We start from the raw sequence: 72,089 nt of genomic DNA, 5'->3' as shown, positions 1-72,089 counted from the left end.
ACTAAAAGAATACAAAAAGACATTCAAAACAATGTCAGAGACACCGAATACTAATAATATAAAAACATATTACTGAAGTATAAGTCCACACTAAGATATAGTATAAATTGTAGGCCGTTACTCCACCTATTTCGGAAGATACAGTACATTATATATAAATATTGTTTGGTAATTATTTTGTACAATCACATAAATAAAAGTATTATAATCGTTTAGAAGTGTCCTCATATATGTATTTAGATTTGCAAACGATGGAACAGAATATTTCCTGCTTTCTTTCCGCTTTCTACAGAAATCCTAATCCCAGAAAAAAAAATGGAAGTTGTGCAATTGGAGTTATGATTTCACAACATCTTTCGGGGTATTCCAAAAGAAATATGTACTCCGTTCGATACAATTTATAAGCAGTTGCTTTAGAGATCCCTACAAAACAAAAACAGTTGGTTGATCCCTACCCGTCGCTGCCGACATAATTTCTTCAAAAGAGAAACAAGTGTGAATATTTTTCTAAGAATTTGTTATAAAATAAAAAATACAAACTAAAGTTGCGAACATTTTTGTGGTAATTTACGAGACGGACATTTTTAAGGGAGTGGAGTCCATGCCGAAGCTGAACTAATGATGGGAAGGCAACATAAAAAAACCTTTAGGATGATTAAGCAAAACCTGATGCGCTTGGATTAATTGGAAACTTTTTTAATTTGTGTTTATATAATAAAGTTCTTTGTATTATTGTTTTACACAAATAATAAATGCATTTTATTTATTCTGGGATATTTCGCAATGGCTTGCATTTTTATTGCATCGTTAGACCGACTCAAGATGCAATCTGAAGGGTGTCTTTAAATTCAATCCAAAACACTACATCAAAAGCTGTGATTTGGACCGAAAATGGAGTGTGCTGTGGAAGCAAAATGGAGTGCATCCTAGCTGCGCGCTCCCTTGTAAAATTCATAAGTGAATTCATAGAAAAATATGTACTCCAACGGATCTTGTACTGTACATTTGTAGTGATCCAACTGCATCCGCGGATGCAAACTTTTTGCTGGAAAACTCTAGAAATTGTGAGGTACTGGTGTATGGAGGCTGTATCAAATCTTTATTTCGAATATTTTTAGTGTGGACATTTAACAACTGAATGACAGGCTTTTTTGTACGTTGATACTATGACTACTAAGAATGGGAATGTCAAATGCGACCACTGAAACTCCAAAATACAACTTACAGCTGGTTTGGTTTGAAAATACGAGTAAAACCTTCGAAAAACCGAAACTTAACTAATTTGACGATTTATCGTCAAGAATGGCTTTAGGGAAAATAATATTGCGATTTTCAGCTTTTTAATAATGTCAAAACTTCCAGCCACATTAACTATGTATATATAGTTTTTGCCTAACTTTCGAATTATATCTTCAAAAATTGCCTAATGTAAAAATGAACTAAGCAAAACCAAACTGAAAATACTAAACTTTACAACACTAATAAAATTCTCTGATGATAAAAATAAAAACATAGACTAATTACTGTACAAAATCGTTTTGTTGTTTGTTTAGACAGTACTTTGTATGGTTAACAATTTCCAATAAGATGTGTTCAGTTTTACCTACTATTGGTTTTTGTATTCGATACAAACCACAGTGAAGACAAACCCCGTCAACAACAGAAGAACAGTATTACCTACAAATATTCCAATTGGCCAGTAGATGATGCTAGGCCAGAAATGTAAAGACTGCACAAAGAGTCATAACCACGGTTGCCACCGGGTAAAAAAATTGTCTACCAAAATTTTCCGAAAATGTTACCAAAAAGTTACCAACGAATCAAATTTGCCATTTCGTTTGTTACACATCGAACTATGCATCGGAAACCCTGTGAAATGTTTATATTCTAGATCAAGGCATATTTATATAAGGTAAATGCATGAATTACAACAACTAACAAATTTACAAAAACAACTGCTCTGTTCCAGAACCTGCAAGAATCTAAAAAATTTTTACTACGATAACAGTTTTTCCTTTGTGTTATCGGAAAAAATAGTAAAAATTAGTAGATGCAGTTCTGAAATACACCAAACATTGTTGTTCTTAAAAATTTAATGTCAAAGAAAATATTGAATAATGGGGTCGTTCTAAAAATATTCTCAGGAAAAACATAAATACATTTTTGTTGTATACATTTTGAAAATCTTCTAAAGTAGAACAAATTTGAATCAAAATGCAAATATAAAGCATACAGAACTGTCGAAGGTCATTGTTATTACAAGTACGATGAAAAGAAGTATTTTATGGAGCAGATTTCTATGTTCCAAATTTCATGAGTAGACCCTATTACATTTTGAAAACTAATGGTATGCAAGTATCTACTAATTTTTACCATGGTTTAATAAGAAAGGTTAGCCAAAGCTTTATGTCAATTTAAATTTTTTCATTCGAGTATGCCTAAAACTTCAAAACAATATAAACAAACTGTGTATGTGTGTGTGGTGTTTGAATAATATGCCAAACAATTTTAAAAACAATCGAATTCAATGATTTTTAAAATTGTTTTTAGACCATTTGTATGGAAGAAATTGGTGAGATTTGCATAGAAACAATCAGTTTATCATATCCACAACTCGATTATGTGGAGAAAACTTAACTCTTCATTCATTTTTGGCGTTTTTTATAAAATGCTCAAAAATGCATTGTAAACAAACCCACTTGTTGCTTTTATTTTGAAGTTTTAGGAATTCAAGAAAAACAAGGGTTCTATAGATTTTTTTCATTTAAATCTACCTCTTTACTTATACCATGATTTTTACTATTTTTGTCGATAACATAAAGGAAAAAAATTTTATCGTTGTAAAAAATAGTAGCTTCTTGCAGGTTCTGGAACCAAGAATTTATAGTTTGTTCAATCAAACCTTAAAAAGTTACCAAACCAAAAACGAAGTTATCAAGTTACCAACCCTATAAAAAGTTACCAAATTTGGTAATATTCTACCAACTATGGCAACCATGGTCATAACCATAGACTAATAAATCGTATAGACAAAGAGATTGTAGTTTGCTTCTTTTTTGTAGGTGTCGCCGGTATGCAAAGTACCTAATCTTTTCACACAATTGCACAATGTTTTGGGGCAAATTACAATATTTTTTGGATTTGTTTATATGAGGATGTAGATCTGGCCAAAGATTATCCATATTTTGTCTTTTATCAGAATAAATAGTTTAAAATCTATAGTAACTTTAAATAAAACTACTAACGCCATCTACCAATATTCGACAATTTCGAAGATAAATGCTGAGAGCAAATAAATGTCTATAAATTTATTAGTCTATGTTATTAGTCTATGACTCAAGTAGATTTGTCAACAGTGTTATCACACTTATCTAAATTCCGATTGCAATATATTTCATTTAGATAATGGAAAAACTGGAACTAAACCGTTTTATCGTCAATCCATGAAGAATGGAATGGAAGAATGGATAATAAAACTGTTTTTCTGTCTTGTCTATATTCGTCTGTGTTTTTTGTTTGGTGTTTGTCCATATTTACATTAGGCAATTTTCCTTGCGGTAATTGTCAGTTTGAGGGAGAGAGAGGTGAGGCATATTGTAACCCTAGTAACCCTTTGCCTCTCTCATCGACAAACTGACAATTGCCGCAAGGAAAATTGTCTAATGTAAATACGGACTTTGTTTTTCGTTTGGTGTCGGTCGAAATTTTATTTTTGTTAACTATACATAACATAATTTACACTATACCAACAGTTTATACCTGATTGTTATGTTTGTTGTCAAAAACATTATTGTGATTTAAAATACAAAGAAATACAAATCACAATAATATAAAATCTATTAAGGCCTGGGTACATAAGCTGCCTCGCCTGATTGCCTTGCTTTCCTGCTTTATTTCTGACATAATAAAAATAAAAGAATAAAGAAGGCCGAGCAAATTTCGAACTGGGTTGCCTTTTCTTTTTTATGCTTTTATCAGAAGCAAGCAATGTAAGCAGGCGAGGCAGCATATGTACCCAGGACTTTATGTTTGTTGTCAAAAGTTGTGAACAGAACTCTGAATGGCCGACCTTCTATAGGCCTTGATACTACCATAAGCCAAGCATGGTCACATTTGGCACTGCGGTGCCGATGATTTTCGGCAATTTACACGCACGCGACCCGAATGCACGGAAAGAGCGTATAAAAGAGAAGAAATGTTTTGATTTGTTATTGTTTTATAGCTTGCGTGAATACAAACTTACTAACACACTGTTATAAGTTGCCAATATTTTGAATACGTTCACATTTTCTCCGTTCTCTTGTTGGTCATGTCTGGCATCCCTGCTAGCATTTGGAAGTGAGTTTCTCACTCCGTCTACAAAAAGCAATCCCAATCGACTCTAATTTTTTGTAAAAGAAAGACACATTAGCATTTTACAATAACAAATTTATTGCAGTCCTGTTTTGATAGTCCTCAATAACTACTTAGAGTCAGCAAAAAAGATGGAAATGCGATTATTGATTTTTTACACAAACAATCCTTACGGCGTACGACTATCGCGTGTGCAGACAGTTTTATCGCCTAAGGCGTGTACAGCCTTGAACTAATATAAGGCATTTATCAATCTGATGTTTATATGTCACAGTCGTTAGCATGTTCGCTTTGCACTCGTAACGTCCCGGGTTTGATTCCCAGGTCAGACAACATAACATTTTTAAAGTGACAAAATTAACGTAGACAACATTTTCAACTAAGAATTAGTTCTACGCTGGAAAAGTAATTACAATAACAAGTAAGAAAAGCGTTAAGTTCGGTCGGGCCGAACTTTTTATACCCCCCACCACAAATTTCAGCCATTTCGGTGGATTTATGCGGCCACAATCTTCAAAATACCGAAATTCGGAAGGTACCGTTCTATGGGGGCTATATGATGGCGTGGACCTATACCTACAAATTTCTGGGGGAAAGTTTTATACGCCTAAAGAAGACTAAATACCAAATTTCAGCCATCTCGGTGTGATAATGAGGCTAAAACGTTCAAAATATCGAAAATCGGGAGATATTGTATTATGGGGGCTATATCAACACGTGGACCTATAAAAACATTTTATGGTAGAAATGTTTCTTAGCCTCTGGAAACAGAAAATACAAACTTACAACCGATTCTTTGGTCAAATGGGTCTAATACATTCAAAATATATTAAAATGACGCGTACTTTATAAGGGGCCTTATGTGGGGCTATACCAAAACGTGGACTTATATAACCCAAATTTGGTAGGAATGTTTTCTGGCCTCTGAAGACACAAAATACCAAATTACAACCAATTCTGTGGTCAAATGGGTCTAATACATTCAAAATATATTAAAATGACGCATACTTTATATGGGGGCTTATATGGGGGCTATACCAAAACGTGGACCTATATAACCCAACTTTGGTAGGAATATTTTTTGGCCTCTGGAGACACAAAGTACCGAATTCCAACCAATTCGGTGGTAAAATGGGCCAAATATCTTAAAAATTCCTTAAAACGACGACGCGTCACGCGTCATTTTGTATGGGGGCTATACGAAAGCGTGGACCTACATAGCCCGCTTTCAATACCAAAAGTCCTACGTAAATATAACATATTTTCCCAAAATTTCATCAACCTACGTCAATCCGTTCGGACGCTAGAGTGATTTCCACAGACGGACGGATATGGCTATATCGATGTAGAATTGCACGCTGATCAAGAATATATATACTTTGTGGGGTCTACAATGATTATTTCGAGTAGTTACAAACGTAGTGACAAACTTAATATACCCCCATCCTATGGTGGAGGGTATAATAAAAAATTAAAAAATAGAAAGAAAAAAAATTTTTTTCTTCACAACCAATTTTCTCGCAAAACTAACATTTTTGAAGGCACGATATCGACTTTCACAAGTACTAGTATCTTCGCCGTGGTTTCTTCCCGCACGGTTAGACTTCATCGATAAGAATGCGAGCTCGCAAGCGTGTGTTTCTATCGCTTGGTAGTGACAACATCGGGTAATGTGCGATAGAAAATGCTGGCAGGGATAGACTAATAAAAGTATACACAAAGAAATCCTCTCACCTAGATTTTCTGAGTGTGAATGACTTGACTATGCACTCAATGTTTAAAATTGCAATAATAAGGGCGACACCTATAAAAACAAGCACATTAAAATGTCTCTGTTTATACATTTACTAGCAAAATGCCCGCTACTTCGTATGAGGAATAATATATAAATAAACTCAATGTCACTCAATTTCTCGGATGTTCTTTTAACAGGTTTGTCCAATATCCTTGCTAGGGGTACTTTACATGGTATGTTTTTTACATATGAGTTGTCACTTCTGCCATACAAAATGTATATGCAAAGTGACAACTCATATGTTAAAAACATATCGTGTAAAGTACCCATTACTCTTATTCTATAATGTTATTAAAACGTGTTCTCCTCGCTCATTAGGAAGTTAATTCTCTTTTCCACAATCATCTAGGAGCCCCCAAATTTTTATTCCTAGAATTTGTAAAAATTGGTACGCTACGTCTGTTTTAGTCGGCGTAGCGCGATGTTGGAATGCACTGCCTCTTGAACTACGGATTTCTATGATAGCAATATTGCTTTTCGATTGAAAATGTTGAGTCATTTCCTACATTCCTTCGAATAAATGGTGTACTTCTGTACACCATTGTATTGGTTTATGGCTGGCGAGCCAACATAACATAGGTTTTAAACTTTAATTTTTTAAATAAATTTATTGGTTTTATTATTTTATACCTATAACTCAGGTTATTTGTATTAAGATACATACATATAATTGGTTTTTTGGCCATTGTATCATAAATGATTTTGACATAATAAATAAATAAACAATATTTAATATGAAAATATTGGACACTGACAATTTTATATACAAATACCTATTTTTATTGATATTTAATTTCATATACATAAGTACTGTTCGTATACCTTTAATTCGAACTTCCAAAAAAGATCCTAAACATCAAAAGCTACCCACATTTTACATTTCAGTCCACGTTATATTGGAACGGTACGGGTATTTCGAAGATTTTATCCACATTTTCCAACCGATGTAACTGTAATTTCGGCATTTGTGATATCAAAATGTAGAGATATATCCATATCTCAATCCCACACTTTAAAAGTAATCTTAATTCCAAATTGCAGGTTTCCAGCTCTATTCGTTCACCTAAATCCAAATTGTACCAAATTTAGTACCATTTAGTACTTTCCGTACACATAAGTCCGATTTTCGAAAGTTGTCTCCATCGCTCAATCATAAACTTTAACAGTAATATTAATTGTATCAATTTTAGTACCGTTTAAGTACGAATTTTCAAACATACCTCCATATCTCAATCTTACACTTTAACAGTAGTCATTATTCCAAATTTCAAGTTTCCAGCTCTATCCGTTTACCCAAATCCAAATTGTACCAAATTTAGTACACTGTACACAACTGCCCTCGCAGCTCATTGTTCGAAAGAAGGACACACACCAAACTTCAAAAATGTAGCTATTTTAGCACAAGAAAACAATTACAAAAGAAGATACTTTTTGGAAATGCTACATATTGTAAATGTCCCTACAGAAAACCGAATGAATTATAAAACCGATACGGAAAATTGCGCTCAAATTTATAGGAACATAATTGAAAAACACAAAAAGCATTAGTTAGAAATTCTTTGTCAATAGGAGAGGATGGAACTCGCGGTTACCTACAAGAAAGATTTATAATCCAATATAAAAATTGTTATATTATTGTTTTATATATTTATGTAACGAAATGTTTTGTTCTTTTTAAGTAACACAAATCCCTGATGATGACTATCGAAGATAGCTGAAATATTGGTAATAAAAAACAAAATTGAAAAACAAATATTCATGTCCTTTCAATTTTACTGACCTCAAGCCAAATAAGCAGAAGAATATAAACTACAGATCAAAGGTCAACAATAATATACAAAAATGTAGTACTTTTAGTACATATAAGTACGAATTTACACAGCTACCTCAATATCCCAATCCTACATTTCACACAATCATCCTAATTCTAAATTTCAGGTTTAAATTTCCTAACTCCCCATCATTGACATTCATTCCAAATTTCAGAATTCTGGCTCTTCCCGTTTGTCTAATACAAAGGGTACTATATTTAGTACATTTTAGTACTTTTCGTACCCTTCCAGTTCGAATTTCGAAAAACTAGCTTCAGCCGTTTCGTCTGGGCGATGATCTGTCACTCACTCACTCACTCACTTATCACTAAGCTTTTTTATATAATAAGATTAGTCTATGATAGTATGATAGAGGACACTATCAAAGACGTAAAACAGTAAAGAATAAACAGGGCGCTTGAAATTGCGGCTGAAACGGCTATGTTCGGCTATGCTAAATGTGTCATTTTCACATACAACCTTGCTGTGGAAGCTGGTGCATCCCTACAACCCTGGCTTAGTGGTGTTTTACATTTAAACGATTGCTCGTACGAGATTTTGTCTCCTCTTTGATCATATTCGTAAATTTCACACGCAGGATTGCATTTTATTGTAACATGGTACCAAGCGTACATTTTGTTAAAAATACTTAGGGCCATTATTATATGTGTTCTTTTACTATCTGATGGATTTTAAAACGCAAAATAAACCAATTTGGAGACTTTGAAAATATATTTTTTACATTGAAAGTTAATGGCAAGAAGCTCCTCCTTGAAATTCAATCATCACTTTCAGCATTAAGTTATCCGGAACGCTATATATCTGTTCGGTAAATCCGAACTATAACAAAAGAAGACTTATAATAATGGGGGTTAATGTAACAAGAAGGTCCCAGCAAAAATTTGGTAAGCACATGTCATTACTTGATGCATTACCGAGTAATGAGTTCTCATTACACTCCGCATTATCAGGTAGTGCATATATATATAATGGTTTACACATAACTACTTACTTCCTTACTTACTTACTAAGGAATAAGTACGGTGGCACAGAGCTAGTGCGTCCGACTACAAATCCTAGGTTTGTGTGTTCAAAGCTCACCGTCGGCATGGGAGTTTTTTGTTGACAAAATTACGAAGAAATGTTAATGTACATGGATGTTTTTAAACAACCCTTACTATTTGTACGAGTGGCCTAGTGTGTAGTGTGTTTGGCTAGAAATCAGAAGCCCATGTGTTCGACACCAGCAGGGAGCGGAATAAAAGAAAAAGAAGATATAAAAACAAAAAATACTTGGAGTGTTGAATTTGAACATAATTTCACCACAATATGTACTTAAAAACCACATTTAAGGAAGTACTTCCTTCCTATGACATCCCCATGTAAAAATAATGACTTTTACGGTCAATCAGTAAGTAGTTACAACTGCAAAAATTTACTGAATAAAGTCATTATTTGGTAATGACTTTTTTTGCTGGGGTATTTTATAAAAACATTTCATAAAAATTTTAAAATGCCCATAAAAAATAATCATTTTATGCGTTAAATATGCGTTTTATGCACAAGTTCATTGCAAAACTAAATTTTGTTTCAATTCATCTTAATATGTTTTGCAACTCTGCTTATCAAGAATAACCACCACAAAGAGGAGACAAAATCTCGTACGATAAATCGTTTAAATGTAAAACACCACTTACACCAGCCAAGGCCTTAAACCAAATTGAAAACAGAATCAAGGAAAGCTAAAATAAAGAATTTGTTCAACTGTCGCAAACTAAATGACGTTTCTTCTTTGAGATAGTAAACAACCAACCATCCTCCGGTCCAAGGATGTATGTCTCTTTAGAGATGTTCTTGGTTTCATAAAGGAGGCTTAACTCAAACAGGAGTTTCGTGAGTTGTTAGTTAATATGTTCCTTTTGGAAAAATAAGAAACTTCTACATGTTTAGCTTTATCTTTAAATTTGTACTAAAGTAATGTCGTTTTCTGTTTATTTGTTAGATGCAGGCTGGAAAGGCAATGTCCTTAAATGTTGAATCATATAATAAAATGATAAAAAATATGAAATTAAATATGATTTTGTTAATAAAACAACATCTACAATGCAGGTTACTGGTAATTTAAAATCGCAATTAAGGAGACAAATTTCAAGAATTAAATCCCTATATACAGTGGGTGTCACTGAAAATGATCCAAGATCTCTAAGATAAAAATTGAGCACTGCAAATGATGAACCGCAATAATCAATTAATAATTACTAAAGCTGTGTTCCTTTACTTACCTGAGTTACCATTTTTGCCATTTGTTACCATTTTTAACCTGCAAAGCGTTCCTTAACCCCAAAAAGTGGTGAAACTGGTAGCAAGTTTTAAGAGAGTGCTACCAGACAAACTTCTGCAGGTAAAAAATGGTAGAACTTATTTTTCGACATTTGTTTGACGATTATTTCACAATGAAGAAAAAAATGGACGAAAAACAGAAGAAAAAGGCGAACACTGACAAAAAAATTAAAAACTGTGAAATAAATGAAGATAATTGGATTTCTATGTTTCTTTATACCAAATCTACAAACAAACAGGAACAAAGCTTAAATTGTTAGGTTGTTATGCCATTTTAGTAATTAGAATGCTGGAATAGTTGTTTCCCTACAGTTTTGACATGATCGTAATTAGTGTCACTTTGTAGGAAATTTGGTTAGAAATTTCTGAAGTTGAAGTTCTTTTCAAACAAATGACTATGAAAAATCAAAAACGGCTTTGTCTAGAGTACAATTTAATGATATATGGAAAGTCCAGTATTAGCCAGACTTGCCCATATTAATCTAGCCTTTAACGTCGTTACCCTAATAGAAGAAAAAAAATTAGGAATTAGAAAAACATTTTTTGCACTTTTCTTTGAAAATAGTTTTCAGAAACATTGTTAACAATATTTGGATCATGTTTCCTTTTATAAAAATAAAGCCATAACAGTCATTATGACTGTTCGATAACTTTGCAAGTAAAAAGTTTTTGCAAGTTCTTGCACCTACTTGCAAGATTTCTCAATTCTCCTTTACTGAACAAGTTTGTTATCGAACAGCATTTTGTAAAGGTTTGTGCAAATTTGTACAAACTTTTGGATTATCGTACAGACCTATTGTTGCCATTCAAGCCCAACAATTCAGCCTACTCAATTGTTAAAAATTTTGCTTTTCAAAATAGTCAGACTTAATCCCATAGTCGTTGTTTTAATATTTCATTTTAATTTATTCACTTTCACTTTAATTTATTTATTAGACTATGGGATAATAGCACGGTTACATTAGAGATTTTTGCCGGGTTAACGCACTTCATGAGGATTTATTTGACTTTTTCGCTATGGAATTGACATTTGAAACCCAAACCCACTGGGTTAATCCAGTTAAGTGTAACCGATGTATAAGCCTTACTATTTTGAAAAGCAAAATAGAAGTCGTCATCCCAAATAAAAAAACCCCAACCCTCTAATTGTGAGACCGGGCACCGTCGAATGTGACTCTTAAGATCCCAAGATTCTACATTCAGCCGTTTATCAAGGGCGCTGAGTCCTATTTACTCAACTCTTTTATAAGTATAGAAGACATACATATTTAGATCAATCGATTTATCAAATTCATTGTCTATTTCAAATAGAACTCTTGATTCAAGAGTCTTGAAACAAGTCCATCATGGAATTTCCAATCTCCAAAAATAATTGATAAAGGTACCGGAAAGCCCAATGCTATATTTGCAAGAAAATAGGACACATTGCACCAGTTTGTATATCGAAGCAAACCCCAAAACATTACGAGTATATCCGAGCACTAGTTGAGTAACAATCAGGGGCCTAATTACGTGATTCGATTCGATCGAAATTTGCTCGTCAATAAGTTTTCGACACAATAAAAAAACGGCAGGACAAGTCTCGATCGAAAACGTTCAAGCAATGTTATCGATTTTGTCGATAGTAACCGGTAATCGAACTATGGAAACCGCTGTGTCCTTCAAGCAACATTATGAAGGTAGACGCCAAAAAGGTTTTTGTTTTAAAACAAAAACTAAAAAACTAAATTATGAATGACAAAATGTAAATATTTGTGGAACTTGTTGAACAATACATTGAATAATAATTTCGGAATGAAGTAGTGCTAAGAAAATAATTTATGTTTACAAAACCTCGTTGACATTGTTGTAACCGATTGCTTATACATCTACCTTAATAGTTCTCTCTCAACATAAATGAGAGAGAATTTGCTTGGGCTATATTCTATTAAATCAAGGGTGCTCAGAATAGTTGGTGTATTAGTAGTGGTTAGACACTCTCTCTTTTTCTTTTATAAACCGACAACAAACAAAAATTTTTACATTTTAAATAAAAAGACAACAACAAATCTTTCATTTTGTTAGTTTACGATAGGCAATTTAGCTACGAGTAATTTCTCGCAAATTTATGCTCAATAACTCGATAATTTTACTCGATAACGAATATTGTCATCCCAAATTAGAGTACTCGCTTTGAAATAACTCGATATCGAATCACATAATTAGGCCCCAGATGTAAATAACAATAATGGATCATTAGAAGATTATAATAGCTCATTTAGACTAGCCATAAAAATCTCAATGCATTTATATACATTTTGGAGGATTTAAATGGCATAGCAGAATTTTAAATCCTCCAATTTTTTGTTCATAGCAGAATTACCAAGGTAGATTCATCAGCCCATCTGATCGAATTTGAAACGTTAAAAGAATTTTTTTGTAAATTGAATTCGTCTCAAAAAACATACGTCAAATTACAAATTTATTGTTTAATACAAAAAATTATGTGGCTATACTTTTTTGATTGAGAAATAATGGAAATGTGCGATTTTTTTTAAATAAAATGATAAAAAATGTGAAATTAACTGCGATTTTGTTAATAAAACAATATTTTTATTATTTTTAAGGGTTTTTGCAGTGTTTTAAAGTGACATGTTTCCAAAAAATACAATTCTACTTGAGATACAAAAAGTGGTTTCATTCCGAATAAATTTTTCGTTTTTCGGGTTCAGAAGCTATGAAATACAATCCTGAGTCCAAATTTTTGCTTTCCTACAATTTGTATACGTCAAATTGCGCTTTAATGAGGTTTTTACCATTAACATACCCCTGTTGTTGATAAAATATTTATATACTTTGTTTCATAAACATTTGTGCATTATGCATCTTTTCCAGTCTTTACAGTTCTATGTCTTTGTGTAATAATTATTACCAAAGACGTAGAACATAAAGACTAGAAAAGATGCATAATGCAAAAATGTTTATGAAACAAAGTATATAAACATTTTATCAACAACAGGGGTATGTTAATAGGTGTGTCTTTTTACTTACTAAATGTTGCTGAAACATTTTTTTCAGCAACTTGTCCTTTATACAACTGTCAAAATCTGCAACATTAGTAATAATTATTACTAATTATCACGTAAAAAGACACAGCTAATGTTAAAAACCCCATTAAAGCGCAATTCGGCTTATACAAATTGAAGGAAAGCATAGATTTGGACTAAGGATTGTATTCCGTAGCAGTTTCTAGTTCCTTGAGTATGAACTTAGTGGTTGAAATCGCCTGAAATTGTGAACTACTTAACAGAATGTTGTTATGATATCATAACAACAGAGATTAACTCCATCTACTGCCAAATGTTAACAATTGAGTTTTCCAATCTTAATGTATTTATTTGACTTGAGTTTCTTTGGATTTTAAGTCACAATAATGTTTTTGACAACAAACATAGTCTTAGTTTCCGACAATCAAAAAAAAATTTGAGAGGTGTAAACTTTATTTTGACCGAAAACAGTGTATTGAAAACAGTGAAATAAAAAAGAATATTGATTTCTTTTTTGTTTCTTTTTGACATTGTTACCAGATTTACAATTTTTACGTTCCTTTACTTTTCTTGTAAAACTGGTCATGAGAGAGCAAATTTTACAGTTTTCTCTTTTACCATTAAAAAGTAAGGGAACAAAGCTATTAATAAAAGAAGTGAAAAGGTATTGTTTACTTACCTAAAGACATTTATATGGCAGAAACTGTCTCAAGTGCACTCGGGCTAGGTTTTATTTACCGTTGAAGAAGCTGGAATAACCTAGAATTTTCTTTCTGTCAATTTAAAAATATTTATTATTATTTTGAAACATTGATACATATTTACACACAGTGAAATAAACTGTCAACTAAAACACCTCAGTGCATCATTTATAACATAGATACTTAAGTATGAACATACTTACACAATCTAAACTAGAAAGACAATTTTCGGTACATTTTTACTGCTACTATATCAAACTGTTTTATATAAGATATTTATTTTTAGATTCTAAACATTTGTTTTTTCACTTTGACTTTTGTTTATTTAATTCTATCGGCAGACAGGCACATGCTGTGTCATATCTGTGGACTATTAGTTACAATAGACAAACAATATTTTATATAAACAGTAATTTATAATTAAATACGGCCCTATAAAAAAAAAACTATCACAGACATAAGAATGTGTTGAACTATTCTTAAAACGACAAAAACGAAAACTTAAATTAATTCAAACTACATGGAGTATTAAACCATTCCGAAAGTATTACAGCTACAGGCTCTTGATGGCAGGAACGGTAGGAACTTGTACTTGAACATTTGATGTTCACCATCCGTCAGTTCTGCGGCATATTGGCCTCCCAGAGTTCCATGTGATTATCCAAAACTTCGTGGAACCAGTTTTGTTTTTCGGGATCGTTACGGAATATTACATTGAGGGATTTCAAATCCAATTGCAATATGGCGTCGTTTCCCAACAGTGTATCCAGGGTGCGGAGAAGAGTACCGTTGCCGTGCAATTTAAGTAATGTAACATATTTCACCAGTAAATATTCGTACTGTAGTTTTCGGCGAGCCCATCGTTCAACGGTGTTATTCGCACTAGCCGAACGTATTTGACCCAAATGTTCCGCAAACCATGGAGCAAAGAAATGATAAAGGTCTTGTTTTGACAAGGAGTTGATTCCTTTGGATTTGATACGTTCCTTGATCATTTGGTAGTTCTGTCGGTTATATACGAATACCTAAAATAAAGCGAAAATCTATATTATCAGTCATATGAGAACACAATAGACATTTTATTGGAAATTAGTTTTGTTATTATAGTCAGTACATCTTTCATCAGATTCTGCTGTCAGTCCTATTGTTTACAATTATGACCGCCACACAATTTGATATACAACCTTGTGTATGTCTTTATATTCTCCTGTTACGTTATATTATAACGTAATATACAGTCTGTCGCAAAATATAGTATGCAACATTGAAACCAAAATGTAATATAACTTATTGCAAACAACACGAAGGTAGTATGTGATAATAATCAAGCGCGTGTAATGTTTGCATACAATACAAAATGTACGGTTCGAATCCCAAAGGTCCAAACTGTCATTGTGGAACTGTGGAAAAAATCGTTATATATTTGTTAACAAAATATTACTAAATCAGCATTTAAGATCCCCGGAAGGATATTAATTTGTTTGAATAACAGTTATAGTACTTATGGTGACAAATCCACCCCACAGTGGATAATAAAATATCATAAAATAGTGGCAATATTCCGGTGTATGTCGAGCCATTGAAAACCCAGAAGTGCAAGAATGTTTTTATATTTCGATCGAGTGTTAAGCTATCCTGTTTTGTGGAACGGGAAATTCTTGAAGGAATCCCGTATTTTGAGAGTTATTGTCCTTTTGAAACATGTAATAATCCCTAATCCTTACACTTAAGCCCTCTCCTTTTCAGTTAATTTTCCACAAATTGTGCCCTTTTCCATATACCTACCAAAAATAGAAATTTAGAGAAACTCTGAGGTTGTAGCAACGCACACAGTAAAACTGAATCACCATTGTGCGGTATCATAGCTTTTTGAAAATGCTAATACACAGCCTTTAATGCTTTTTAACCCATCGACTGTGCAAAAATCATCCGAAAAGCTGTGTTCGCTTCACGCTTAAATGTAGTACAGTAGACCCTCGGTACTAGAGACAGCAAACAAATTTCTGAAGCACTTTTTCTACACCCATTCAAAAATCTCCATGAAATTGACAATATAGGTATTTATTTTGTGTTTAATTTTTATACCCTCCACCATAGTATGGAGGGTATATTAAGTTTGTTTTTCCGTTTGTAACGCATTGAAATACTCATTTGCGACCCTATAAAGTATATATATTCTTGATCAGGGTAAAATTCTGAGTCGATCTGTGCACGTCCGTCCGTCCGTCCTTCTGTGGTAATCACTCTAGCATCCACAAAAATGGAGATAGGACGCTGAAATTTTGGGAAAATGCGTCTTTTGTTTGCAGGCAGGTCAAGTTCGATGATGGGCTATATCGGTCCACGTTTTGGTATAGCCCCCATATAACGGTACCCCCCGATTTACGGTATTTTGACGTTTTTAGTTACATTTTCAGACCGATTTAGCTATAATTTGACATTTAGGGTTCTTAAGTGTCAATAAACTTATATAATAAAAGTTGTGGACATAGGTCCACGTTTTGGTATAGCCCCCATATAACGGTACCCCCCGATTTAGAGTATTTTGACGTTTTTAGCTACATTTTCAGACCGATGTAGCTATAATTTGACATTCAGGGTTCTTAAGTGTCAATAAACTTATATAACAAAAGTTGTGGACATAGGTCCACGTTTTGGTATAGCCCCCATATAACGGTACCCCCCGATTTAGGGTATTTTCACGTTTTTAGCTACATTTTCAGACCGATGTAGCTATAAATTGACATTTAGGGTTCTTAAGTGTCAATAAACTTATATAACAAAGTTGTGGACATAGGTCCACGTTTTGGTATAGCCCCTATATAACGGTACCCCCCCGATTTACGGTATTTTGACGCTTTTAGCAACATTTTCAGACCGATGTAGCTATAATTTGACATTTAGGGTTCTTAAGTGTCAATAAACTTATATAACAAAAGTTGTGGACATAGGTCCACGTTTTGGTATAGCCCCCATATAACGGTACCCCCCGATTTACGGTACTTTGCCGTTTTTAGCTACATTTTCAGACCGATTTATCTATAATTTGACATTTAGGGTTCTTAAGTGTCAATAAACTTATATAACAAAAGTTTTGGACATAGGTCCACGTTTTGGTATAGCCCCCATATAACGGTACCCCCGATTTACGGTACTTTGCCGTTTTTAGCTACATTTTCAGACCGATTTAGCTATAATTTGACTTTTAGGGTTCTTAAGTGTCAATAAACTTATATAACAAAAGTTTTGGACATAGGTCCACGTTTTGGTATAGCCCCCATATAACGGTACCCCCCGATTTCAGGTATCTTGACGAATTAATTCGCATTTCTAGACCGAATTAGCTATAATTTGATATTTAGGGTTCTTAGTGACCAAAAAACTTATATTCGAAAAAATTATGAACATAGGTACATGTTTTGGTATAGCCCCATAGAAAGGTACCTTCTGATTTTCGGTATTTTGAGAATTTTACCTACAAGTTTTAACCGAATTAGCTGTAATTTGAACATTTGACATTTGAAGTTCTTAGTGGTCACCACATCTCTCCACCAAAATTGTCGGAAATTTTGGGAATTTGAGGATTTTACTTAAAATGTTTAACCGAACGTAGGTCCATGTTTTGGTATAGCCCCAAAACAAACCTCCCGATTTTCCGTACCTCAGCTTTATTTTTTGGACGAACTTTCTGTAATTTGAAATTTAAAAGCCAACAAAAATTGTTCATTTAAGTTCATATTTTCGTATAGCCCACATACCTCCGAACTAGCTGTTAATGACATTTGAAGTTCCCACGTTATGTACCGATTTTCGGTATTTTGAGGATTCTAGCTACAATTTTTAACCGAATTAGGAGTTATTTGACATTAAAGGCTCCCATAAAAAACTGACAACATAGGTCCATGTTTTATTATAACCTCTATATAAGGGTACCTCCCAATTTCTAGCCCACCAAAAATTGTCAACATACATAGCCTACGGAATGAAACATTTTATGTACATTATCTGACATTTTAACGTACCCACTTAAAGTTGGGGACAGGAATGAAAACTAATTATTCCATTTTAGTTCAGAATATTTTATGGTGGAGGGTATGAAAAGTTCGGCCCGGCCGAACTTAACACTTTTTTACTTGTTGTTACATATTTTAGCTTATGCAGCACATACATATGTATGTACATATCAAAGAGTGGCATAACTCAAAACTTCCTGTTAATGTGTCAGAATTACAGCCTGTTTCTGTATGTCGAAAGAAGAATGTGTGCGAATGAAACACGTCCAAACTTTAGTTTTCGAAATAATTTTACCTTTGCTTTTGCTTCAAAACAAAAAACAATTTGAAAAACACACAAGAGTTTGGACGTGTTTCATTCGCACACATTCTTCTTTCGACATACAGAAACTGGCTGTAAATGTAATATCTCGAAATATCCGTTAAGTAATCTAATTTATAGAGAATATACAACAATCTAGCTCGGTACATCCGTTGGTCCATACCAATGTTTCATTTCATCATCTATCAAAATGTCGCAGTCATGAAAAAGAAAGCGGAGATGTGGCACCCACAGTTGTGTAGGGTATCACATGGTAGGCCCAGTCCACCTATAGACCTTTGTTACTTGTTTCGTACTTAATTATAAAATTAAATGTTTTAAGAGTGTTTCAAGGTGCTATCCATCTCTTTTTTATATTTTTATACCCTACACCACCTTGTGGTAAGGGGTATTGTGTATGCCTTTGTGCATTAGTTTGTAATATGCAAAAGGAAACGAGATAGACCCATAGTTCCTTTTAGGGATATACCATGGCAGAACTACCAGGTAGTGGTATCACACCAGCTGATCGAATATGAAAAGTCAAATCCCTTTATAAAAAAAATATTTTTGTTGTAATTTCCCAAACAACATAAAGAAAGTTTTGACATAACATATTCAAAATTTTACGATGCCACTACCTGGGTAAATTGTGCCATGGGATATACATAGAATCACTTTCTGAGTCGATTTACGCATGTCCGTCTGTCCATGTATTTTTGTAAACAAAGTACAGGTCGCATTTATTGTCCGATTTGCATGAAAATTGGGGAAGATAGTTTTGTTGGCCAAAGGACGAACGCTATTTATTTTGGTAAAAATCGGTTAAGATTTGGATATAGCCCCCATATATATCTTCGCCCGATTTAAGGCATTTGGTGCACGAAACACGCTATATATGTCCGATTTCAATGAAATTTGGAATGTGCGATTGAATTTAGTCTAGAAATAAGTGTGCCAAATTATATAGAAATTTTCGGCCGATTTTAGGTATTTGATGCACGAAACGCGCTATATATGTACGATTTTAATAAAATTTGTAATGTTTGCCGGTATTTGGCCTAAAAATAAGTGTGCCAAATTATATTAAAATCAGTTCAGATTTGGATATAGCTCCCATATATATTTTCGACCGATTTGAGGTATTTGATGCACGAAACACTCTATATATGTCCAATTTTGATGAAATTTGGACTATGTGACGGAATTTGGTCTACAAATAAAATAAAAATTGGATTTAGCTCCCATATATATTTTACATATTCACAGTGGTGTAGGGTATTACATAGCCGGCCCCACCCGACTTTGATCCTTTCCTTACTGGTTATATATACATAAGACAAGTTTTAACTCCAAGCGAATAAATCGATGTCGCATTTTTTATGCCGCACCCCCTTAAAGTCTTAAGCTTTGTTAGATTTTAAGATTGCCACATTTTGAGCACAATCGGAATATGCTAACACGTGCCATTGGGGCCTTAAAGTTTCCATAGTAATTTGTATGGGGCCAAAGATGAATTTTCACGAAATTGCTCTAAAGGTCACATTTATTGTCCAAAATCTTATCCGTTTTTCATAAATGTGATAGAGCTTTACTAAAAGACTGAGGACTGTAGTATGTTTAGATTTACGAAATCCACTGGATTTCAAATGTCAATTCCCTTGAGTATATGTCAAATACATCCAATGAACTTTGGAATTGACATAAAAAATCCAAAAACATAAAATCCCGTGGGTTCGGAAAATCCACTCGCACTATTGGAATCAAAGTGTTACCAAAGTCATGAGCAGGCTAAACGTTTAGTTGCAAATCTTCTGAGCTGCAATGAAAGTACGGAAAAAAAGACGTAATGACCTAATAATCGCGAAAGAATTGATTGAGTCCTGTGCGCACTAATTGTAATATAATGTTTTCTATATGATATAAATCTTGATATAAACTTTTGACATAATACATGTATTTCATTGCCTTTTGGACTTATCAGTCCGCAGCAGTGTGTACATTAATTTCGATTTTACTTACCTGATATAATGAATTACCGGTTGTATAGGAATTTATGTAATGTGTGCCAACAGTTTCGAAAAATTTCACGGCTGTTGTAACGTTGCCAGTTACTATGTCGTTCATTCGTTCTCTAACATCATTTTCTAATGTCAAATTCAGAGGCAGTTCCGATTTGAATTTGCCGGTTTCCCTGAAACGTACTACTCTCACCAACACATACGAATAATCACCTTGAATGAACGATGTATTTATTCCTAATTTCTTGGCAGCATTATCGGGAAACCAGCCACCGGTAAATGCTTCCCATGGGCGATCCAGTCGTTCAATTGTAAAATCACGGAAATAGGCCTGATATAATTGTCGGCGATTGTCGCAAAATTCCATGTGAAAGTCTCCATGGAAAATGCCAGGTGTGTTCTGTTCATTGCTCTCGGCATAGTTGTTTACATCCTAAAATACAAGTAAAATGCGATTTAAGGCTACTTTTGAATTAAGTTTCGTATATCGCAAAGTACCTTGTAAATATTCCTGGTTGGCTCCTTAAAGAGCCATCGCACATCTTCAGCTGTGTCATTGGTGGGTATAACTCGCATTGAAATACCCAAATATCCAAATCGTACAAAAACATTGAGCGCTTTTCCAACCCTCAGTTGTGACTCCCGTCCACTTCCTGGACACCAGTTGCATGTTGCGACTAAGAGTAGTGCTAAATGCCAAAATAACCCATTACTGGGGCTCATTGCTTTCGTGGACACCACTCAATAGTATTAAGCAATGTCATATACAAGCCGATAACAAATAATTCTGAAAAAAATAGTATAATATAGTCAAAAGTATTCACTTCAGTTTCTTTCATTGTTTTTTTTTTTAATAGTTTTACTTTAGCGTCTTAACTTAAAATTAAATTGAAGAAATGCAGGTAAATTTAGATGGAAAAATAAAAATTGTTAAACAATATCTATTTCTACCTCACAGTGAAAAGTATCCACAGTAAAAGTTTTGTTAAACAAAAAGGATTTCCTATGTGTTTAGCTCTTTTTATGATTTCCTTTGTTATCCTTTACAGCTTTTAGGCTTGTTGGCATAGATTTAACTAAGTGTTCGGTACAAGAAATCTGAATTGTTTCCCATTCTTCTTTCAAGGCATTTTTCAGGATTCCTATACTTTAGATGTTTTGACTTATATTTGTCTCCAAAATACACCATAAGTTATTTATAGGATCCAAATCCGGGGATTGGGGAGGTCTTTGCATCACTTTTGAACAGTTATATAGCATCCATTCTATAACAATGTGTGATTTGCGCTTGGGGTCATTGACAAAATTGGAATGTTGTCCATAATCCCATTTTTCTGCGCTATGAAATTATTCTTCAGAGTCTTTAAATAACACATCTTATCCATAATTCCTTCACCGGAAACACTCATACAACCCCATACCATAACAGACACTCATCCGTGTTTTACGTTTGGGATTTTGTGCTGAGTGTCCAAGGCCGTATTTGAACCTGGGTCCTCTCCAACAAATAGAAGACGATGGTCTAAGCGTTCTAAAAATTTTGCTAAGAGTACAAATTTGCGTATAAAGGATGGTCCACAACTATTCTATTATAACTTCCCCAAATATTGATGTAGAGTTTAATGAATGTTAATTGCAAAGCTATCTTTGCACTTTTATTGATATAGGGTATTGTATTTCTTTTTATTTTTGAGCTATTTCTTAGAATAATGTAAGGTCATTTGGCAATCTTTTCCGAATTCTAAATAAATTCATACATACATACGTACGTTTTTAATACGTTTTACATATGTATGTACATATATTACATTGATGTCGAAAACATTTTTTTTTAACTTTTCCGATTTGTCAACGCTATTATTGCTGTCACCTCACAATGACATTAACATTGAATTGAAACCAACAACACCAGCTAAAATCATTGGAAATTCAAACCGAATCACAAACACTGTGAAATATCGAAATAGACTTTAATCTCTCAGTTGAAGGCCTCCAATTCGTTAATAATCTAATTTCCTTTTTTGTAACAAAAAATAACGAAACACAAAACAACTGCAGAAATCTGCTACAAAAACGTGTACATTATTTTAATGGGAACAATCCAAAATCCCGAAATAAATTTAAAAGAGAACATGTTTGGAATTGCCAATGTGTGGACAAAAATAAGCAAATCGAATGTTTAGAAATAAAAAAACTCAAACTATTTTCTGATTTGAAAATTATTAACAATGCACACATACACTTTAAAACATGCGGAGATCTCAACAACAACAAAACCGGAAACAGTAAAGTCCAACCACAATGAAGGGCAAGTTTATTGAACTTCTACTTAGCCGGCTGATGTGAACGTGAACTCAAGGGAGCCAAACGTGATTCAAACAAGAAATCTAATAACTTACACAAAGTATTTCTATGTCGTGAAACAATGAATGAACTTTTAAGAAAATTAACGGGTTATTTCCGGGTGTTCAAATTAAATCCGGCACTTTCATTAACTCACACACTTCTTCATACAAGTGGACTAGTTTATAGTGTGTGAATAAAGTAATCGCGGATAAATGCATTTTATATTTCTAAAGGCATTCAAAGACGATTTCCCGGGGACGTCCCTGGACGGAAAATGTGAGATTTTTACCCATATGCATGAAGTATGAGATGCGGTGTCTGGAGTCTAGAAAATTTCATTAATTTCGTGTGATACATACAAATTCCACATAGATATAATACCCCTTACCACAGTGTGGTGTATCCATTTAAAAAATGTCAAAAACATTTTTTTAAACTGGACAATATTTCTATATGTATTCTATGCTACATACTAAACACAATATATGTTTTCCTTCCAACGCTAATATCTCAGCCAATTTTTGTCTGATCGACTCAACGGATCGGCCAAATCGGTCCAAAATTTGGACTTTGAATTCCTTTGCTTTTTGTTGTAACAACTTGTATTCGCTTTCTCCATTACGACGGTACAAGTTTTTTTGTGGGACATTTTCCTACTTCTTCGGGTGATGGTCCACAAGCTCCAAAAAAACCTGCCGACACCAACTAAATTGTGTGGTACGTAAGAGAAACCGATTTGGACCAAACGTTGTATATAGTATTATATAGACGTCAAAAGTATTGTGTATTAATTTTTTCTTTAGGTCTGAGGCTCAGGGCATATCTCTACTCAATTCAGTATTACACCAACAACCAACCTAACTCAAAAGCAGCATCAGACAAAAGAGCGCACACGTGCTATCCGTGAACGTTTCTCTCTACACACACACAATTTAACTAATTGAAAAAGCATGCACTCACACAATGACACCACAAAAGTATACAATAGAAATAGATGGTGCCTGTCGCTGCTCAAAAACCGTGCATTCATACATACACTAAGACCTCGCTTTGCGTCGTAGATACGTTCCAAAAAAACACGACTCAAAGTGAATTAAGATCTTCTATGGAAAGCCATGTAAAGTTCGAAGATAGGTTCCAGAGTAAAAAAACACAATTTTTTCGTATGCACACAATTTTAGGTGGATAAATTACTTGAACAAATAGGAACTAAATTACAGCTATTTAGGTCTAATTCGGCCAGAAAATGTAGGTGAAATCTGGCGGTACCGTTATATGAGGGCTATAACAAAACGTTTACCTATGTATGTTCTTCATTTTTGGCGGAGAAGTTTCTATACCGCTGGGAACACTAAATACCAATTCGGTCTGAAAATGTAGTTAAAAAGGTCAAAATACCTGGAATCGGGCGATACCGTTACATGAGGACTGTACTAAAACGTGTACCGATACGACCCATCTTCGAACTTGATCTAAGCACCGACCAAATACACATGTTACAAAATGTCAGTCCTCTATCTCAAATCATTCGGAAGATAGCATGTTTACAACAAAGGGACGGGCGGAAAGACGGACATGGTCAAATCAGTTTATAGGGTCGCAAATGCGTTTCAAACGGAAGAACAAGCTTAACACACACTTCATACTATGGTGGAGTGTATAAATAAATTAGACACTCAAACTTAAAACAACGCAACATCGAAAATCTAACGACGCATAGTGAAAATAGGTATTAACTAAGCAACGACGCAACTTCGAAAACAACGCAAAGTGAAACGACGCAAAGATTGGTCTTGTTGTATTTGCATTTTTATTGTAAAACGAAATAATATCTCCCTAAAGTATGCAATAATAATTTGGTGTAACTAATTTAATTTCCAAATTCCTTCGTTGAGAATAGGTAAAATATGGGAATAAGAATATGAATGAATAAAATCTTCCACCAAAATTTAGTTAGAATACGAAAACGTAGAAAAAGAAACAAATTTCCATCTCTCTTGCATTCAGAATAGGACTGATAAATTTGCAAAATTTTATCGAAATCTGTTCAGATTTGGATATAGGACACATATATATTTTCGGCCGATTTATAGTATTCGATGCACCAAACATGCTATATCTGTCAGATTTTGATGAAATAAGGAATGTGTGACTGAATAGATTTGGATGTAGCCCCCATATATGTACATATATTTTACATATTCACATTGGTGTGGGGTATACTATAATCGGCCCGCCCGACTTTAATCCCTTACATACTGTTTTGTAGTTGATTTCATGAAATTCGTTTCCAATATTGAACGTTTTATTCTATGAAACAGAACCGGAGGGAGAGTTTTTTGACGGTTTAACCTCCTTTATGAGGATTTATTTCACGTGAATAAGACTGATGGGACTATTTTATAATTTTGATAGAATTAGTATCAGGATTTTCGAAAATTAATCTGTTTTCATCATATTGTAGTAAGGAAGAATTGTATCATTATACTTATAGTGAAGATCATATTATCATAGATTAATGAATGTATAGACGAAGAAATCCTCTCACTGAGTGTGAATGACAATAATTATAACTTGTAAAAGGCAATATGTGGATAGTATTCGGCCAGATCTACATCCGCATTAAAAAAAATCAACAAAATCTTGGAATTTACCCCCAACAATTGTATTTGAAAAATGCGGTTGAGTGAGAAAAATGTGCAGATTCCTAAGTCTTTGTCAGCGTCACACCATAGGGCGCACGTGTGCGCACAGTGAACCTTTCTCTCTCCACACACACAATTCAACCAATTAAGAAAGCATGCACTTACACAATGACACATCGTAAAGTATGCAATAGAAAATGATGGTGGGAATCCCTGGTCTATGCTGTAGCTCTAATGCACTGACTGATGCTCATCCAATATTTTCATTAATGCACAAAATATTCTGAGCACCGCTGCTCTAAAGTAAATATGATATTGCTTGATATAAAATGTATATAAATTTAGAGACTCCCTCCCTCCAGACATTTCGCCACAGTAATAAATCTGGTCTAATCAGACTTAAATTCTAATACAAACAAATTAATTTCACAAGAAAAATTTTACGTTTTCATGCAATTAATTCAGAGTAACAAAGAATTTGACAGATTGAGTTCAATCAACTAACTGGCCGTTTTACGTTACCATATTTGTGGGAACAGAAGTTTGAGTGAAGTTTAGAGAGAGAGCAATGATGTTTAGCTATGATGATGTCCCGCTACAATTATCAAAATGAGTTGCATTTATGACGCGAACAAATAAAGACGTTCTCAAGACGGCTCGCATAAACGACGATTAACGACGATCATTATTCATATGTTTCTTTTATTTTAACTTTCCTTTGTTTTAATTACAATTTCATTTTAATAAACTTGAGCTAAATATTATATTAATTAACCCTAGACAAAAGCATTGAGTTTCATTTAAAAAGGAACCCTATAAATTTGGGGACTCAACCGCGATAAGGAAAAACAAATAAATTTGAAGACACCGATATGAAAAGAAATAAATCTGAGAACTCAAACGCGAGAAAGAAATATTAATTACATATGCCAACTCAATTTCTGTAGTGTTACGTAACGTGTAAATTGTGTAACAAACGTGTAAAAAACATTTGAGGTTATTTAAACCATTCGATTAAGTCGTGTAATTGTGAACAATTATTAAATACATGAAACCTGGTGTATTTAAATCTCCACAGATTATTTTAAACGATATTCTGGAGAAGAGGTTACATGTTTAAGAAAACACATTTATGTTTTATGTCTTTTAAAAAATCAATACGTTCAAACAAATGTTTTAAACGACGGTACGGCTCGGTTCGGTTCGAAATAAAATTCTATGTATGAAACAACAAAGATACTCTTAACTTTGATTTAACCTTGAAACCAAGTTAACCTTGAGTTACAAAATAACGCATTTGCAAAAAGTTTGAAGCAAATTACAACAATGCCGACTCTCGGAGATTATGACGTCATACGCAACAATTTATCTACGTCCAAAAGAACAATAACAACGGCACTGCATAAATTTATCTTTGGCGAAGAAGGAGATCGATCAAACAGAAAACGATTACGCAATTTTGAAGGGTTTGAGTATGCAGAGGACAGTGCTGAGTATCAAGAGAAAGTGAAGTACATCAAACAGAACTTGTCAACAGCCGATTTGGTCTCAATTTGCAATTTATTATGTTTGAGTTATGACGTTGAGGATTTATGTGCTCACATATTCTCAAATTTGAAGAAGGGTATGCTGTTAACAAACGACGTCGACGTTGAGAGTCAAGCAGATGATGACGAAGCAGAGAATGAAGTAGACGACGCAGAGAGTCTAACAAATTATGATGAAACGGGATCGACAAATGAAAATGATTTAACCATGGTACCGAGAAAAATATATGATAATGATGTAAACACCGTTAGTCAAAATTTGCAAAGCAGAGTCCGTATGGAGAACAACAACTTTTCTAATGGCAACGAAGAAGGGAGACAACATATTTTAAAACAACAACAACCAACGAATAAAGTGCATAGTGAGGACTACGAGAATAATAAAGAGAATATTGCGACTGCTGAGCAATATAACCTGTCACTCCATGTACCAAAATTTGCGATGAATTTCAGAGACATAGAGGACACAATAAGAAATTTCGATGGAAGCAAAAACTTGTCAATCCGCTCTTGGTTGGATGAATTTGAGGACAATGCCAGAGTAATGTGTTGGGATCAGTTTCAAATGTTTATTTTTGCAAAACGGTCACTGAAGGGTTTAGCGAAATTGTTCATATCGAGTGAAAGGGGTATTACGTCATACAATCAATTAAAGAGGGCTTTGTTGGAAGAGTTTGATACTGTGGTAAATAGCTGCCAACTACATAAAATGCTCATGGAAAGAAGAATGTTAAAAAATGAGAGCATTCAAGAATATTTTTTGCACATGAGAGAGATTGCATCAAGAGGTTCTATTGAAGACAAGGCGCTCATGCAATATGTAATAGAAGGTATTAGAGATTCGACGGTGAATAAAGCCATACTTTTTGGAGCGGAAAATATAAACGAATTTAAAAAGAAACTTCGATGTTATGAAATGATGCAGTCGTCAACAGTAAAGAAAGAATATGTTACGCCGGTACAAGCAAAAATGCCCAACAAAACTGAGAAGACTGAAATGAAATGTTATAATTGTGGAGCTAAGGGCCACACTTCCAAAAAATGTCCAAATGCTGGAAAAGGTTTGAAATGTTTCAATTGTAACAACTATGGCCATATTTCGAAAGATTGCCCATCAAAACAAAACGAAAAGGTTCGACGAATAAATTCAGATAAAGATATGATGATAAACGTAAAGTTCAAAGAGGAGAATTGGTTTGCCTTATTCGATACTGGAAGTAAGTTCAACATAGTGACTGAAAATGTCTACAAGGTTCTGAATAAGCCTGAACTAACAAAAACAAACTTTTATCTTGTCGGATTTGGAAACAATAAAATAAAGCCAATGGGATCTTTTGAGCATGAGGTTGAAATTGATGGTGAGAAATACAGGTTATGTTTTCAAGTTGTACCAGCTACGTGTATAGATGTCGACGTAATTATTGGAAAGGAATTTTGCTCTTACGCTGAAGTGAACATAACACCGGAACGAATACAGTTTAGAAAATTGAAAGACGATGGATCCGAAGATGTTTACAGTATGATGGCTTTGGATATTTGGAACGGCGCAAATGACACGGATATTGATATTGGAGAAACGGCAAGTGATGACGCTAAAGAAAAAGTTTTGGATATGATTAACCACTATAGACCGGAAAAGACCAAAGGAACGAATGTGGAAATGAGAATAACATTAAGTCAGGAAGATCCAATATTTTGCAACCCACGGCGACTTCCTTTAACTGAGAGATATATTGTCGATGACCAGATAGATAAGTGGATGGCAGAAGATATAATAGAAGTTTCAAATTCTGAGTTTTGTAGTCCAGTAGTTTTAACGAAGAAACGTGATGGAACACATAGGCTGTGTATAGATTACAGAAAAATAAATAAGGTAATCGTAAAGGATCATTTTCCATTACCCTTAATCGAAGATCAGCTGGATCGGTTACAAGATGCGACGGTTTTTAGCACAATTGATCTGCGAAATGGTTTCTTTCACGTGCCTGTAAATGAGGAAAGCCGTAAGTACACATCGTTTGTAACACACAATGGTCAATACCAGTTTAAGAAGGTACCATTTGGACTTACAAATTCACCAGCAGTGTTCCAGCGACATGTTAACGCGATTTTTAGAAATTTGAACAGAGAAGGTATTGCCTTACCCTACGTCGACGATATTATTATCCCAGCTAGCGACGAGGAAGATGCGGTAAGAAATCTTGAACGAGTTTTGACAACATGCAAAGAATATGGACTTGAGATTAATTTGAAGAAATGTCATTTTCTGAAGAAGCGTATACAATTTCTTGGTCATGTAATTGAGGATAAGAAGATTTACCCGTCACCAGAAAAAACTGAAGCCATGATCAAGTATCCAGCACCTAAGAATTTGAAAGAAGTTGAAAGTTTTTTGGGACTTGCGGGGTATTTTAGGAAATTTATTCCACAATTCTCATTAATATCAAAACCGTTATCTGATTTAAAATCAAGTAAAATGTCTTTTTATTTTGGTCCTGAACAAATGAAATCTTTTAATAAATTAAAAGAAATGATGGCGAGTCAACCAGTTCTGAATATATTCAATCAAAAGTACGAGACGGAACTTCACACGGATGCATCGATTGATGGTTATGGAGCAGTGTTGCTACAGAAATCTCCTGATGATGGTTTATTGCACCCAGTTTATTTTATGAGTCGAAAGACTACTGAGCAAGAGAGAAAGTATTCGAGCTACGAACTAGAAGTTTTGGCAATCGTGGAGGCGTTAAGAAAATTTCGTGTTTATCTAATTGGATTGAAGTTTAAGTTAGTTACGGACTGTAACGCGTTCACTAAAACAATTGAGAAGAAAGACATACCAACAAGAGTAGCCCGATGGATAATGTTGCTGCAAGAGTATGATTTTTATGTGGAACATCGCCCTGGTAATCAGATGCGACACGTTGATGCCTTAAGCCGACACCCTGTGATGTTTATTGGCGAAGATAGTTTGACGGCGAGAATAAAACAACTACAACAACACGATGACGACCTGAAAGCAATACGGCACATTCTCAACGATCAAACGGATTACGATGGATATTTCATGAAAGGTGGTGTTTTATACAAATTGGTAAATGATTTGGAATTGTTGTGTGTACCAAAAGGAATGCAAAATGAAATAATTAAAAATGCTCACGAAAGAGGTCATTTTTCTGTAAAGAAAACAAAAGAACTATTGTCAAAAGATTATTTCATTCCGAAGTTGGAAGAAAAGATTCAAAAACAAATATCAAACTGTATTCCTTGTATAATAACGAATAAGAAGAAAGGTAAACAAGAAGGAGAATTACACACAATACCAAAAGGAGAAATACCATTGCATACGTATCACATCGACCACTTAGGACCGTTAGAGTCAACAAGTAAAAGGTATAACCATATTTTCGCTGTAATTGACGCATTCACTAAATTTTGCTGGCTCTATCCTACTAAAACAACATCAGCACGCGAAGTTATATCTAAATTGCAACTACAAAGTTTAACGTTTGGAAATCCAGTCAATATAATATCAGACCGTGGTTCAGCTTTCACCAGCGAAGACTTTAGGAACTATTGCCAATCCGAGAATATTAATCACATGAAAATTACAACAGGTCTTCCCAGAGCAAATGGACAAATTGAACGACTTAATTCTGTAATTATTTCTGCTTTATCTAAACTTAGTATTTCAGATCCTACGAAGTGGTACAAGTATGTTGGAGACGTACAACGAATAATAAACTCAACTTATCACCGTAGCATTAAAAGCACTCCATTTGAGCTGTTGGTAGGCGTGAAGATGAGAACAAAAGAAGACGTCAAAATTAAGGAGCTAATCGAAGAAGAATTTATGATGGCATACGACGAAGAACGAAATGAATTACGACAAAAAGCAAAACAACAAATATTGGAAGTTCAAGCTGAAAATAAGAAAACGTATAATCTTCGACGTAAAGCTGCTAGAAAATACAAGATTGGTGACTTAGTGGCGATTAAAAGAACTCAGCTTGGAGGAGGTCTTAAATTAAAACCGACGTATTTGGGTCCATATCGTATCGCGAAAATCAAGCCTAATGATACATATGATGTCACGAAATGCGGACATAATGAAGGTCCTAAGCAGACAACAACTTGCGCAGAGTTTATGAAGCCTTGGCATGTAGGAGAAGAAGAAGACGATGATGAATTACTTTCGCAGGATGGCCGAGTTGTGGGAACAGAAGTTTGAGTGAAGTTTAGAGAGAGAGCAATGATGTTTAGCTATGATGATGTCCCGCTACAATTATCAAAATGAGTTGCATTTATGACGCGAACAAATAAAGACGTTCTCAAGACGGCTCGCATAAACGACTTAACTTTCCTTTGTTTTAACTTTCCTTTGTTTTAATTACAATTTCATTTTAATAAACTTGAGCTAAATATTATATTAATTAACCCTAGACAAAAGCATTGAGTTTCATTTAAAAAGGAACCCTATATATTATTTTATCATGGTTTTAATGTTATCTTTGGTGCAATAGTGTCTTAAGTGAAAAATCGTCATATTAGATCAAGTGATGATAAATCTTCAAATTAGGCAATACTGATCACAATACAAAAATATTTATAAATAAATATCTTTCTTGAATGTGCAAACAATTACTTGACAAACTGTATTAAAACATAATCTCCCGTAAAAATAAATTAATAACAGATATGTAGCGTTAGAGACCTAATGATAGTAGGAACAATAGGGCGCTTGACATTATTTTCAAGTGGTTCGCAAATATATTTACTGTCCATTCTTCATTCATCCATACCTATCCATGTACACACCTACCCACTTACGAGTACAATATCCATCCAAATGTGTATGTCTGTCCAAACCGGTTGTTACCTTTCAGTTTTTTTTTCATTTTGTTGTGGTACTAATGTTAAGGTGTAATTCAACTCAATCTCAGCTAACAGATAAAATGATTTCGCTCGCTCTCTTTCACCAATAAAACTTAACAATATTTTAATACTCAATTATAAACAAACCATGAACAACATCAGCAATACGAGCAATACGCTTGTAGCTCGTCTGTTTGTCTAACAGCAGGTAGCAAATATTTAGCCTCGCCAGTTGTTAGAGAAGAGAGAAAACCCTGAAAAACTACATATGCATATTCGACTGCCAGCTTAAAGTAGAATATTTAATTGAATTTTAGGGAGAATATTTTAAGAAATGCTGATACAGCATGCAATATCCGAATAGACTAATTTCAGGACCTATACTTTTTCATCTCAAGAGGCTGAAGTCATAAGATACATACATATGAATAACTATAGCTTTGAGATGATCTCAGTTGTTTCTAAAATCGGAATGGTTGCCACTGACGACTGTGGGAATAGAACTTTATACTGAACACCAAAATGCTACGGTAATAGAAAAATGACATCGATTTTTCAAAAAGTTATGTTCATAAGTAATTGGTTTAATAATTCTTCTTCTTTCTAACACTTTTTATAATACAATGTTTCAATTACACTATGCTACACTGAAAATGCAAATAACTCCTTGCATGCATTTTTTTGAAAGTACATATTGAGATTGCAAAAACCATGGCTTAACTTTAGTTTACGCTTAAGGCTCGGATCTTGTCTCCCTGTTTACGGCAATACATATTTTTTGGTTATCCGGTTATTTGATCCGTAAGTTTGGCTGGACGCCTACGTCACACAGGCATGTTTTGGGTTTTTGACAATCAATACATGAACACATCTGTCCTGCTATGTGTAAACGCAGGGTGAATGTATATATGGACTATAACTACGGTGACGAACCGTACTCTATTATAGAGTACAGTACTCTATTTTAGTCGCCCATACTCTGTTTTTTTAACGTACTCTATTTATCATCTTACTTCATTTGTCGTTCTCTACGAGCATGTCCTCTATTTTTGATTTGTTTTACAAATACTTGTGAATAGTAATTCCTGTCCTCTTTTTTTTGGCCTTTAGCTTTTTATCAGTGGACACTAGGGCGCAACTATATAAGTTTTTGGCAAATGAAAAAGCGAATATTTATCATCAAAAATTAATTTTTTGTTTTAAAGTATTCTACATCAGCAGATTACTGTTTCGCTTCGGGCTCATACCCATAGATCCATGATTCGTCACCTGCGACGATCTTACAAACGTCCTTGGAAGCACTACGATCGCATTTTTTCGAAATCTCTTAAACCGATCGACACGGAATCCAACGAGTCAAACCTTTTTTAGGCGAGGTGTAAATGCAATATCGAATGTAAGCTGGTGGGAGAAATGCCCAAGGATACCTCTATCTCACGTATATAGCATGGCGATCCTGGCACAACCGCCGTTTTGTGCGACCTGTACGACTATTGCATTTAAGAGACGTTAGCGAGCGATTGAATTCATTAAACTAGTTTTTCGCAGTGCTATAGGATGGTGCTTCATCGCCATACACAAATTTTGTGAAAAATTAATTATTATGAAATTTATTTTTTCAAGTCAATGTAAACAACGCAATACATGGTCGTACGGCAAACCGTACTAACTATGTTTATGCTAAAAAATTTCAAACTTTCCAATAGAAATGTCAAACGACGTCTGGCGATACGAACTGTTTCCTAGGCAAGAAACTTATGTAGTAGCACTCGTACATGTACTCTATTTTCATCTAAAAATATTGTTCACCGTAACTATAACCCAAGGCAAATTTGTAGAAGGTATGTGCATGAATTACAACAACTAAAAAATTTACAAAAACAACATTGTTGTTATTGAAAATAAATTGTCAAGGAAAATATTGAATATTAGGGTCGTTCCAACATTTTTTTCAGGAAACACATAAATACATTTTGAAAATCCTCTAAAATAGAACAAATTTGAATCAAAATGTAAATATAACGAATTCAAAACTCTCGTAGGTAATTTTTATTACACGTTTACGATGAAAATAAGTATTTTATGTTAGCAAATTTTGAAGTTTCAAATTTCATGAGCAGACCCTATTACATTTTGAAAACTAAATTTACAAAAAAAAATTTAAGAATACAGCTGGTTGTCACTTCTACCTTTAATAAATATGCCTTGCTTTAACCCAGCCTTCTTATTAGCACATAAGTTGCTTTCCTATACAAATTTGTTTGAAAAACTCAAGAAAGATTATGAAAAGATTACACTATGCTACACTGAAAATGCAAATAACTCCTTGCATGCATTTTTTTGAAAGTACATATTGAGATTACAAAAACCATGGATTAACTTTAGTTTACGCTTAAGGCTCGGATCTTGTCTCCCTGATTACGGCAATATATATTTTTTGGTTATCCGGTTATTTGATCCGTAAGTTTGAATAAAAAACCCACCGTTGAACCGGTTATTATGTACCGGTCTATCATAAACTTAAAACTTTGGATTGCGTAGCCGGTTTTTGGACATACCCCAGAGATTTAAATCTTAAGCCGTCTAGAAAAACCTTTAAAATAAAGGACGTAGCAAAGTTGTTCCAAATATATATATATTTTATAGTAATAAGATTTAATAGTAATAGTATATACAACATCTTTGCTTTAGTTATAACGAATTTTTTAAAAATAGAACTTTTGTCGATTTGTTCCATATCCACACTTATGACACAAGTGCAAAATATTGTAAATCACATGAAACAAATAAATGTCAAATAAATTTTTCTCTATAAATATAAAGCCTTTATATTTAAGCCTTTTAAATCGAAAATTAAAGTTTTGATTTTTGGAGTGTATTTTTAAATTCGTAAGTTAATGTAATATTAATTTCATACATGAAATGAACTTAAGCTTTCGGGCCGAAAGGTGAATATCTCCGAAACTAGAGCAGATAGGTAAAAGCCGACCATAAATCCAGAAAGAGCATACGCGAAAACCCTTGAAATCACCTATATCTCAAAAAGTAAAAATGGCGTACGGAACATTTAAGCATGACACCGACAATATGTTTTTATTAAATAGTCGTGGAAAATATACTAAAAATGACGTTATAGAGGCATTTTATAAAATTGGCATGTCTGAAGAGTTCTGTATTACATTCCAGTGAATATTTTTTTTAAAATTATGAAATTATACATATTATGGAATTTTTAGAAATATTATAAATTTTGAGGCAATAAATGTAGTTATTCGAATTTATTATTTCTCCAAATATTTTATTCTTGCTCTTATCTACAAATTTGATTTAGAGGTCAGAAGAGGATTCGAATTGGTTTCAGAGATATAGCCCCGAATTCCTTAAAAAAGTCAATATTTGAACATGTTTAGATGGGGCCATAAAATCCATGGTGGATCTGACACAACAAAACCAAACAAGGTTTTTGTCATTTGGGTCTGTACTTTCAAAAAATCTTAAGTTCAAACTGTTTGCACAAGATTACCTTAATAATGTTGCACAGTGTTATACTGAACCTAAATAAAACACTTGTTATTGACTACACATATACAAGCAATGTGTGCATATATATTCTTCCTAACATGTTTTCCTTTGGAAAATGTTTCTTTTACAGTGAGCCATTGTATATCTTGTAAGTCATGCTGAGCCTCTGTGTCTAGTTCTGTTGTCATCAAGAAGTTAAAACACCTTTGCTTAAATTGTTGTAACGACAAGCGTACATTCACTACCTGTTACTACTCCGCCAAAGAAAGGAGTGTGTGTGTGTGTGTGTATATTATGCAAACAAAATGACATCTGCATGTCCATACCAGGGGGGAATACTATTAACAACTGCATTAGCGGAGTTATAGAAAATCAAATTTTCATATTTTGGTGAGACCATATCGACGCCTCCAAACAATAGTATGCTAAGTCGACTTAGCATGTTTTCAAGTTCTTTACATTTTTATATTTAACGTCCTTTAACTTAAATTCTGTCAAATTTTCGTAATAATCGGACAATCCGAACAGAAGTTATAAACAAATATTTACTTAGCATAGTACTGAAGGTCAAAGAAATTTCCAAACTTTTGGAGCTTGTCCTGCAAAACTCACTGTTCAGAATTAGCAAACTATTATTTGGAGGTGTCGAGCGTCCTTTAATTTAAATTCTGTCAAATTTTGGTAATGATCGGTCAATCCGAACAGAAGTTATAAACAAATATTGACTTAGCATAGTACTGAAGTTCAAAAAAATGTCCACACTTTGAGAGCTTCTCCTGCAAAACTCACTTTTTAGACTTAGCATACTATTATTTGGAGGTGTCGATATGCGGTATACTGCGAGGTACTCCACCAAAAATACGCACCAAGAAAACATACAGTTTGTCAAGTAAATGTTTGCGAACCTATTATACAAATCTGTATATAAATATTAAATACTTGTTTTGCAATAACTACTAGTTGTCAGGTTTTTCGGTAAATATCTTCAAGTTAATATATTTTACGACATTTAATCCACCACTGACAAATATATAACAAAATATAGAATACCTCTTATTAGAAATTTAGTTTTAACACATAAACTAAAAAGTAACAGGTCTACCAGGGCCTACCCCTACACTGATATGTCTAATTATATAGCATATTAAATTAAACTTTAATTACAATTAAATGGCGTAAGGAAAATCCCCAATATTGCACATATTAGGGACTATATAATGATGTCATATGACATTTACATATAGTGTAAACTAGCCCTTAGCTATATATAGGGCCCATGGAAACTTTGAAGCCCCAGTGGCACGTTTTAACATATTCCGATTGTGCTCAAACATTGACATTCCTAAAATCTAAAAACTGAATTATTTAGGGGGTGCGCCCTAAAAATACAAATCGATTTTTTAAAACCACCCTAATATATATATATGTATATCATCAGTTGGTTCGTCTATGAGAAACTATAAGCCGCCACATTTTAAACGAGGAATTCTTACCGATGATCAATATTGTTAAAATGTCCTTCGTTATTGTAACATTCCTAAAATCTAAAAACTGAATTATTTAGGGGGTGCGCCCTAAAAATACAAATCGATTTTTTAAAACCACCCTAATATATATATATGTATATCATCAGTTGGTTCGTCTATGAGAAACTATAAGCCGCCACATTTTAAACGAGGAATTCTTACCGATGATCAATATTGTTAAAATGTCCTTCGTTATTGTAACAACGGCAAAACAAACAAATGATTTTAAAAAATTGAAAATGTTAATGAGTCCACAGTTTCTCTGAACCAACAATGTGCAATATATTTTTGATTTATCAAAAGATCGCAGAGCCAAAACGTTTCCAAATACAATAATTAACTTACTACTCCAAATATGAAGCTCTATTTTTCATATATAAAACAATCAATGCCCGACATTCGATGATCTCTATACATTATTGAATTCGAGACACTCTTATAAACACTGTGAAATTCAATAAGGGTTTTGTCCATATCTCAATCATAGCAAATTGACGAAGTAAATAATTGGAACAAATAAAAAATATGTCGCCCCTCTGTCCGAATAATTTGTGGAAATACTTGTGTGTACATTAGGGTTATGACTTTTTTAAAACTCGTATGCCTGTAACATATTTTTATGAGTTTTTTCCTAAGAATAGATAAAATCTTAATTATAAGGTGATTCGATAAAAAAGCTCACGTACAAAGTCATTTGAAAAAAATGCTATATGAGCTTTTTGACAAACGTTTGAAGTCACTACAAGTAGATAATATAACTGAAAATAAGTTTTGGAGCCATACGACATAATCTTATGTTTCTCACTAAATTTATCTTCGCATCATTACATACATATAATTTTATTATAATTTTTATTTTTATTTCACATATCATATGCATTAAAAGTGGTTTGTGTGTTATCGTTTTCAATATTTAAATGGAATAAACGTTATTATAGTCTAGGGGTGGGCGCGTGCCTAAAACCTTGAGCACGAACACGGACCAAAATGTTTATGCACATTCACGCACAAACACGGTGTTTTTCAAGAAGGCACGATCACGCACACTCACGCACGAAAACTTTTTATGAAAAAATAAATATTGGTATAGTTTTACATTTTTTTATTCAAACATAAAACTAAATTAAAAAGTGGATTTTGATTTTCTTAATTTTTGCTATGTTGATGATGGTTTTCATATATTTTTAGATTTTTTTAACTAACGGTATTTTAAATTTTTTAAAAACGTTTAATGTTGGACCAAATAGAAACAAATCAGTTTTGTATAGTTTGTTTTTTATCAACACTCTAATAAAAAATAGAAAAAAATTGCATAGTGGGCTTGGAAGCAATTTTTGTGATTTAATATTTAAGATAATTTTTTATCAATAAGTTTACTCTTCGATTTCCTTAATTTTTTTATTAAACTACTATTAATTACAAACAACACTCACTCACAGGCAACTGAGTTCATGTTTCTTCAACTTACAAAACTCGATGAGTTTTTAGTTGATACGTGCAGATAGTATTTTTGTTCTGATGTTTTTTGCGAAAGCCGAAAGGAGAGTGTGATTCTCATTTATTTGAGAATACCAGACAATTAAAGAGTTCGGGGTTTCTAAAAAAGGCATCATTCCAAAAAGCTGAAAAGCCAATTGATAATTCGCTTCGCCGGGATGAAATTGAGCCATTCAGTAATACTACAGACTTAAAAACAATCAAATGAGATTGAAACTTCAACCAAACAAAACAAACTATTAATTACAAAATTTTAAGTCCTATTTGGTAAAGAGATTCGAATAATTATTATTTTTAATTTTTTTTTTTTAAATTTGTCAGTAAAATTTATCCTTCATACCATCGTTAACATTTGTTATTTTACCCAAAAAATAAAAAGTTTAATTAATTATTAGTGGGTATTACTGAATGATTTTTTTTGTATGCCCGAGATATTTAAATGATCATCTTTCGTATTTAAATAATCATTTTCTGGAGAAAATCGTCTTTAATACTTGGTAGATTATTCGGTTCGGATTCCCATTCAAATAGTTCACAAGCTGTAGTTATTTATCGATTTAGTCGGTGTATTTTCCGGCTGGTGCAACAATTGTTAAAAAATCTATTTTTTTTTTATTTATTTTATTTATTTTTTGGTAAAACAACAAATGTTCCACGCAGGTATGTGTAAAGGAAAATTGTATTGACAAATTAAAAAAAAACGAACAAATAGTTATGATTCGAATCACACTACCAAATAGGACAAATTAGGACTGTAATTAATCGTAGATTAGTACAAAAAAATTAAGAAAATCGAAGAGTATAATCATTGATTAAAATTGATTTTAAATATTATAATTAATTGTTCCACAAACATCCCAGGCGGGACAGGGGAGTCTTCTCTCATATCAATGAGTGCACCCCGAGCTCAATGATGTGGGACCTACAGTTTATAGCCGAGTCCGGCGTGTCCTAAGACACCACTTTTAGAGAAGTTTTGCATGGCTGAAATACATGGGAAATGTCGCCAACATTACTAAGGGGTATTTTGCCACCGTTGAAAATCTTATGTTCCCTAGACGGGGAATCGAACCCACGACCTTCTGCGTGCAAGGCGGGTGTGCATACTATCGTGAAAATTGTCCAAGCCCACTGTGGATTTTATTCAAATCAATTTTTATTAGAAAGCTAATACAAAAACAATTTTTTTCTACAAAAACGAACAAAATAATTGTACGAAAACTAGAGTTTGGGTACAGTTTTGGTCGGTTTAATATTCTTGTTGACATTGGTGTTCGATTTTCGTGTTTAGTACGATTTCTTCACACGACTTTAAAAGAATTTTTGAATTAAAAAATTTAGCACGATCGTGACACATAGTGCACATCGCGTCGTGCAAAATCGTGTCAAACAAAAAAAAACTCGATCACGCACGGATAAAAAATTAATCCGGCACGACTGGCACAAACACGGCGTTTTTTGAGAAGGCACGAACACGCACTACTCACGGCACGACACGCACCCACATCTATTATAGTCTATAAAGCCTATCACTCATTCGTGCAACAGGAAATAATTTTTCGAAGTGGTTTGTGCGTGAACTTTTTAATACTCAAATAGAATAAACGTTATTTCATTGAATCCTGCTACAGACAATCATTTTTGAGAAAAAAGGTAAAAAAGTCATAACCCGAGTGTACATACATATGAACGAACATTTCGTTTTGATACATACACACATACATATATGTATTTGCATTCAAGTTTTCTACTAACAGTGTCATATCAACAACCAATCATCGGCTACTCTATCAGTAGTATGTAGTACACCGGATTGGATTGTAGTCGGAGCACCGGATTCCAGATTGCAGTGCTGATTCTTACTTAAAACCTCGTCTCCAATGATACGTACGAATCTACAGCGACGTGTCTGTGTAAGCAGTCAATGCTTAGATCCGAGAACGAATGCCACAGTCAAAACTTTGGTAGCTAATTACGTTTACAATGGCATCATAATTAGTTAGCACTTCTAGTGACTGATATTTGATAATCAAATGACATTCCCACCAAAGCTAAAAGCTAAGAAATACACCACATCACTATTGAAAGCTGATATGTGTAAGGTCATTCAGAACGCGCTGCTGTTCGTTTTAGACTTTAACACCGCAGAACTTGTGATCTCAAAGGCGAAACAAAATAAAGATTAGACATTTGAAGATACATCTAACTCAAACCAACAACACTTTACTACACACAATTTACTATTCACCCTCTTCTTATCGGTAATAGCGTTATCATCAAACAACGATTTTCAATGTTTTTCAAATTTATTCTGATCTCATATACATATCATTCATCATGAATTTAGAGCTTGTCTGGCTGATGTGACGTACACGTTCGTACAGAACAACTTCCGCTTCAAATTTTATAAACTTGTACCTTTTCCAGTTGTGGCAATTTTATTATTGTTTTTTGATGTCCGTCGGTTTTTGAGCCAAAGAACAAAGAGGATTTACTTTTCCATTGTTACTGGGTACGATTTAAACTATCTTCTTTAGTTCGCAATGCGACGATGCTTTACACTTCACACTGGTATCAATTGTATAATATTTGTTTGTTTGTTCGCACGAATACCCGACAACAACAATAACACAATAAAAACAATACAAACAACAGCAGGTCATAAAGTATACATTTACACCTGCGTCATATTCTATTAACTAGGCTCAAATAAGTCAAATCGATAGTAACCGACAACCGAATACGATGCGACGCACGGAAGCCTTCCAAAAATTAGAAAAAACACGACTTAACACTCGTTGTGCTCGTAATCAATTAAACTCAGACCAGACTCTGTCTATCAGAAATGTTTCAGTCTCAGTCTTGTTGAACCTTAACTCGCTTCTCTGGCGTCATTGTGTGTGTCTCTCAGCATGGCTCGATAATTTCCACTCCACTCCAAATGAATAAACCGGGTTTATACTTTGAACGAACTGCATCGAATGCTCATTCTCCTCTCTTTTTATGTTTGTTTCTCTCGGTCTCTCTTTTAGCCATGCTTGTTGGTGGTCAACTTAAATAGGTACCTCCGTAAAGGTATTTATTGGCATTTGTTTTAAGCCAAGTATAGGCGCTCGCCGATGAATAAAGTCAAGAACATCTAGTATAGTCCGTATGTCAGTCAGTACAAATGTATATATACATACATATGTACATGTGTATGTATATTGATTTAATTCGAAGTATTATTTAACCGAAATACGATTAGGAAATTTTGAGTGGCTTCTGGTTCTAGCATGTCTCGTTATAATTACTGGCTCGTTAACTGACTTGCTTTGTGGTTAATGTGAAGTTAACGGTATTTTATGGTCAATTGTTATGTTGATGGCATTTGCCCATGTGGGTCAGTTGTTCTTGCGATCAATCGTACAGGTTGCAGGCATTTGTAGGCATACATCGAATATTGGGAATAGTTTATACTGTAGGCGTCAAAACAAACTTTACACACATTCATGTGGAAATGACATTACTACATTTACAATATGAGTCACATTCATGTTAGGCATGTCGAACGGGACAGGTTTTTAATAATCCCGGGATATGGGATTTTCCAATTCCTTAACTAGGGGTTTCGGGATTTGTCGGCACAAATTTTTAAAGTAAAGAACTTGAAGATTCAATCATATGATTGCTTAAGTCTGGAGTATTCCCCCATTGGCTTAACTTCATAATTTCCTTTGAGAGTAATGTTTACAAAACGCACTGACAGCCTGCAAAATTTACTGATCGCTACCAATATAATGATTTCATCCCGGCGAATGGAATTATCAATTGGTTTTTCAGTTTTCGAAATGATGATTTTTTAGTGAAAACCAGAACTCTTTAAGCATCGAGTATTCTCATGTTAATGAGAATGATGCTCACTTTTCGGCTTTCCCAAGAAACACCAGAACAAAATATTTGCAAGCTGACAGCACGATTCAACTAAGAATTGTTGTTCTGGTGTTTTTTGAGAAAGCCGAAAAGTGAGCATCATTCTCATTAACATGAGAATACTCGATGCTTAAAGAGTTCTGGTTTTCACTAAAAAATCATCATTTCAAAAACTGAAAAGCCAATTGATAATTCCATTCGCCGGGATGAAATCATGATATTGGTAGCGATCAGTAAATTTTGCAGGCTGTCAGTGCGTTTTGTTAACATTACTCTCAAAGGTATTGTTGAAGTTAAGCCAATGGGGGAATACTCCAGACTTAAGCAATCGTAAAGAACTTAACATTTGTATACACCTTTTTCAGATGTTATTCAAAACATTTCAACATTACATTTCATTTGTAACTTGAGAATTGCATTTGTAATTCGAATTATTCCACTTGTAATTCGAATTATTATGTTTGTAGCATGGTAGAATAAGAAAAGGTAGCAGCAATACACAGCTGACTGAACTGGGTTGTAACGTTAGTGTCAAATTTCATATGACATTTTATACATTTATTTCTATTTCGATGTACATTAGGGACATACATTTTTTTGGGAAAAAAATATATCATTCGGAAAAAACCATTTCCCAGAAAGACTTCTTCATATCAATGATATGTAACCTCCTCCAAGTTCGAACGATAAGCCGCGCAGTAAATCCCCGCTTGTAGAGGCGATACAACGTTTGTTAATATGTGAGGTATTTTGTTAAAAATTTAAAAAAATAAAGCCCTAATAAACATGTGCTTCATTGATTTCTAAAACAAAACATTGAAACAGCTTCTCCTTTTTCTATGAATTTCCAGCGACCCCAAACTTTTCTGCAAGAATTCTACTTTCTGCGAGAATTTATGCATTTAGTGGAATGATGTGGAAGCATAAAAATTGAAAATGTAACGAATTTTCATTCATGTTTTCCAAAATATTCAACCAAATGTGAAAAATTATTAGTTTTTTAAATTCCAATAATTTATAGACATTTCCTTGTTTTGTTTACAAATACAACTGGCAGTAACGTTACAAACAAAAACAAATTCCTTTGTGGTTGTTGTTCGAGTTGTATTTGTTGTAGTATTAACTTTACCTTGTATTTGTTCTACCATGTGTTTGTAGTTAGAATTTTTAATTTGAATTATTCCATTTGTAAATCGAATTTTATTTGAAATGAAAATGTTTTCCAACTAATTTGTGACAAATAGTTGTTGTGAAAATTTAAAAAAAAATATTTGTTATTTTTGCCTTATTCTCTTTCGAGTTAAGCTTATTAGACGTATTATATACATTGAAAAATTAGGAGTCTACCGAAGTCCCACGCATTCAACCATTACGCTACGTTTCACGGGTGGTTAAGCCGACAATATTTGAAATATAGACAATAATTGATTATCAAAAAAATCTTCTGATATAGGAGAACAATTACTAATGAGTAGGAATAAAACTTACCATAGTATTTGTGAACATTGAAAAATGGGATTACCAAGCAGGACTATAGGAAAAGTTTGGAGTTTCAATTAACTGACATAATTTCGCATATGCATTTATCTAATGCAGTGAGATATACATATATACTAGTTCCCAAGCTTTGCCTTCGTCTGTCACAAAAACAACATTCAATACGCCTGAAGATCGGCTTAACCACCCGTGAAACGTAGCGTAATGGTTCAATGCGTGGGACTTCGGTAGACACCTAATTTTTCAATATATATATATATATATATATATATATAATGTTTGTCTACATACTGAAATTTATTTTTTTAATATACATATTTAAACATTAAGAACTGTCCAGGGGGTCTGTACTAATAAATTCAGAAGTCAAATCCTGCTCAAATTTACCACAGTCAAAATAAAGCGGATTTTTATTTTTAGGATAGGAGTTTTTTTTTTTTGATACAGATGTTGTGACTGTCTCCAATTGAAATAGAACGGTAATACCTAAATTTATCAACAGATTTCCCTTAAAATTCATATTTAAGGGTTTCAGAGTGTAGCTAACAATTATTTATTTTATTTATTGATGTTGTATACACACACCACAAGATGTAAAAATCTTAATTTAAGGTATGTGTTATTTTAATGGCAGTTTTTAAAAACTTGGATACACAGAATACATGCACTAATTAATATATAAACTAATACATGATCACAATGAAATAGGGGTCACATTGAATTACGAATGAATAATGAATTATTATAACAAATTAAGGTTTTGAGTATTATTAAAATAATTGAAAAGAGAATGTTTAAAAGCTATTGCGTTGCCTAATGTTTTAATTGAGTATAAATGTTTTTTTGAAAATGGGTTCACCTCTTGTCATAGCCCCCACATAATGGTACCGCCCGATTTTAGATATTTTGGGGGTTTCAGCGACACTTTACAACCGATTCTTCTGAAATTTTGTATTTCGAACCTCTTGGAAGGTATGAATATGACCATCCATTAACATATGTATGTCTATGGTTTTGGCGATGACGGTGTATAAACTGATACACATTTCTTTGTTGAAATTCACCCAACCAAACCTGGACTACTATCAATACAATTCAAATAAAAAAAAAAAAACAGTACAAAAACGGTAATTTCGGTCGACCCGAACTTTTTATACCCTCCACCATGAAATACTCTGATCGGTCGGTAGGTACTGTTATAGGGGAGCTACAATAAAACTTGAACCTATGTCCATAATTTTTGTTGGAGAAGTGCCTTGAACACCGGGAACCGTAAATGACAAATTATAGCTAATTCGGTCTGCAAATGTAGCTAAAAACGTCAAAATACTTGAAATCGGGCGGTACCATTATATGGGGGCTATACCGAAACGTGGACCTATATAGCCCAACTTCGAACTGGACCTGCCTACGGAAAAAAGACACTCGGGAGCAAATTTTTAGTTCTATCTCAATTATTGCTGACGCTAGAGTGATTACAACAGACGGACATGGCTAGATCGTCTTAGAATTTTATCCTGATCAAGAATATATACATTATAGGGACGCAAATGATTAGTTCAAAGTGTTACAAACAAAAAAATAAACTTAATATACCCTCCATACCACTATGGTGGAGGGTATAAAAATGAAAAGGCGGATGTACACCAACCTATTTTGCATTGTTGTAGAGGTGATATTTTCTTCTTTCTTTTGGAATACCCCAACTAGAAGTGAAGATATTCGCAAGATCGATATTCACAAGTTCATGCTGACTGTTGTTGAGATGATTGAGAGATTGAGATGCAAATATAAATAAGAATAATCAGCGATTTTTCTGTCGGGGAACTCCCGAGGCTGTTCTGACACTTTTTATGCGCCCAATTTATGAAACTTTTTAACAAAATGGATTTATTTTCTTAATTGCTCCTCCTATCACGCAGTTTGAAACGACCATTGCTTCTGACAACCACAGGTTTACCTCCTCTTCCCAGCTAAAAATGTGTTTCTTGATAAATCATGTAAGTGTTGTATTAATCTGCAGTTTGATACTAATTCGACCACAATTACGGATGGACATTGACGATAAAAATATAAATTGCAATAAATTATAAATTTACATGCAATGTATGTATGTTCCACGCAGTAGAGGAACTATTGACCTTTCCAGTGAAGCCAATTATGTTGATGTACATGGTCAGATAACACAGTTACAACCTAATATATCCAGATATCACACAGTTTTAATTGCGGGAAATGTAAACATAATCAACTCGGAACGAAATGTCGGAGCGAAATGGGATCGATATCGGCCAGAATTCAAAACGAAACCGGAAGAAAATGCTTGGGAAATTAGGAATGCAATTTTTTTCCTCCGAATTTTCGTACAGATTTCTTAACGATTTCGAAATAATGTCGTATGAAAATCTGAGGTACGAATTCGGATCGATATGTCTGAAACAAATTTCCCTTCGCGCAACAACCACCTTTTGTAGATATCTAACAAGCAACATTTTAGTTTGTTGTCGAAAAACAAAATGGTTGGTTATAAAATTAGCATATACAATTTTTAAATATTTTAAATATAAATGCAACATAAAATAATTCAAGCTAGCGCTGGTAGACTCAAAATATTCGTACAAAAAGTTTGCATTGTTCTACTATAACTACAAAATGATAACAACAATGAAAATCATTAGATACGTTTGAAATAACAATCTTCCAATAAAAACATAACAAAGAAAAATTGATCAATAAAAAAGAGGCGTCAGACAAAAATTTTTTCTTTCGATATTTATACGACATTATTCCAAAATCGTTCAGGAATCTGTACGAAAATTCGGAGGAAAAAATTGCATTCCGAATTTCCCAAGGATTTTCTTCCGAAATTATGTAATCCACTTCATACCAAAACGGTAGAATATGGTCCTAAATCATATATGTATAAGAAGCTAAAGCTTCTGGGGATGTTAAATATTATAGCTACAATTTCTTTTGTTCAGGGACTCATAATAAAATTTGATTTGGAACATTTTTTCTTTTGACACAACCCCCAAAAAGTGAGGTATTTTAGGAGATTTTGGCTCAGTATGGAATAAATTTTAATTAAGAGTCTAAAAGTGTAACAAATAATTTCTACCTATAATATCTAATTTTGTAACGCCATTTTCATAACAAAGTATTTTACTTAGATATCTAGTTTGTTCTGGGACTTACAATGAAATTTTGTGTAGAATATTTCTTCTTTTAACACGTTTCGTCTAGATCTAAATTGCATGTTACTTTCATGCATCAACTCGAAAAAAGAACAAAACAAATTTATTCAATAAATATTTGGGTGTTTTGTTGGCAAATTTGATGTATATATTTTCTTGATATATATTGCAAACACATATTTTATTTATTCGGACACTTATATTGAAATTTGATGGAGATTATTTTTGTCTTTGACGTCTTCTATCTAGAATGAAGTTTTGTGGGATAAAACTTAATAAACTCAGATACTTTTGGCAGATTCCTGGAGTTTAGGTACGATTTAGAGTTTTGGTGTATTCTGGGATCTATAGTAAAATTTTATGACAAATAATTTTGTAGAATATTTTGATACGATCACATTTTGAAGGAGTTTTTAAACGTTTTTGAAAAAGGGACCAAAAAGACCCCTTTGGGGACTCGCATGAGGGTAAATTTTTTTCATAAAAAGATGCCCCGCATTGTTGTCAGTAATTGTGCTAAAGACACTTTATACCTAAAATGCAAGGATTCCAAGGAATCTAATGTCGAATATTTCGAAACCTGTAGAAATGGGTGGAACTTGCCACGCCTATTTAGGTTACTTCACGACGTAAACTTTCAAAACGCCGATACACGTGTCTTCTTTTTTTCGGTCCTCTTTCATAATCTGGCCGAATTATCTTGTAATTTTTTTGTGTTGTACAGTGCAATCATACATATGCTTGCAAAAAAAATATTTTTTTTTAAATGGAATTGTAAAGGAAATTTGGTTTTTACCATATACACTTTCATACAGACAAAATGCGCCTCATCGAAATAATGGTTTAAGACTCCAAGTATGTTTGGACGAAATCTGTTTCAGACAATTTGGAGTTGATTTAGCCATGTCCGTCCGTCTGTCTGGCTGGAGCGCACGATAACTCTCGAACGGATCAACCGATTCGGTCCAAAATTTGGCGTTCGTAATATTTTTCCAAACTTAGTTTAAGTTAGAAGATGGTACCTCTCCCACAAAAGTTCGAAAATGTTCGGAAAATTTGTGCGCACGATAACTCTTGAGTGAGTAACCAATGTAGTCCATACTTTGCACATCGTGAAATTTCTACCAGACTTAGATGAGGTTCCAATATGGACTCAATCGGTCCACTACTTCTGGTACCTCCCACACAAAATTTCGGAAAGGTTCAGTTTAGGACCTGTTCTCTAATCGCTTTGAATTTTTATAGGACCTCGTATTCACTGCCCCCATACGACGGCACAATTTTCATCAGAGGTAACAATTGTGCATAATAGATCATTGTATAAATGTATTGTTTGATGCCCTATGTTCCACCGAGGAATAAATAAAGGTAAAAGAGGGGATGGAGGATTTAATTATATTTGTCATTCCGTGAATAACAGTCAAGGGCTCTGCACATATGGTCCGTTGAGTGTCGCGTTGCAACAACCACATGAAAACTTCAAGAACAAACTTTGCATCACCTACAGATTTTTAATGTGTTTGTTGTTTTTAATGCGTGACGCGACTCACAACAGACCGTATGTATATATTCTTGATCAGCATAAAATTCTAAATCGAAATTATTATGTCCGTCTATCGATCCGTCTATCTGTTGAAATCAGTATAAGATATAGGTTTATAATTTGGTTTATAAAAATTCTAGGATGTTTGGTATTGAAAATGGGCTATATCGGTCCAGGTTTATATATAGCCCCAATAGAACGGTACCGCCCGATATTCGGTATTTTCATGGTTTTAGCCTTATTATCACACCCAAAACGGCTGGAATTTCGTACTCGTATTTAGTCTTTGTTGGTAGTATTAAACACTAGATTTTACACTACTGTGACTTGAGTCTCTTTGTATTTGAAATCACAATAATGTTTTTAGCAACAAACGTAATAATCAGGTGGGTCGGCCAATATACCTTGTATAGGGCTACACGCAGAGAAAAAATATTTTTCGCTTTTGTTGGAACAAAAATATAATTTTTTGTTCCAATTTTTTATTTGTTTTGTTCAAATTACAAATCCATAAATACAATCATTTGCTCCAAACATAAAAAACAAAAACAACTTTCGAAATTCCGCATTATTGTAAAAATCATTAACAATACCGATTGGTAGGAACTATCAGAATCTAGAATTTTTACAAAAAAATATTGTCATTTAAAAAATTTGCTTTTGTTGTAGTTTTAAATACGTATTGTTATTTTGTTTTTTTCAGTAGATACACTATTTTGGATTGAAAATGTCTATTATTAGTTCAAAAATACATATTTTTGATTATACTCTCTCCCGTTAACTTGTTAAGTATTTGCTCTGGATTCTAGTAGCTGCATGCAGCAAGAATGCATTCGTGTTTTGCTCTCTTTAGTTTATGTGTGGCAGCCGGTGAAGTTATTTGTGTTTGTGCATTATTTGTCCCTAATTAGTTTTTGTTTGACAGTCAAAGAAAGTGGATCAAAATAAGTAAAACAATAGTGATTATAAACTTATAAAAACAACTTTCCAAGACAAAAATGGCAAAAATCTAATAATAAAAGTGTCATACATTATTAAATCTATTGAATTCTTTATTATTTTTAAAAATGTCGGTGTTTTCTTTTTTTATGGCGTTATCTACTTTTAAAATGCAATGTATTTTTTTGTTTTTGGTTTTCTCATGTGTTTTTGTGAAGCGCTAAATATAAAAGTGGTGTTTGAAGCAAAATTGGCGTTACAAGGAGACATTAAAGAAGAATTCCGATAATTCATACATCTTTGACACAAGAAATTAAATTTTCTTGAAAAGGTCGATCCCTTTTGGGTTCTTTTTATACTGAATAATGTTTACAACACGCGTTTGTAGTTTTGACCAAAACTATTGTAAATATTGTTAATTTTATCTCAACTGTTCTAAATTCTAACAATATTTATGGTCCATTCGGAAAAAATTATTATAAATTCTAACAATAAATTTTGTTACATCTGACAAAAACTCTTATGAATTCTAACAATATTTATTGTCCATTTTGACCAATACTATTTTTCATTGTTGTTTGACACAACCTCTTTTGAATCTCTTCTTCTACTATCGTATGTGAGTTGTTATGTGTGTGTGTTTTGTGGAGAGCTAAAAACTTATTATATATAATAAACTTATGAAACTTATTATACCAAGAGAAAATAGAAATAGTTTTTTTTTTTTTAATTTGTGTTTTTGTGAACGAATTGTCGGAATTCTATTTTATTTTGAAATATAAAGAGTGCGTTGCAACAGTCTAATAATTTTTGCAATGCATGCTCAATGAAAACCAACGAAACGACTATAGCTGACACTTGTATTTTATTGCGTAGTTTTGTGTGTCTGTTTTTAACTAATTTCATGATGCTATTTGCTGCAGACTTTTTAAATTTAGTTAAGAAAACATAAAACTAATCACCGACAGCTGAAATGGAAATTTTTAATCAGAATACTCTCTAAACCGAAAATATTCAGTATTTTGGTGCAGCAATACATTTTTTCAGCCGATTTTGTTTTGGACATAAAATTAATTAGTAAGTATCTTCTTTTAGTACTTTTACTAAGCGATATTTCTAACACATTTTCCTTTTCTAATTTAGATTCAAATTCTACAAACGACTTGGATTCACAATTTTCCTTACCAAATAAATCACAAGAAATAGTTTACCAACATGCTTTGTTTGCACATCAAGAGACGAATTTTTTGTTAAACTAACTAAAATTAGCGTCAATCGAAATTAAAATTATCTCAAATCAGTGTTATTTAAATGTTTTAAAAATCATATATGAAATAAATAATAAAATGATACTTTTTATATATTTTTTAAATGTAACGCATTGAAAAGGTAGTTATACAATTTTTATTCCAACCATTTCGCATTGCAATAAAAAATATTGTTACTTCTGACCACAACTATTGAGAATTGCAAAAATAAATATTGTTACTTCTGACCGAAACTATTGTAAGTTCTAACAATATTTATTGTCCATTTTGACTAAAGCTATTGTGAATTGCAAAAATAAATATTGTTACTTCTGACCGAAACTATTGCAAGTTCTAACAATATTTATTGTCCATGTTGACCAAAACTATTGTCAATTGCAACAATAAATATTGTTACTTCTAACCAAAACTATTGTAAGTTTTAACAATATTTATTGTCTATTTTGACCAAAACTATTGTAAATTGCAACAATAAAAATTGTTACTTCTGACCAAAACAATTGTAAGTTCTAACAATATTTATTGTCCATTCGGACCAAAACTATTGTGAATTGCAACAACAAATATTGTTACCTCTAACCAAAACTATTGTAATTACATGTTTGGTCCAAAACGTTATAGTGTCAAAGTGACAATACATATTTATATTTAGAACATATAATATAGTCCAGTGTGACAATAACGATTGTTGGGTTGACAATACTACATAAGGAATCCAACAATTTGTTAACAATATATATTTTGCTCTTGGAATATTGTTGGATCAAACATATTTTTTTCTCTGCGTGTATACAAGGTTGGTTTTGCATCAACGGACTAACGTTGGTTTTGGGTGTAGGAAAAAAACTGGAATTTGTTTACGAACAGTGCTAAGGGGTAATACATTTGGTATTGGAATACGGAATAGAGCTCGAGTATCAAAATGTAGTATGTATTAGGTTCACTGTTAGAGGTGGTCGTACAATAAGTGTACTAAAAGTACTAAACTAAGGTAAGTAAATTGAAGAATTGTACTCTATACTGTGCTATTGGTTCTATGTGAAGACGAAGGTGGTTTTAACTGAAATCAAGTAATTAATAATTAATTATTAATATTTGTAAATAAGAGCAATTATGAATTTAATGTGAAACTTAAAAGATTAAACCGGTTCTAAAATAATTATTTGTTTATTGTTTTTGTCCATTGAATTATTTTTAAATGAACTATACTCCCGAATCATGAAGATTTTCACGGTTAATTAGTGTACAATAAACAAAATAATCGCTTTTCCTTTCTAGGATAATCCAGGTTTACGGATAATCAAGGTTCAACCTACCTTAAAAAAATTAACCGATTGACCCTATATCAAATCATGCACATTAAGTATTTTTATTTATTTATTTGTTTTTGCTATATTTCATATCCCCATTTCCTGAATTACACCTACTTCGGTTGAAAAATATGGATAAAATCATTAACCTGAACTAAATCCCTTAACTGAACATTTTTGTGTGCTATTTAGCGAACGGTTAAAGCAGTAAATTTCAAATTTAAAATGTGGATCGTCAATATCACGGATAAAGTGAATACGAATTGTATATTTAGCGCGCTCTTTTGTAAATCAATATGTACTGTGTATATTCAGAGTTCTGAGGAAAATATTGGAGCAAGTAACAAAAAGCAGCTTTATGTACATAAGAGTGTGTACTCCGAGCCCACCATGTGTAATATACGACCCATTTTTTAAATTCGAATCATGTGATTGGAACAGTACTTAAATTTAATATCAATTAAAATAGGTATTAGTACAATCAAATTTTGGGTGTTCGCCATTTGCATTTAAATATTGTTTATTTTTTGTTTCCGAAGTAGCGGGCACTGTATTTATATTATACATATATATTAGTGCAATATAATAGGCCATTTAGATATGACATCATTAGCCGGATTTAGCCCATTATCAGGTTTTATTTGCTAAATCCGGCCAGAATCTACCAGATTTGCCATACAAAAATAAATCCTCGTATTGAGTGGATTTGTTTTAAATCCGGCATAAATCCTCGTATACAACTCTGTTTTTTGCAACATGTTGGTGGAAAATACAAAAAGTTGCAAGCTGACACAAGAAACATGGTAGATGCATCCGTGAATTGCTACAACAAAAATAATTTAAAATGTCAAAATTTGTAAACGAGGCGAAAAAATTAAATTTGCTTTGATATACGAAGTTGATTTTAATCAACCAAGACTAATATTTACGATGTCTAAATGATAAAATAATTCTTTATTTGCTCATTAGTTAGCATTAGTAGCATAATGTGATATCATTTTCAATATTAAACAATAAATTTGTAATTTGCCGTATGTTTTTGAGACGAAGTCAATTTACAAAAAATTCTTTTGAGTTTTCAAATTCGATCAGATGGGCTAATGCATCTACGTTGGTACTTGTGCTATGAAAAAAAAATCAGCTGACTGTCATTTAAATCCTCCAAAGGTATATTTATTTTATTTATTTATTTTATTTCATATCCCCATTTCCTGAATTACACCTTCTTCGGTTGAAAAATATTAACTGAACTAAATCCCTTAACTGAACATTTTTGTGTGCTATTTAGCGAACGGTTAAAGCAGTAAATTTCAAATTTAAAATGTGGATCGTCAATATCACGGATAAAGTGAATACGAATTGTATATTTAGCACGCTCTTGTGTAAATCAATACTGTGTATATCCAGAGTTCTGAGGAAAATATTGGAGCAAGTAACAAAAAGCAGCTTTATGTACATAAGAGTGTGTACTCCGAGCCCACCATGTGTAATATACGACCCATTTTTTAAATTCGAATCATGTGATTGGAACAGTACTTAAATTTAATATCAATTAAAATAGGTATTACTACAACCAAATTTTGGGTGTTCGCCATTTGCATTTAAATATTGTTTATTTTTTATTTCCGAAGTAGCGGGCACTGTATTTATATATTTATGTAGTTCATTTGTGCAATATAAGCCAATGGGACGATTAATCTTGAATTCCATTTTGAACTACATACTATAATAGTAATTGCCATTCATATATCTTAAAGATTAAAACTAATATATGCGATTTGCTGAATTTTAAATAACCATGTAGAATAAGAAATTTCTATTTTATAAAGATCTCTTCCAAATTTCATAACTCTACCTTCACCCGTTTGGAAAATATAGAATTTTGTCACAAAACAATTTTGGCCACACAGTTTGGATAAGTCTTCCCAACTTCATAAAGACAATGTCGTCGTCGTAAGTAAAAATTTCATAAGTTTACAGGAAAGCAAAAAACGCTATAAAATGAAAAACTGTTTGATGGAATATTAATCTTATGAAGGCGAGTATATGGGATATTTTCAATCATATACGAATTAAACCAAAACCGCGGAAAAGCTTGGTTTTAGGATCCGTTATTACAACAAAATCTGCAATATTATCACATTTACCGAAATGCCATTTCTTGGATAGGATCGTTATTTTTTAACGTAGAAGCTTGAAATTTTGCAGGAGCTTATATTTTAGTTTTATGTATTAGATTCAATCAAAAAACGAATTTTAATTTTTTTGGAGATACAACTTTCGGCATTTATGATAACGATATGTATAAAATCTTTTCATATTCTTAAGATTTGTTGAATACTTCAATGTTACAACCCATAGAAGCAATTATGGCCAAAATGGACCCATTAAGAGGGCTTTAAATGAATTTAATTTAATGAATTTGAAAGTATATTTAGATTTTACATACTCTCTTGATAAATTTAAACAATTGTTAGTTTTATTTTTTTCTAGAAAGTATGCTAGTCTGTAAGGATTGTAATTCCATAGACTGAAATAAATAAATATTCAATATTAAAATTAAGTTTTAAAAGATAAGAGGCGTACGAATAATTAAGTTTGTCACTGTATGTATATTTGTATGTATGTAGCGACAATTGCTAACTTGTATCCAAGTTGTTGCCACTTCCTTTACAAAGTATTGCAATTCAACACGTGCAATTATGTTTTATTATTTTTGTGTGCGCTTAGCTTTTGCTCTCATCCACTTCCAAGAATAGTTTGGAGGTTGTGGTCTTCTTAAACATTTGCATAAGCAACCATGAAGTTGGAATCGGATAGAAAAGTGTCGAATTCATTCTACCCACGTCTTTATTTTATGATATTTCGGAGAAATTTTGAAATCAGCATTAATGAGCAATGTTTACCAAGCGCAAGATCTTCGAGCATGCTATAACCACAATGGGGGAAATGAAATACACTGCACCCCGGTTAACTACCTTATATAAAATTCAAAAAAAAAAAAAAAATGGGGCAGTTATGCGTGATTATCGCCCTTTTTTTAATTGATTTTTTGGAGCTCAATTAATATGTAACTGAATTTAATCTTTTCTGTTTGATGTTACTGCTAGTGGCTATCCACAGCATAATATATTTACTTGATCTTAGAAGGTAGCGAAAAGCCACATGTATAATTATTATAGATTAGCAATAAGTCATTTTGTATAGAAATAAGATTTTCTTCAATAAATAATGGCTCTAGCCAAAAAAGTCAAAGTCAAAGGCAGTTATGCGTGTGGGTAGTTACAAAAATTTCACCTCAACCTTGCAAAAAATGAAAACAATTAGAATATAATCGTCGAGAAAAAATCAAAACCATGTACAGTCGAACCTCGATTATCCCTGCGTGTCGGGACCGGAGGCATCACGGATAATCGATTTTCCCGGATAATGGAGTCATTATTTTTTTTGTAGCTTTTCAACACATTTCTAAGTAAAAATGGCATAATATTTTACATATTTTTACAATATAATTTAACTGTGGTATTTTGTATATTTATTAAAGGAATGGAATGGAATAAAATTAAAAATTCAATCATTTACATCTGCATAAAAATGTTTCGAGAACATAAAGCAATTTATTAGTACTTTTCATTCATAAATAAACACTACTTAAAAATTTTCTTTTGATTTTGTTTGTCTCTTCTTATTTCCACCTTCATTTTCCACCTGTTAATTACAAGCTTTCCTTGTATTCGGCAAAGTTGTAATTGATCTTGTTTTGACCCATTAAGTCCAACAATGTTGTGGACGCATGTATAGCTCCTATTAAAGTTATTTTTGGTAGAATTATATAATCGTCATCAGAATTATCTGAATTGACTTTGTCCCAAGATTTTGTGATACCATACGAGTAAATACACAAATTGTTTGAAACGGGAGAATTTCTTAATCAAATTAAATGGAATTTGTGCTTTTACTCCGGATAATGGAGTTTATAACGAATAACAGAGGTAATGGAAAAAATACCAACATTTCATTTTTATCCCGGATAATGGAGGTTCCCGGATAATCGATTCACGGATAATCGAGGTTCGAATGTATAGTAGAATTGTTCATTTCAGTTTGTTTATTTTGGCAGTTCCTTTAACCCATTTCGTACTTGGTGTTCGATTTTTCGAACAGTAAAATCACTTTTTTTCAAAAAAATATTTATGGATGAAAAAGGTTAAATTTTAAACATGTTTTGGTATATGTATAAAGCCTAATCTGTCAGCAAATAAAAAAAATTGTTCCCTTGAAAACCCCACCCCCACTCGATGTTAAGGGTAGATTTTTAAAACCTATATTTTTGGATCTTTTTTAAATTAATTTTAAAAAATTATAAAAAAAAAATGAAATTAAAAAAGTAATCATGGGGAATTATTTCCAATATATGTAGCCGTTTGACAAAATATAGAGAACTTGATTTACATACACTAGCCCGACTTTACAGATGTGCAAAGTTGACTGTTCGAAATTTCGAACGCTGGTACTTAACCTACATATCGATGGGTATATCAAAACGTGGAAATTTACTGACAAATTGCGGGGAAAAGTTATTATAGCACCATATAAGACTAAATACTAATTTTCAGCCATTTCTAAAGGATAGTACGGCTAAAAGCCTGAAATACCCTAAAATCGTTAGGTACAATTCAATGGAGGCTATATAAAACCTGGACCTATGCTGACAAATTTCTGGAGGAAAGTTAAGTAACCTCAAAAAAGACTAAATATGTATTAATTTACAGTCATTTCTGTAGGATAATGCAGCTAAATCCTTGAATCGGTAGTGCATAAATCTGTGTTTGTGTATTTTCTTAAAGTAAAGGTGCTTTTCAAGTAAATTAAATGGCCAATACATTTTATAATTGAATTCACGAATATGAAAAAGGATAATAAGAATATTTAATTGGACAAAGAAGCAACCACATGTGATATTGGTAATAACATCAAAACATTTTATATATTTGAAATATATATGGATGTACTATTTCTCACATTACAGATACCCATTTTCCGCTGATGATTTTCAATGTGGCAGAAGAATGTGTTTTATTTCACAACTTTTAATGATGTTCCCTGTATTTTATATTTAAAAGTGATTTATTTGTTTTCTTATTTTAATTAATGTGTGGCACTAAATAATTATGTACTTCTGCTATTAATTATTCCATTCCGTTTTTCTTTCTTTTATCTGTTATTTTTTATGTACCTATGCGTCTGGTGTTGCTTTTGTTCTTGGCATTTCAAATAATAAATAAATAACCACCAACATTTATAAATGTGTGTATCTTTTTTTGTGTCGTTTGGGTTTGTATTTAACAACAAAATAATTGTAAATATGAATATTTTTTATTGATTGGAAAAAATGCATTCAACAATTTTTTTAATCAAGAAAATATTTTGTTTTTATCAAGCAAAATGTGGAATATTTTGATAAATATTTTTGTCAATATGTGAAATGTTTTATCAGTTCAAAATAAAAAAAATCGATAAATATTTTAATCAATATTAAAATTTTATTTTATCAACATGTATTTTTACTTTATGATCACAAAATTTTATCGAATTTTGTCAATATGACAGTTTTTTTATTGTTTTATTTTTGGTTGAATCTTTGAATTTCTTTATCAAATGGCAAAAATTTTTTTCTGTGTACATATGTATAGCACGCGTCATTTTAAGATATTTTGAATGTATTAGTCCCATTTGAGCACCGAATTGGTGGTAATTTGGTATTTTGTGTCTCCAGAGGCTAAAAAACATTTCTACCAGAGTTTGTGTATATAGGTCCGCGTTTTGGTAGAGCCCCCATATAACGCCCCATATATAGTACGCGTCACTTTAAGATACATATGTTGAATGTATTAGTCCCATTAGACCACAGAATCGGTTGTAAGTTTGTATTTTGTATTTCCACAGGCTAAGAAATATTTCTACCATAAAATGTTTATATAGGTCAAGGTTTTGATAGGACGATATCTCCCGATTTTCGGTATTTTGAAGGTTTTAGCCTCATTATCGCAGTGAAATGGCAAACATTTGGTATTTAGTCTTCGTTGGGTGTATAAAACTTTCCCCCGGCAATTTGTAGGTATAGGTCACACGCCCTCATATAGCCCCCATAGGACGATATCTCCCAATTTTCGGTATTTTTGAAGGTTTTCGCTATACTATACTACCAGTTTTGAAGGGTTTATCCTCATTATAACACCGAAATGGCTAAAATTTGGTACAAAGTCTACGTTGTGGGTATAAAACTTGCCACCTGAATTTAGTCTGCATAGGTCAACGTCTTCTTATAGCTCCCATAGAACGACATCGCCCGATTTTCGGTATTTTGAAAGTTTTAGCCTCATTATTCCACCGAAGTGGCTAAAATTTGGTATTTAGTCTTTTTCCGGGCTACAAAAATTTCCTTCAGAAATTTGTCGGTATACGTGCATGTTTTGGGGGGTACCCCCATAGAACTGTATATCCCAATTTTGGGTATATTGAAGGTTTTAGCCTCATTATAACACGGAAATTGCTGCAAGATGGTACTTAGTCTTCGTTGAGGGTATAAAACTTTCCACCTGAAGTTTGTCGGTATAGGTCTATATCTTCATATAGTCCCCATAGAAAGGTACCTCCCGATTTTCTACATATAGCTCGTTCGTATTAAGTTTTTGATTGAGGTATGAAACATTCCTGCCGAAATGTGCCGGTATAGGTCGACGTCCTCAAATACCCCCATAGGACTGTACCTTCCGATTTACGGTATTTGAAAGTTGTGGCCCCAATATACCACCGATATGACTGAAATTTAGTATTTAAATTGCCATAGGTGTATAAAATATTGCAGAAGAGAATTATCAGTATAAGCCCTTTTTCCAATTAACCACATAGAAGAGTACTTTCCGATTTTCGGTATTTTAAGTTTGTGTCATCAATACCCCATCGAAACGGATGAAATTGAATATTTAATCTCCGTTGGTGGTATAAAACTTCCCACCTGAAAATTTCCGGTATTGTTCCATTTTTTTATATACCCCCCATAGAAAGATCCCTCCCAATTTTAGGTATTTTGAAAGTTTTAGCCACAATATTCAATGGGTATAACTGAAATTTGGTATTTAGTCTTCGCTGGAGTTACGAAACTTTCCTCCAGAAATTTATCGGTACAGGTTAACGTTTTATACAGCCTCCATAGAACGGCGCTCCCGATGTTGTTAATTATCCAAATCCAGAATATCCACGTTTAGGTCTAGTCGGTTTTGATTCTTCTTCAGATTCTTTTAGCATCAAAACAAGTCCTAGAAAAAGTAAATAACAAAATGATAAATAATCTGTGGTATCTTAGTCTTGAACTTGTTGACCTGGCATTGCTTGATCCGACAGTGCAAAACACCGTAAACAGACAAAATGGCGACAAATATCTTAACAAAGCAAGCAAAAGGTGATGGAAATGTCCCCAGAAACCAAACTAACAAAAATCAATTGTCGAAATTCCTAGAAAAAGGTCTACCAGGCGTAATTACAAGTGAGACGTACTTGTTGTTCAAGAGATTAAACATTAACTCAGAATTTCTTGAAAAAGATATTCGATCCAAACTTACAAAAGTGCAACTGCCGAAATTTCTAGAAAAAGGTTTACCTGGCCTACTTAAAAGTGGGACTTCGTGTTGTTCAAGAGTATAAACATTAACTTTCCAGGAGGCGCAAAGGATGGTAAACAACTTGAAAGTTGTAAACGACATAGCGAGGAGTCCAGCTCTTCAGAGATTATAACCAATTAATTACAAATGACGAACAACTAAAACAATGCGTTCTCAAGCAGATGATGTCAGATGACACTTGAATAAATTTAAATAAGAATAAAATGTAAAAGACATTTGGTTTCATTCTAATAATTGATAAAAAACGAAGAAAATATATTTTTTAAATAGACTCCATTTTCGCACTAAGGCATACCTAGTCACGTTTTTCGGGACATTGGCTTTATTATCTCGAATTCATTCTTCTTCTTTTCCGCTTAACTCCTTGAGGAGCATAGGGCCTCTACTTACATATTTTCTTTTGAACATAAAGTGAAGACAATGGCCTTTAATTTAATGCATAATACGGGTAAATAGCTTTAACCGTTAAGTTAATTTATTGAGTCTTTTTTTCAACAATTAGATTGGTACAATATGATAAAAAAAACCTTAAGACTATAATGTATTATCTTAATAACATTGTTCGTTATACAGCATCATGCGTTACAGCTTTCACCGTTCCACAGATATTGGTCGCCGAATTCGCCAAATAGTCAAAAAAATCGAGATTTTCATAACTCCGAGGCCAAAGTAAAACAGGTTAACATATTCCTATTGTGCTCAAGCCTTGGCAATTTTTAAATCTAACAAAACTAAAAAGTATAGCCGGCACCACGGCTGAAAAAGCCGACATCGATTTGTTCCCTTTGAGTTAAAACCAGCCTAATGCTACAAATTAAGACAAAGAAAATATTGAATTTTACATAAAATGTTCGATATTTTATCAAATTTTATATTTTTGCATAGTTTAATAATAAAACAAGTGAGAAAAGGCTATAGTCGGTATGGGGCCGACTATGTCATACCACTCGAAAACATTTCTTTTATGGAGATACGAAAGTTTTCACCTATCTGGCTTTTATACCAAATGACTTAAGGTGAACTGAACCAAAATAATTAATATTTAATTTTATATTTGACTACTGTCGACATCACCAACATCAATAGGCTTCTATCTCTGTTAGAAAATTTCGTGATGATCCGATCAAAATTCCGACATGTAGTGTGATTGCAGAAAAAGTGGAAAAAAGGGATGCATTAACGACTATTGCGATATCTCTATTATTTGACTACCTACGCCAACCTACTTTACATAATTTCAAAGATGGGATTTTCTACTTTCTTAGTAAGGCTTTGCTTTTAAATGGTCCCCAACCAAAGGTGTGATATTCGTCATTATGAAAAATGAAAAGTTGGGTTCTATTAGCGACTATTGCGATATCTTAGTTGTTTGACCACCTACGACAACCTACGTTACATCGTTGTAAAGGTTATATACCCCTTATAGACGCTGAGATATTTGCTTTGGAACAAAATGTTGACTTTTTCTCCAAATAAATTTTTTGCTCATTCCGACCCCTAAATATTATCCGACCATCACCAAAATCGATAGGCTTCTTCCTCAGTGAGACCTCCATTAACCCTCGAAACTTCGTGACGATCCGATCCAAATTGCAAACTGCAGCGCGATTTCCAAAAAAAAAAAAATGGAAAAATGGGATGTATTACCGATTATTGCGATATCTCCGTTAGTTGATTTCCAAAAAAAATGAAAAATGGGATGTAATAACGACTATTGCGATGTCTCCGTTATTTGGTTACCTACGCCTACCTACGCATCATTGTAAAGTTGGAATCATATACTTTCATAGTCAGGCTTTGCTTTTGGAAAGTCGCCAACCAAAGCTGAAAGCCAAAAAATGAAAATTTGCGTTTTATTTGCGAATATTGTGATATCTTCGTTGTTTGATCACCTACGAGAACCTACTTTACATCGTTAGAAAGGTGATATTTTCTACTTTCATTGTCAGGTTTTGCTTTTTGTATACCCCATACAGAAGCTGAGATATTCGCTTTGGAAAAAAACCTTGTATTTTAATCCACATAAGTTTTTTGCCCATTCCGACCCCTAAATATTATCCGACCATCACCAAAATCAATAGGCTTCTTCCCCTCCGGGACCCACATCAACATACAAAACAACAGCATTACGATCAAAATTGCGACCTGTAGCGTGATTACAAGGTTTAGATGGACGGACGGACACACATAGCCAGCTCGACTCAGCTCGTCGAGACATCCGTTTTGGTATATATAAGTATGGCTCTACGACCATCATTTCGAAACGAAAAGCCAAAACCAACGTATAATACCCTCCCCACATAGTGGTGTAGGGTACAAAAATGATATTACAATACCATATTTTTATACCCTACACCACACTGTCGTATGAGGTTTCAATAACATAATAATCTGTTAAAAAATAGACGTTGAATGACCAAAAATCTCAATTTTGAACACTTTGAAGATTTGTGATGTTTTTTCCAACTTTAATTGCCAATTTTAACTTTTATGACGATTTTCGTCCTTATTTTTTGCATATACTTTTTCATATTTTTTGCATGTTTTTGATATGACACAAATATCGAAAAATTCACCCTTAAAAAAATTTGAATCCAATCTGATAAGAAATAAAAAACATGCAAAAATCCGATGTCTAATAATCAGCGTACGTAAAAATACTTTAAATAACATTTCCAATCGTTTCGTTTCGTATTTTCCATAGGAACAATACAAAACAAAACTTAACTCATGTTGGCCGAGCTCGATGTTTAGTTTCGTTTACATTCGTGAGTGCGAACAAAACGAAAAGTACTCAACTCCACAAGAGCAGATAGACAACGGAATAGTACTAAACACATGTGAATAAATCAAAAACGTTTGTGGTTGATAAAATTCACTGTGGTATGCTGATGCTAACTTAAGCAATCACATGTGTGTGTGTGTGTCTGAGTGTGTCATTGACCATAACTCACAGCAAACGTTTGCCAAACATTCTTTATGTTTGGGTGGTGAATGAAACAACTCGGCAGAGCATAGTCGAAGTACATTTCAGCAGTTTTCATCTTTTTACATGGAAAAGTTTGTGGTTTTGTTTTGGTTGTGAGAATGAAACGATCCAGAGAAGCTGAAAAGTTTGTGGTTTTGTGTGATTGGTACGGGAATCTTCTTGTTTGTTTCCGTTCATTGTAGGAAATTAAGAGTAATATTGAAATTACAATCAGACATAAAATTACATACAGAGACTACGCCTACGGGCTTTGAAAATTAATGGGTCGATTCCGTATTGCGACGCGAGTCGTGTCGCGTTGCCAGTTGCAATTTTTCCTTTACGTATGGAAAAAGTCGCCCGACGACGTCAAATTTTGTCGCCATTTTACAGCTACAGGAGGTGGACCATCACAAGAAATATCTTTGTCGTCGATGGAGCAAGCGGTAGCAGACTTACTGCAAATTAATATGGTTTCAAATCCTGCAGGTGCGATCTACGGAATTGAAGAGACATGGGATGATAATAACAGTGAAATTGTGCAATCTGCTGAGGTAGAAAATGAAAAACCTCAAAATTAACTAGAAATTGACAACGTAATTGCCAACAAAACGTTTAAACTAAATTATCCTTTTCTATTCAGATATAAATGGTGAACATCTTCCTTTGGACCCATTATATGCACTTGTGTTTCGTCAATGCATCCGACTACGCCCGGGAAATTTGTTTTTGAATAAAAATAGTTTTTATTTTGACTTAATTTGGAAACAATCCAAATTTTACACAGTTTTTCCTCTATTAACTCCAGAACTTCAATTAATACCTTTGACAATGTGGGCTGAGCTATGAAAACTTCCTTCTGTAAAAAATTTTAAAGTAACACACACTTTAAAGATCGGCTGTATTGCTGTTGATCGGTGGGTTTCTTTTTAAGTCATTTTTAATGCCTCTACTGTATAAATAACAACGTCTTTTGGAAGCCGAAAATAGGCTTTAAAACGAAAAAATGAACAATTATTTTGATGAATGTTGGAAACCAAACATACTCACAATACAGATGGCAATTCTAAAGGATTCGATTTATCTCTTAAGTGTCGCCTGATAGATGCTACGTTAACTATATTTTCTTCACTATCATCAAAAATAGTTCATTTTAGAAAACTAGAACTTTTGTGTACGTACAACTTGCTCTGATATTTTTTTGGATTTATTCAAATCAAAACAAAAAACGCTCCGCTACATCACCGATAACTTGTTATCGACGATTATTTTATATCGCTTTACGTAGTACAATTTTTAAATTTTGTCGCATAGACGATTGACGACGCGACATGACTCGCGTCGCAATACGGAATCGACCCATAAGTGTACAAAATGGCGCTCGGTTAAGCCATCGCTAAACATGTGCTAACGCATATAACCTACAAATCAATCTAACAATAAACCAAAAATCAATTAGAAAATTGATGGATTCATCCCTATTGCTTGTTGTGGCGTTACCTGTAAATTGTAAATTAATAACCCGGTTAGACTATACCCTTATACGATGATTAAGGGCATTATCTCGATTTAAGTGCTTAATCCACCATACAAAATTAAATCAATTCAAAACATGGATTTGTTTTAAATCAAATGTTAAATCGAAATATTTTGATATACAACACTGATTTTTGCTCCTAAAAATGCAACTATTGCCGTCTGTACCAATATTGGCAACTATGTTCATGTGTCGTTTATTTACTAGGGTTATGACTTTTTGACCTTTTTTCTCAAAAATTATTTCCTGTAGCGAGAGTGAATGAACATTTGCCTATTAATGCAAAAAATAACAACGTTCATTCCATTTAATTATTAAAAAAGGTCACGCGCAAACCACTTTGAAAAAAATGTTTGAAAGTCCTATGAAATAAAAAAAATGTTGCACCAAATTTTTTCCTGTCGCATGAATAAATGACATTTTGCCTATTATGACTAAAATAATTTTTATTCCATTTAAATAAAATAAAACCACATTCAATTTATGTGATACATGGAATAAAGCTATATATGAATTAAAATTTATGTATGTAATAATATGACGATAAAATTGGTGAGCAAAAAAAGCTAATGTCATTCTGGATATGTCGTGTGGCTTTAACGATTGTTTTGAGATATTTATGTGCTTAAAGTGACTCCAAAATTATTTCCAAAAAGCTCATCTATAAAAACTTTAAAAGCTTTTTGTGCATGAGCTTTTTTCTATCGAATCACCTTGTAATTAACATTTTATCTAATCTTATGCAAAAGCTCATCAAAATATGACACAGGGATATGAGGTTGTAAAAGAGTCATAACCCTATTATTTATTTTATTTTTCAAATAACTGTAAACACAAACACACAAAAACAAACAGAAGCGGAAAAATAGAAAAAAATATTAAATAAAAATAAAATGGATGTAGCTTTAATTTAATATAAATTGTAAACAACATATTTAATAGCAATTTTTCAGATTATTTTGTGCAGTATTCCATTCAATTTTTAATTTTCAAGCAATTCTTTTTGCAAATTCGCGTATGTATACGTAAACAAAGATCAGCTGACTGGCATCTTATATCATTTTAGACTAGTCTAAACAACTAGGATTTGAAAGTTGGATTTTAAAGAATTACAGTCATACTATCAGGCATGTCACAGATTCCGATCGGAATGGTTTCAATTCCGTAATTTCATTTCGATCGTTTTTGTTTTAGCTTCTTCAGATTCCGATCGATTTGATGAATTTCGAAAATCGTATTATTTAGTATAAATATGGCAACATTAAAGGAATTAAAAGAAACAAAACAAAAACATATGATTAGAAAACAGTGTAGAAGTGGGAATTGTGAAAAAAATTCTGTTGAAAGAAAGTTTGTTTGTGCGAAAATAAAGCTAATTTTTATTGGAATTTCAATTTTTCTATTGTTACTTTCATCGAGGCACAAAGTAATAAACGTAACATTGAAAAATACCTTGTTTGAGTTCTTTCTTCTTTTGCTTTCTTTTATCATTTATCATTCGTAATACCAGATTGTTTATTTTTTACAAATTTACAACAAAAAATGATGTGGCAATACTTTGATATAATTGGTTTCGTTGATTGAGAAATAATGAAAATGTGCGAATTTTTTGATTTTGTTTATAAAACAATATTTTTATTATTTGTAAGTGCTTTTGGAGTGTTTTAAAGTTACATGTTTCCAAAGAAATACAATTCCACTTGAGAAACCAAAAGTGGTTTCATTCCGAAAAAATTGTTCGTTTTTCGGTTTCTGAAGGAGCTAAATACGGAATCAATTCCACTTTCGATCGGAATTTGTTTCTGTGACATGCCTGATATTTCCAAAAAAAATGCAATTCCACTTGAGAAACCAAAAGTGGTTTCATTCCGAAAAAATTTTTCGTTTTTCGGTTTCTGAAGAAGCTAAATACGAAATCAATTTCACTTTCGATCGGAATTGGTTTCTGTGACATACCTGTATATAGAATATCTTAATAGTTTGCGAATTGTGTAAGGGTGAAACTCGGATTCATCGATTGTAAAACATGTGCAAAGTTTGAACCAAATCGATCCCTTCTAACTCGTTCACCCAATTTTGATGAAAAAAAATGAACTGTAGTGGGGGAGGTACCCATAGGAGTGGACCGATATGGCCGCCTACCTTCGAACTTAAACTAAAATATTATTATACCCAAATTTCGAATCGGTGATCCGATTGTAAAAGTTTGTACTAATTTTTGGGTTATCGTACAGACCTATTTTTGTTGAAACGCTTTGTGTGTTTACGTTTTACGTCGGCTGCTGAGGTAAACGCCAGAGGACAGGCACCATCCTCGGATTGTTACAATGAAAAACTTACCTTGAGAATAAAAAATAAAGTCATTTCGGTGTTATTATTTTTGTTTCAGTTTCTTTAATTTCAAATCAATTTATTTTCACTAATTTTTTTATTTAGTTGTTATTACCAATAATATAATTAATAATAATATTATCAATTTGTTATTACGCAATGTTTTACATTTTCACTGTTCGCTTCAATTACGTTTACTTTCAAATGCATACATACATATATGCATGTATATACATAAATATGTATATTTATCATTATTTATATATGTATATGTGTGTCTGTGTACTTTATTTATTTAATATGTAATAATAATCTGTAACATTATCTTGTGTTGTTGTTACATGTTTCATATTTTTTTTTTTTTTGGAATTACTTTTCGTTTTTGGGATCTGTTCGGTTTGGTATTGTTCACTTGTTTGCAAATATGACTTAACAATTTATTTATTTTGAGCTTTCCTATTGCACCTCATAGCATTCTCCATCCTTCCACTACTCTAGTCTGTTTTCTTTTTCTATAGGTCCATTGTCTTTTTTTCTGATTTGTGGGGTCTGACAGAGTGATGATGTTTGGCATATCCATAACCTGTGCGTAAGAGTATGGGAGGTTCGTAGGCATGCTATATATGTTGTGATTAAATTAATTAATAATAAAGAATTCAAGTGTTGTTATCAGTGTGTGTGTGTGTATGTGATGTTTTATTTCGTTAAGTTCCCCTTCGTTTTGAGTCAATGTATTTATTATTTATTTAAAGAGTCAACAATTATTTTTAATCAGCCCCATGTCCCTCATCATTACTTACTTAAAATTTATTTTATGATAATAATAATATGTATTAATAAATAATTTTATTATCCTAAGTATATAAGTTTTTCTTTCTGCTACGGCTCTTTAACGCATCGGTATGACTTGAAAAATTTTTATTAATCAATTTTGCATTCTTCTTAAGTTTGTTTTGTATGAAATAAATAATTAATTTAACACTTAACCTTGTTCCAGTTACTGTTGTTGTTGTTGTTTTACTTTCTTTTAGTGTCACTTTGTTTGCTGTGTTCCATTATTTCGATATTTATATACCGATTGCATTGTTAATGTTGAATATGTTCTTGAGTCTTTTTGCTTTTTTTTTTGTTTTTCTTCTCACTAATATCCCTTAACTACGATCGTTTTCACTCTTTATATTTCTTTATATTTCATCGTCATTGATTTATTAACACCCTGTATTTGCACTTTTGGATTTTCTAAATGACTAAACTCTTCGTAATATGTGCTGTTTTTTTAGGCTGTGTCTGTGAGTGAGAGTGTAAAATGTGGGTGTGGCTTAATAAAAATTTGGCATCTTTGTGTTCCTTTCAGTGTGTGGGAGGGGTGGTTCTTATTAAAAGGTAAATGTTTCTTGTAGTCCTTAATATTAGAAAAATAGTTGAGACGTAAACCGGAGAAGAAATCATAATTATGTTCAATCTCTAAGGAATGTTTTCTCCACTGACTTGATTTAGTATTTTTGATTTAATTACACTTCCTTCCGTCTCTCCGGTAAAAGTAATTAAGTCTATAATCGTGTACATACATTTGTATATCGTATATATTTATATAGCGGTTGTGTGTAAATGTTTCAGGAGATTCTTTTATGATCTTTTTATTCTTCTTGATTTTTCTTTTTGTTTTCTCTTTCTTCTCAACGTTCTATGATGAAACCATGGTTTCTGTGTTTCCATTAAGTTGTCGTGTTGGCGATGTAAAGACGTTCTTAATTTCATTTTTTTATTTTGTTTAGAAAATAAGCTCTAGACTTGTGGAGAATTGTTGTCTATTATAAGTGAGTTTCTCATTATCCTTTCTAGCAGAAGGAGGTTAAAAGTGAGTGAGGGTGTTTGATGAACAATGATTAGGTTCGCTTAAGCGTAATGATTAATTTTTGCCAAGTGATGGTGAAAACACTTGACAACATCAAGTTCGATTTTAATTCAATTTCTTGCAATTTTTGGAAGATGAATTTTTATTTGTTTCTCTTTGATAAACTCAAAGTGGCTGAAAACATAATTTTCTAGTAAATAGTTAAAAGTCGTATGTATTTACCCATATCCAGTCAGAATCCATATACATATGTATTTTCTTTCTACTTTGATGATAAGGATAAATCGATACATATTGTAATTTGAAATCAAGTGAGGAACATTTCCTAAGAAATACTTATTATCATCTGCAAAATGTCTGATTATTGTGTTCTAAATAATGTTTAAAGAAATGCATATCGTGTTATTACCTATGGAATGTCATTGTTTTAAGCTAAAATGCGATAAATGGGAAAGCACACAAACTGAACACATAATCATGAATCAAACAAATCAACATAAAATTGGGGTCAAAGTATTGGCATCTCAATACCTATGCTATTATGTTGGGACATTTGACTAAACGGTATATTGCGTGTCATAAGCAAACATGCATTGATTGCTACTGTGAGACATCCCATAATTAAAATTTTTCAAATAGATAGTCCTCAGTTAAAATTAAAAAGTACTAATTGCATCAAGAGAAGGATCATCTTACGTGTATATATTAAGGATAACAAATGTGATTTTGTCATTTTCAATTTAATCACAAGACTTCCTAAAACATTATATAAGGTCAATATTCTTGTGCGGTGTTTGGAGCTTAGTTTAAGGCACCGAAAAAAAATGATGGGGCCCTTTTGAGAAATAGCAGCTGCCTAATGGTCTTGTTCCAACTTTCCAAAATATGTTTTGAATGACTGGTCAGTTTAGAAGTAGATATGGTAAACATATCTAAGGAATTCTTTTGGATAAAAATTGCAAGACTTTGAACAATTAAACACAGATGCAAGTTGACTCATTACGTCATTGGACTAAACACATACGTACATTATTAGTCCTATGTCTTTTATATATTTATGTTTTTTGCTCAATGTAGAAGGCATTCTTTGTGGTGTTTGTGACTGTGAATTGGATATTTTCAATTTCGAATACTCCTACTACAAATGTATGTATTCATGTTATTTTGTTTATTAGTTTTGTGCAATTTGTTCTTAACGATTCGGTTCGTTTTTCCTCTACAGGTTTGTTTTATAACTTGTTTAACTAAACATTATTTTAAGTACATACATACATATGTGCTTTTGGTTTGGTTGTCTCTTTTAAAGTGTTATTAGTAATTGTTGTTGTTCTTTTTGCCGTTCCGATTTTAGTGATTATCCTCCGTTCTAGTGTTACATCTATGGGTGTGGTTTTGCATACATAAGATTTCTTTTTATAGAGTTTGACTGTCCTGACCAACTGTTGCCTCCGTGCCGTTCCTAGAAATTTTGCCATTTTTCTGTGGCACATTGGCCATTTGTGTAGGCCTCCCATTCGCAATCACAGCCCTCTAAACAATCGGGGCATTCTAGCTCACTGTCTTGTCAGTACATCCACGAAACAGGTATCCATTGTGATGTTGTCTGCACTCGCTCGATGGCGCTCTCAAGACACGCAATAGTCTCGCTAATGTCGTTGTTAACGATCGTCAAATCGAAGAAATGTCCATACATTTGACGTAACATATCGGATTCCTTTGCTAAACGCTCTAAGCTGCCGTCATACTACAATGAAAAGAATTAAAAGTTGCAAAATTAAATGTGATCCAAAGAGAGCTGTAAATTAACGTTGTAGCTGCGCTATAGTGAGATTAACTTTCTTACTCTTAAAGTCAGTTGTAATTTGTAATTTTATTTTATACCATGAAATCAAGTCATTCGCACATACAGTGCTGCCAAAAAATTTAATATTAGTATGAGTCAAAACTACGCTATAGAATATCTTATGTAATTGTGTACATATGCCACTTGCAGGGTAGATGTTCCTGACAGGGTTTCGACTCCAACTCAGTTCTTTCACTATTCCGAGGGTAATTTCCTATACCACTCTATTTTCATTTTCATTGATTGGACCATAAATTCGGCCTTTAAAGCATTTTCATGACAATTCAAGTTTGGTCCCAAAATTAAGGGGCAGGCCTTTCAGAAATATGTTTTTTTTTCTATTTGTTTTAATGTATTTTAAAATTATCGGGTATGTTCTGAGACACTTGTTGGGGCTAAGATTCAATAGGGTATAGTGAGAACAATAGGGTGAAGTGAGAACATATTAACATATAACATATTTATATTTTGAGAACATGTGAGAACATGTGTATTTTGAGAAAATGTGTAAACTACTTATAAACTTTCCAAAAAATTGTCGTAAAAGTACGGTGCCTGCCAATTTTGAAAGATGATGTATTTTCCCCTTCAGGTAAATTTAAACTGTCATAAACACGAAACACCACTCGCCACTATCGCAAAAACTCAAAATTTTCAAAAACGCCACTATCATGAAAATAAATTTATTTTAAAGAAATCTTATTTGTTTTTACGAATGAAAACAGCTTTAATACGTTTTAATCGCAGTTTTGTGTTTTAAAAGTACTTGGGTAATACGGACGCTCAGAAAACGTTGTTGTGGTAGGAAGGAGAATATTTGTGTACGTCGTATAGCTAATATGTGGAATCTTAAAAAATCAGAACATATTGAACTTTTCCTTATAAAAACTGTCAAATAATAGCAATTTTTAATTGTGAATTGAACATAATCTTTTACACAATTCATTCATAGCCGAATTAGTCGGCAAAAGTGGTTACGATTTTGCTGGTGGGTTATAGCCATCGAAGAAAATGTGATTTTAGTTTTGCCTGGGAGTCAAAAACCAGAGACTTAGTATAGATAATAAAAATTGACTATCAATGAGAATCAGATTGACTATCAATAACAGATAGAGGGGTTTATTCTTAACGTAAATTTCCCGTACTTTACATAACATGTTATTTTAAACATGCTTATATACCCTGTAGGCAGCCTGGGGTCAAGTGTAGGCTACTATGATGACATTGTCAACATGTTGCCTAAACAAAAGTGTAATGTTGAACTATGTGAAATTCGAAACATTTGTAATAATTATTACAAAATAATCGAGTACACGGACAGGCATATTAGGTGTGTCTTTTTACTTCCTTTATACTACTGTCAAAATCTACAACAATTATTACTAATTATCACGTAAAAAGACGCAGATATAATTGGATTTCAAATGTCAATTCCACGTTTATAAATCCTCGTTATATATATTCGTTATATTCAATCGACGATTGAAATCCAGTGGGTTTCGTAAATCTAAACGTACTATTATGCATCTAGCTTTCAAATTTATTAAAAATCTCCAAATGGACCAACAAATCTAGTAGTGAAACTCTAGCACCAACATTTTCATATGACCCTTTATGAACGATTGACTCACTACCTCCAATATCTGAACTGACACACTTCCTCCAAAGTCTCTACTGACTCACTACCTACAAATTCAACACAACAACTGTCAACAGCAACTACTGATATACTAGTTCAAATACACAGAGTTTTTTACAATTGGTCAGTAATACTGGTGACAATGTCTGTATCGTTGTGAACAAATTCGATAAGTTCATAAATAATGTACTTACATCTGCAATGTTTTGCAGCGATGGGGCAGCTATGAATACCACATATGGCGTGAATTCC

The 72,089-nt window shown here is 33.0% G+C and overlaps 2 protein-coding genes across 24 annotated transcripts in view; both read right to left on the bottom strand.

Moving 5' to 3' along the window:
- Positions 1–14,090: 14,090 nt before the first annotated feature.
- tsl (membrane-attack complex domain containing protein torso-like) lies at positions 14,091–41,160 on the bottom strand. The gene is made up of 4 exons (XM_073963088.1): positions 40,738–41,160; positions 20,860–21,148; positions 20,363–20,794; positions 14,091–15,051 (listed from the first exon to the last, which is right to left on the bottom strand). Exons 2-4 carry the CDS (start codon positions 21,082–21,084, stop codon positions 14,644–14,646), a joined length of 1,065 nt encoding a protein of 354 aa, XP_073819189.1. The 5' UTR covers positions 21,085–21,148; positions 40,738–41,160; the 3' UTR covers positions 14,091–14,643.
- Positions 41,161–68,479: 27,319 nt separating this feature from the next.
- Positions 68,480–72,089, bottom strand: part of CASK (peripheral plasma membrane protein CASK) — a 194,445-nt gene continuing 190,835 nt past the window's right edge. For all 23 annotated transcript variants that reach the window (XM_073963067.1, XM_073963058.1, XM_073963063.1 and 20 more), the window contains 2 exons: positions 72,032–72,089; positions 68,480–70,099 (listed from right to left, as the gene is read on the bottom strand). The exon at positions 72,032–72,089 is cut by the window's right edge and continues 118 nt beyond it. In XM_073963067.1, the coding sequence (XP_073819168.1) occupies positions 69,920–70,099; positions 72,032–72,089 (238 nt within the window). In that variant the 3' untranslated portion in view covers positions 68,480–69,919. The remainder of the gene's footprint in view (positions 70,100–72,031) is intronic.

The sequence above is a fragment of the Musca autumnalis genome, unplaced genomic scaffold (genome assembly GCF_047663935.1).
Source record: "Musca autumnalis isolate F117 unplaced genomic scaffold, ASM4766393v1 scaffold_1, whole genome shotgun sequence".
Lineage (NCBI taxonomy): Eukaryota > Metazoa > Arthropoda > Insecta > Diptera > Muscidae > Musca > Musca autumnalis.
The sequence above is the reverse complement of the archived record's forward strand: the minus strand, read 5'-3'. Positions and strand labels throughout refer to the sequence as shown.

Coding starts and splice junctions, on each gene's coding strand:
- tsl (XM_073963088.1), bottom strand. CDS start 21,084: ATGAGCCCCAGTAATGGGTTATTTTGGCATTTAGCACTACTCTTAGTC. Junction 20,795..20,859: donor CAACCAGGAATATTTACAAG/GTACTTTGCGAT, acceptor CTTGTATTTTAG/GATGTAAACAACTATGCCGA. Junction 15,052..20,362: donor CCGGTAATTCATTATATCAG/GTAAGTAAAATC, acceptor GCTTTATTTTAG/GTATTCGTATATAACCGACA.